The 71,623-nt window shown below is 39.7% G+C and overlaps 2 protein-coding genes across 5 annotated transcripts; one reads left to right on the plus strand and one right to left on the minus strand.

Annotated features, from left to right (window-relative positions):
* Positions 1–721: 721 nt before the first annotated feature.
* On the plus strand, positions 722–20,950 carry PGK1 (phosphoglycerate kinase 1). The gene is made up of 11 exons (XM_059910704.1): positions 722–906; positions 6,750–6,800; positions 9,404–9,559; positions 9,674–9,818; positions 13,166–13,269; positions 13,912–14,031; positions 17,018–17,132; positions 17,385–17,564; positions 19,533–19,710; positions 19,989–20,087; positions 20,462–20,950. The coding sequence occupies exons 1-11, from the start codon at positions 842–844 to the stop codon at positions 20,500–20,502; spliced, it is 1,254 nt and encodes a 417-aa protein (XP_059766687.1). The 5' UTR covers positions 722–841; the 3' UTR covers positions 20,503–20,950.
* Positions 20,951–24,100: 3,150 nt separating this feature from the next.
* On the minus strand, positions 24,101–32,714 carry TAF9B (TATA-box binding protein associated factor 9b). 4 transcript variants are annotated; one of them, XM_059911237.1, is made up of 8 exons: positions 32,647–32,714; positions 31,920–32,001; positions 31,188–31,324; positions 30,978–31,112; positions 30,100–30,175; positions 27,691–27,801; positions 26,139–26,295; positions 24,101–24,243 (listed from the first exon to the last, which is right to left on the minus strand). In XM_059911237.1, the coding sequence occupies exons 1-8, from the start codon at positions 32,695–32,697 to the stop codon at positions 24,213–24,215; spliced, it is 780 nt and encodes a 259-aa protein (XP_059767220.1). In that variant the 5' UTR covers positions 32,698–32,714; the 3' UTR covers positions 24,101–24,212. The 4 variants fall into 4 exon arrangements, with proteins under 4 accessions (XP_059767220.1, XP_059767221.1, XP_059767222.1 ...); XM_059911238.1 differs by lacking the exon at positions 24,101–24,243 and having other exon boundaries at positions 24,269–26,295; XM_059911239.1 differs by lacking the exons at positions 24,101–24,243; positions 26,139–26,295 and adding an exon at positions 26,990–27,543.
* Positions 32,715–71,623: the final 38,909 nt, after the last annotated feature.

Consider the following 71,623-nt stretch of genomic DNA (forward strand, 5'->3'; position numbering starts at 1 on the left):
AACCTCCTTGTACATGAGTTAATTCATCTGTAAAATGAGGATTGCGAGTTTTGTGAGCAATGTGAGTTAAAATATGAAAAATGCTCTAAGCGTTTGCCATTAGCTTCAAGTCGTAACCAAACAATTACATTGTACTTATTACAAAAAAGGTGAGGGGGGGGGGGACAGGGGGAACCAGGGCCTTTCCCAACTCCTAAGAGGTCTCAATTCTTAAAGGCTCCTTAGCAGTCTTACAGAAAATTCCATTTGGGGGAGCCAGGAAAACAGAAATTTTCCAAAAGGAGCTGCCACTTGCATCTATCCGGATACGGCTGCGGGCAATTCCATGGGGTGCGTGCGGGGTGGCGCTTTTCCCCAGGCTGTCGTGGGTTTGCGCGGCGCTGCAGCTGCTCTGGGCGCGGCCGTAGGGACCGAGACGGCGGCCTTGGACCTCAGACTCTCTCCACGTCCGCCCCTCGGCGCCAACCTCTCCCTTGCCCTCCACCTGCGGGCCCGGCGGCACCGCCTCCCGCCTCTGGTCACGAAGGTTCCCAGCGGCTCGCTGCGTGCCGGACGTGACAGACGGCAGCAGCACGTCCCGCCAGCGCCCTCGCAGACTGACAGCGCCTTGGAACAATAGCAGCACGCAGGCGCCTTCGGGCCGCGTCCTATAGCTGCCCGCGTGGCCGGCGAGCAGGGTGCGGCGGCCGGAAAGGGGCGGGGCGAGGTGGGAGGCGGGGCGACCGGGTCCGCTAGGCGCTCGGCATTTTCCACGCGTTCCGAGCGCGGGTCGGCTGCAGTCTCTGCCGCTGTCGCTGCACAGTCTCTTCCCTCGGCCTCTCGCTGCCGCTGAATTGCCAAGATGTCGCTCTCTAACAAGCTGACTCTGGACAAGATGGACGTGAAGGGGAAGCGGGTCATCATGAGGTAATCCTCGGGACTCTGCCGCAGCCTCTTCGGCCGGGGCCGACTTGCTTTCCCTCCTGCCCAAAGTGGCCTTTAGTCCTCGTCTCGGCCCCATGGGTCCTAGCCCTGCAGGACTGGGCTGCCCACCATTGTGGCTGAAGCTTTGCCCGGGTTTAACGGTTTCTAACCTCATTTTCCCCAACCCAAAAAGTGAGCCGAAGTTGCCCTTTGCGGGGGTGGATCCACCCAGGAAGGGCTCAGATTGCAGGGATCCATTTTGCTCTCTTCTCTTATTTCTGAAAGGCAGTTCTATCGCCTCCAGTTCCCGGTTGGCGAGGTGGGATGTGATGCTTAGCCTGCAGATCCCTAGACCCCCAGGGAAGGGACCTTGAAAGGTCATTTGGTTAGTTTCCCTTCTCCCACCACCGTAGACCATCCCAGACAAATCAGAAATGGCCCTGCACAAAAGGACATCTTTCCCAGAGAATGTTGATTTCGTTGTTCTGGAGTAGAGCCCACTAAAGCGTTGGGGGTGGGAGGGAGAGGTGGGGTGGGCGCACCGAAGGAGGCCCTGCAGGGCTTATGTAACAGGCCGCTGCCGCTCTACGTGTCTTTGGACTACAGGCCATGGGTTTTGCACCAGGATTGTGCCACATACTGGGTAATGCTAGAGAAGGGTGTGGCTGCTCATTCTTGCTGTTTTCTAACCTCACCCCCACAGGTGGCGAGAGAAGCAGGATATTAGAAGTGGCGAAGGCTCCCCATGCGCTTTGGGGTCTTTTACTCCAAACATGTGGATTCCTGGTCACTTACCAACATGGCTTTTCCCTTGTTTGCCAGAATTAACTAGTATAATGTGTGGAGCTTTTACATTTATCCTTTTTGTAACATGTACATTCGTGCATGCCAGGAGCTAAGTGCAGGAATTCAGTTAGGTATGTAACTGATGGACTTGACCTTGACAGGATCCAAGGGTGGTGCTTTTGTGGGGGCCATAAGGGCTTGCACTGATAGCGTTGTGGAGTCTTGTCCTTTTAGGGAAGTGGTTGATTGATGGGCAGGCATGTGCATGATGTGATCCAGCCCCTTTCCCAATTTGGGCTGGTTCAAGAGAGGGCAACTTTTGCGTATTAATGGATGCAGAAAGCAGTAGGGGATCTGCCTTTACCTAAGGCTTAAACGAAGGTATGCACTGTGAATTAGTGAACTGTATGGACACCCTAAAAGTTGATGTAGCTCTCCCCTTCCCTCTAATTTCATTATGGCCACTATTAGTTTGCAATTGGCCTTCTCTGCCCTGCTATGGAAATAATTAAAAGAACTCAATGGCTTATGGCCATGAAGAACACCTGGTGTCCCCCTTTTGCTAAATCACCTAGTCCTTTGCAATCTGGACAAAGTAGGAATCATAGCCATCCTAGTATTAGATAAGGGCCCTATCTACCCCTCAGATGCTCTTAAGGAAGGGGGATAGACCCTATGAAAAACAGGACAAGTGGACATTGGCATGCAACTAGATCTTAGATTTTAGTGATTTCCTCCCGTCTCCACTGTGCTCAAGGCTGACCTTTCCAGATGCAGGCACCAGCTGAAAGACAAGAGGTGGGGCATCATCTTGGCTACCTTCCTACAATTGCAGTCTTGGGCTTTATCTCCTCTCTTCCCAGGGAAACTGGCTTGAGGAATTATCTGGGCTGGCTGGGAGTGAGACTAGAGGAGGTGCTTATCTTTTCTCCCTCTGGACCTAATACGAAATATGTTTCTGCCCAAGGTCTTAAAGTTTCATTTAACACAGATTAACCCTGAGCCTTGAAATGATTGGCTAGTCCTGTTTTGCTGATGGAAAATGACCTGTCCAAGGTCACTGAACTAGCAAGTTGGTGGTAGAGCCAGGACTAGAATTTGGGTCTCCTTGGCTACCAACCAGATTGTCTAAATTCTTGGACATAGTGAATAGGGACAGGTTAAAATAGAGCTTTGTCTGCTGAAGGTTGCAGTCAATAATTTTTCCCTGTAATCTGGATAGAACTTATTTGGCCTGAGAACAGGACGTTGCTTTTTTCTCAGATTATTAATGTAGCTCTAGAACAGAGGCAGCCATGCCTCGTCAGCTCAAATTTCTTTTTGTCTCAATTGCCTTTATGTGGTGCTTGCTGGCAGTGTTCCGGAAGTGGGGCCTCCGGAGTAGTGGCTGCTTCACTTGCCTCCTTTCTTTGTCTTGCAAAAGGGAGCTGTGATGTTTGTAGAGTCTTCGGGCCCCTGCTTTGAATTGCCAAGGGAAATTGACTGATTTGTTGAGGGAACTTCAGATAGCCGGAAATCTCTGACTGGCTAATTACCAGGTTCTACCTCAGTTTTTTAGGACTCCATTTGGCCCTTTGAGTAAATTTCCTGTTTAATTTTTGCAATGTCATTTCCTTTTTTCCTCTCATAGGTTGCCAGTCTTACTCCTTTGCCGACTTGTGAAGCGCTTCCCTTTTGCTTGCTCTCCCCCACCTCTCTCCCTCCTCCCATTTTTTTAAACCTCACTCTTTTTTCCCTAACCTGTTGTAACTTGTTAAGCAACAGCCTTGGTGTAGTGGAAGAAGAAACAGGGGGGAAAAACTGAGAGCAGGGGAGAAAAAAGAAGTCTCTAAGGGAGCCATAATACCCCAATTTTGTAGTCAGAGGCAGTAAAGCGAGGGTGGGAATGGTTCCTCTGAGAGCTTTTAATGGAACTGGGCCTGGACTCCTGCGATTTCAGGTGATAGTCTTGATATCTTTATTACAACTAAATTAATATTTTTAAGATTCATTTTGAAATAATTATATACATTCACAGGAGGTTGCAAAGATAGTATAGAGAGGTCCTGTGTTCACCCAGTTTCCTTCATTGGATACATCTTACATAATTATAGTACAATATCAAGAGTAGGAAGGAAGTTGACATTGGAATAAAGTATATAGTTCTTTGCTGTTTTATCACATGTGTAGATTTGTGTAATTCCCACCACAATCAAGATACAAAACTAGTTTTGTTTGAGCACTGCCAAGATCTCCCTCATGCTACTCCTTTAGAGTCGTGGCCTCTCTCACTCCATTCCTAAACCCCTGGTAACTACTAATCTCTCCTCCATTTGTAAAATTTTGTTATTTCAAAAAGGTTATATAAGTGGAATCACACAGTATATAACCCTTTGGGATGGCATTTTTTCACCTAGCATAATGCCCTTGAGATTTATCCATGTTGCATGTATCAATAGTTCATTCCTTGTATCGCTGAGTAGTAGTCTATGCTATGGATGGTCCACAGTTTGAAGGACATCTGGGTTGTTTCCAGTTTGGAGTTATTTCAAATAAAGCTTCTGTGAATGTTGAACATTTGTTCACAAGTCTTGGTATGGACATATGCTGTCATTTCTTTTGGGTAAACACCTAGGAGTGGAATTGCTGGGTCATATGCTTAGCCTTTTGAGGAATTCCCAGACTGTTTTCCAAAGCAGCCGCATCATTTTACATTCCTACTGGCAGTATATGAGTGCTCAATGGCTCTGCATCCTCACTAGCGTTTGATGTCATTTTTTAATTTCAGCCATTATGATTGGTGTGTAGTGATATCTGACTTTGTGCCTGAGGCTAAGCTCGGGATTGTTTAAGGGAAGTGGAAAAGGAAGGGGTGCAGATTTTACACAGAACCAGTGGAATGTGTAGGTCAGAGCAGTTTCTGTGGTGGAGTCCTTAGACAGGAGAAGCTAAAAGCAGACCTGTTGTTGAGAGTCTAGGAGATGATGAGGGAAGATATTCCACAAGCAATGAGAAGAGAATACAAGTCCAATTCTCATCAGTAAGCTATGCCATGGCAGTGTGGATAGATGAGAGAGATTCTTGAATGTTTCCAAAGAACTTCCTCTCTGTCAGGGCTTGGGGGTAGGGAGCAGCACTGCAAGGGTGGCTTATGCTCAGCCCCTTGCCATTAGCCCTTTTGAATGTGGGCCTTCTGGGAGGCTGCAGGGGGTGGGAGAAAATGACTCTTGGTAATGGGATACTCTGTCCTCTTTGGAATGCACTTTAAGGCTGGCAGGGGCCTTGTTCAGGATATTTAAAGAAGATGCTTAGAATCAGAATCGAGTAGCCTGAAATTAAGTAGACTGTATTTCTTTCTTTAGAGGCATACTGCCTTTATTTTTTTAAGATTTTAATTAAAATGTTTGAATACAGAAGTAGTCCTTCAACTCACCTTTGGAAAAGCTGTTCTTCAGTGAACTAGAGTACAGACCTAGGGGACATAGGAAATTGGTGGTCTTCTTAGTAGGTCTAGGATTTTGTAATTGTCTACCAAGCCTCAGCCTTAGAGAGGAAGGCCTAGTGATGGAACTTTGTGGTCAAACATGGCAGCAGTCTTTTTAACTAGGTCATACCTTCACTGTAGTCCCTTAGTGCGTGTTGCTAGCTGTTTTTAGTAATGGTTGATCTGCCTTTTAGATCACAGAATCACGTTTTGGAGAAGCCTTAGCATGTATAATAATAGCTACCACTTTTATGGCACTTACTGTGTATCAGTTACTCTCCAAAGCACTTTCCAAATCGGTAACTCATTTAATTTTCACAATAACTGTGAAGTAGATAGTAGTATCATCCCCATTCTAGAGATGAGAAAAAAATCACTTAAAAAGGATCTTGGCAGGCAAAACTTAAACCTTACAAATAGCTATCGCACATCGTTTTCAGTCAGATTGAAGTAGCCTGAGGTTCTAAGGAGTTTGCAAGAAGGGGGAAGGAATGATCAGTTCTTAAAAATGGTAAAGCAGCAATCTGTTGGGTAAGAAAGGAGACTGCAGTAAATTGCTATCCACACCCCTCCCCCTCCCCCCGCCACCCTCGGGCCGTGTGCTGTGCCATGTGGCTTGTGGGATCCCGACCAGGGATTGAACCTGGCCCCCAGCAGTCCTAACCAGTGGATCCTAACCACTGGATCGCCAGGGAATTTCCTGCTTGTGCTATCTGGATCATTTCTTTCCTAATTGCCTGTTTGTCAGGTGGGCAGGGTCACATGTTCCATCCTCTCCTCTAAGCCTTTTATTTTCTTTAATTAAAAAAAAATTTTTTATTGAAGTATAGTTGATTTACAATGTTGTGTTAGTTTCAGGTGTACAGCAAAGTGTCCTCTCAGGCTTTTAGAAAGAGGCTATCTTCTTGTTATTGTCTGTGTTTTGCTTGAAGGATACTGCTTGAACTTGGTCCTGGATACTGGGTTTCTTTCTGGTCCCGAGGTCCCAGCCTTTCTCCCAAAAGAATGATATTCTCTTGACGTGTTTTATTGTTCCAATTAATTTTTTTCTTTTGAGTAATGTTTGCTTCCTTAGAACCCAGAAATACTATCAAAGGAATCAAAATCCATACGTGTTCCCTATAACCCCTCACTCCTCCAGCTGCCACTCTTATTAGATACTATCATGCTGGGCCCACATAGAAATCTTTTTAGATGGAACTGGCTTTAGCTTCCCTGGTCTTCAGGGCTAGTTCCTGTGATTTAAGTTGTTTTTTATTTTTTAAAATTTCTCTTTTAAAAAGTATGAGATACGTACCTAAAAGGGCACAAATCATAAGCTTCAAAGAGCAATCACTAAAGGAGCACATTCGTCACCCAGGTCAAGAAAGAGAACGTTACCAGAACCCCTGAAGCTCCCCCTGGTGTCCTATCCCAGTCACTACTCCCACCCTCCTCCCCATGGCTAATCACCATCTTCTGATACTGCTGATTATTTTTAAGGTGACTTTTGAACTTCCAACTTATTTAACTGGTTCACTAAAAGTCTCTCTCCTAATCTTTGGGGGAATGAAAAATTGATCATGGCTCTGAACCCAACACTTTGTTTCTTTTTCAGAGTGGACTTCAATGTTCCTATGAAGAACAACCAGATAACAAACAACCAGAGGTAATGTCCCTGCTAATCCTTGAGCTAGGTTTACGATGTACCTGGGTCTGAGTATATGGGATGAAATGGTTTTACTTCCTTATTGTAGAACTATGGCAACTTAAGCCATGTGATCTTGGCTTTCAACAACCCACCATCTGGTTTGCCTTCTTATGAGAATTTAGAAATTGAAAAAAATCATTTTAAGAAAGCGATTTTTTTCTCCCCCCATTTTTTTTAAATTTGAAGAATTTGGGATTATGCATTTTTAAAGAATATAAAGGTTTAAGGTTACTTGGCTTCCCTTGCAAAATGAAGAACTGTGCATGTAGTTTTACAAGCCCCTATTCTAGCTGGCCCCGATAAAATCAGTTTTCGAGAATTTTGATTTAAGGGAAAAGACTTCAGAAGTAATATTTTCAGTCGGTTTAGGCTGCTCCAAATGTCTTGGCTCCTAGATTCAGAAGCAGAAATTTTAAGTGATAGTATTGCTCTTGCTTTTGACTAGATTGTAAAAGAAGGTTTTTATTTTAAATTTTAAATGAAAGGTTTGAGCTGGAAAGGTACGTTCCAATGGTATAGACCAGCAGTGTCTAATAAAAATATAATATGAGCCACATGTAATTTAAGATTTTCTAGTGGCCACATTAAAAAAGTAAAGAAAAACAGGTGAACGTAATAATACATTTTATTTAATCCAGTAAGCCCCAAATAATCATTTTAGTTTGTAATCAATTAAAAATTAATCAAAGGAACATTTAACTTTTTTGGTATTATTTGAGATCCAGCACATACCAATCTGGACTAGCCACATTTCTAGTATTCAGGAGACACCTGTGGCTAATGGCTACCATATAGTACAGTGCAGGTATAGACCCAGAACACTTTCAGATATTGGCCCCAGAATAGAGCCTGGCATTTTGCCAAGCACATCCCTGCTGCACCATAGTGGAACGTCTTTGTACAAGGCACCTCTGACCCTTCTTGACTTTCATTATTTTCTGTAGCACACATAAAAGATTGGAAATATGCCTATCAAGGTATTTTATAAGTAAAAAACAGAGAAACAGGTCTGAGTAGATCTTTTCATTTTCAGAACTCCATGGAGTTGATTAACAAAATGAAGCATTAGAAATAATAGAACTTGGCCAATAAGGGATAGCCCTGAAGATTAATTTGGTTTCATCGGGCAAACGTTGTACCTGATGAAGGTTTCTTCTTTATTTGGTATAAATGAGTTTCTATATCTGCCAAGTAGCATAAGATATTTTAGAAACATAACTTGGCTTTTTATTATTCCATTCTCTGCTGAAATATCACCTTATCAGAGAGACTTTCCCTGGCCACCCTCTCTAAAATCCCCTTCACCACTATTCTCCAGTCATTCTTGTCCCCCTACCTTGATTTATTTTCTCCATAGTTCTTACCACTTCTATGAGAGCAGAGACTATTTTATTTACTATTGTATTCTCAGAATCTGATATAGTAGCTGCCACAAAAGAAGCATCCAATAAATATTTGTTGAATAAATAAATGATTTTCTTTGTTATCAATTTTAATTTCTTAAAGACTGCCAAGAATGGAAAGTTAGAATTGGGTTTGTAACAAAAATTTGAAGTGTTTAAAGGAGGTTTAATAAATGTTAGGTTAAACTATAATTTAGTAAATGCGATGCATTATGTAAACCACATTCTATATAATGTATTTATTTTTACCTACGTAAAAAAGTGACTTAGGATCTGTAACGGGTGCAGAAAAGTTACATGTTTTTCAGTTTTCCCCAAATTTCTTGTAATGGTTTCAAGATTTGGGAATTTTATATTTCTTCCACAGTCGAACACTTAGGATGTTTCAGGGGTCCCTAAGACCACCCACATATTTGGTGATTCACTGGAAGGACTCACAGGACTCAGCATATAGTTCTCACTGCTAAAGTTTATTACAGTGAAAGGATGCATGACAGGATCAGCAAAGGGAAAAGACACAGGCAGAATTTGGAGAAATCCATGCATGGGCTTCCATGCTTTCTCCCTCTCATGATGGGACACACCAAGCGTGCTCCTTTCTCCAGCAGTGAAAAATGCAATAATTGCGTACAATGTTTCTGTCCAGAGAAGCCCTTTAGAGACTCAGCTCCCAAGATTTTTACTGGCAGCTGATCACATAGGCACCCTCTGCCCAGCAACTACCAAAATTCCTCTTAGAGGGAAGCAAGTGTTGAGCGTAAATCACCTTGTTTGTACAGACAGTCTAGGGACTGTGAGCAGCCCTTGTCAGAGAACTGAGGGACCACTTCAAAAGCCAAGTTCCCAGATACCAGCTAAGGGCCAACCTTGCAAGCAGGTCCTTCTGAAGATAGCAGCTTCAGTCCTGCTATATTAACTCTTTTCTGCATGAGGGGCAAAACATGATGAGATTGTATAATCCTAGGGGGAGGGTTGACATCCTAATTAACTTCTTCCTCTACACATGGACCTGAGGACCATCGCTGAGTTGTTGACAGTAGGTCTGAAGGAATTTGGAGAAGAAAGGGGGCTTTATGTTTTATGAGACCATGAATAGAATAGTTCCCACTAATTCTTAGGAGTAACCTTACTCTACCTGTTGTCTCTTTTTGGTTGCAGGATCAAGGCTGCCGTTCCAAGCATCAAATTCTGCTTGGACCATGGAGCCAAGTCAGTTGTTCTTATGAGCCACCTGGGCCGGCCTGATGGTGTCCCCATGCCTGACAAGTACTCCTTGCAGCCAGTTGCTGTAGAACTCAAATCTCTGCTGGGCAAGTACGTTTCAGGCTCTGGTGCTGGTGGACTCTGTGACAGATGTTGTCAAGCATGTTGTTATTGGTTCTTAACTTTCCGACTGCTCAAGTGTTTTCCATGTTGTGCTCTCCCCAGGGATGTTTTGTTCTTGAAGGACTGTGTGGGCCCAGAAGTGGAGAAAGCTTGTGCTGACCCAGCTGCTGGGTCTGTCATCCTGCTGGAGAACCTTCGCTTTCATGTGGAGGAAGAAGGGAAGGGAAAAGATGCTTCTGGGAACAAGGTAGGACCTGTGATTTTGACATTAGTGGAGGTGAGGAGGGCTGAGTGTATAAGAGACTGTGATTGAAGAGTAGAGGAAGCTCATGTTTATTTTGACAGCTTTTTATTGAAGTACAGCATACGATTAAAAATGCACAAATGCACAGCTTGATGAATTATCACAAAGTAAGCACACCTGTGTAACCAACACCTAGGTCAGAGAATAGGATATTGTCAGCATCCCAGAAGCCCTCCTCATCATGCTCAAGTAGTTTTGCAATACCTTGGAAAAATACGTGAACACCATTTGGGTGTACGAGGATTTGGTGAACATGCTGCTTCTAATTGTCCCTTTGTTACACACCTGGCCTGTGATACATGAAGATTGTTTTTTCTAATAGTATGTGATTATATCCTATCAAAGGGGGAGGCTGTGATTGCCAAGTGCTGAGAGCAGACATTCACAGGTGGTTGTTGGCTGGGGGCATGGCGGTGAGTATCCATGATACACCAGGTGTTCCTCCAGCAGAGCCAGTTTTAGATTTTTTGTTTGTCAAGGCTGGAACTGTTTTTCTAAGCAACAGGCCCTGTTGTGTTATGGAAGGACAATCTGTATTTTTATTTAGAAGGGGAATTAACTTAAAGCTTGAGCTTGGGACTTTTAACACACTAAATTAAATTTGATATCATTGGGATTTTCTTAGAAAAGAATCATGTGAGCAGAAAAAGTACTTTCCTAAGTCAAGTGGAAAGGGACTATTTGGAACATTTGATTGTAGTTGGGTAAATGATGGTCATGATGATACTGCCTTGGGTTTAAGACATTTTTCTTAAGAAGTGTAAAGCATCTTTGAATTTCTTCTTAAGGAAGTACAGATATCGTATTTTCAAAAAAAACCTAGGTCTCAGAAAGGCAGTCATTTGATTAAAGTTAGAGGTAGTGGTACCGTTGCTGGGCCTTACATAGAGCTCAGTCCATTAGATCAGCAAACTTTCTGTAAAGGGCCAGACAATAAATATTTCAGGCTTTGCGGACCATACGGTCAGCCACAACCTTATATGGTCTCTGTTGGAACTATTCAGCTCTGCCATTGTTGTGCAAAAGCAACCATAGGGAAAAAAACAAAAATTTTTTAAAAAGGCAACCATAGATAACCCATAAAATAGATTACTGTGACCGACAACCAGAATTCAAATATTAAATGATAAAGCTGGCTCTTTGAAGATGATTTGGAATTTGCCTATTGGTAGAAGGGAAGCTGAAAGCACCCTTTAAGTACTTTCCACTCTTAAGGTCTTTAGTATCTTGTGGAACAAGATGCTCTGAGGCTAGCGTCTCAACCTCCCGTTGTACTTCTGACATTTCTTAAGGTCATCGCAGTGCCTGCTTTCAAGCAGTTTCTTTTCTTAGCACTGCAGGCTCTGGTCTTGCCTTATCTTGCCTTTGGCATGGTCTTGCTACAGTAGTATGAGTCAAATGCTGACCTAAAATTTGGTGCCCTTTTAGACTGAAACTCAACCTGCTAGACGCTCGGGCTTAGAAATGGCAGGAGGCAACTGGCAAATTGAGGCAAAACCTTTTATTCAGGAAGTGATGAACCAACTATGCTAGTCTATGTCTTTTTTAGTTAGTTTACTTTACATTTAGTGTCCAGTGGCTTTCCATGCCTTGAAATTTCGGGAGCCAGCCATAAGTTCAAAGTGGATAAAAACAAAGCGAGGGCATGAAATTTTTCCTTTATCCAGTGTGCCTGCATTGGTTTTTTAGGAGCATTCTCTTCCTTCTAGTTATTGGCAGATCAAAAATGAGAAATGGGTTCTTCTTACTATTAATTTCTATAGTACCTTTTCCATGAAGAGCTTTCAATTTGTCTCATTTTTCCTCAAACAATTCTTCTTAAATAGAGGGGTTATCTTCCCTTTTTAATAGATGGGAAGATTTCAGGGGCAGAGAACAACTTGACAAAGGTTACACAGTAAATTAGCGTCAGACCTGGTCCTAGAACCCAGGTCTCCTGCCATTTGGGCAGTGTTTTCATTACTACACACATTGTCTTGCAGTCACCAGTGGCAGATGATATTCCACTGTAAAGAGATTATGGGGGCTCTACAGTCTTCAGTTTTAGCATTAGTGCCCCTGCATTCTTTGGTTCATTAGAGGAAAGCACCTGTTATCTGTGGCAGCCTCCTTCTTCTCAGTACATGGGAGAATGGGAGTGGACAGTGACTGAAAGAAACATCTGTTTTGTGCTCTTCTCTGCCATGTCCCTGTTATCTGGCTTCCTGTGCATCTTTGCTTTGTTTCCTACTTGAGACTCTGTTCATCTTGCCGCCCTGCTTTCTTTCCCCTATGGGAGCGTGGGGGGCGGGTATTATCCCTGGATAGTTAGCCGACATTCAAAGCCCTATGTTTTACTTCTACTTTTTGTTCCTCTTTCTTTTTTGTAGAAGTGTATTGTTTTATCAGATGCCTAACTTCCAGGGAAGGCTATATGAATTATCTCCTTTTGCTATTATATAAAATGTTTCTGAGGTCCTTTTCTGTTGTCATGTTTCCATCTGCCTTCTCTGTTCCAGCCTGCCCTTGTTGCTTTGATGAGGAATATATATGAGGGCCTTTTTCCCTTTGCAGAAAGGTCTTGGTAGCCAGCGGCTTGACTCAAGTATAATCCTAAATTTTACAAGGAGAATATGTGAAAATGAGGAAATGAGTCAAGATAAGGAGAGAGAAGGATAATTTGAGTCTTGTCCTAGGAGCTGGAGAGAGGCCAGTGGGATGTGATTACGGGTTAAGCTGTGGTTCAGGAATCTTAGGCTTGCAATTTGAGGGAAGGTGGAGGAGAGCAGAAACATGCAGAAATGACCAAAAGACCTGGAATATTAGGAAGAAAGAACAGATCCTGTTGCTAGTTTTAAAAACTGGGCTTCCCTGGTGGTGTAGTGGTTGAGAATCTGCATGCCAATGCAGGGGACATGGGTTCGAACATGGGTTCGAGTCTGGGAGGATCCCACATGCCGCAGAGCAACTGGGCCCGTGAACCACAACTACTGAGCCTGCGTGTCTGGAGCCTGTGCTCCGCGACAGTGAGAGGCCCGCGCACCGCGATGAGGAGTGGCCCCCGCTTGCCGCAACTAGAGAAAGCCCTCGCACAGAAAGGAAGACCCAACACAGCCAAAATAAATAAATAAATAAGTAAATAAAACAAAAACAACAACAAAAAAACCAAACACCTACTATCCTACCAACTCAGGGTCTTTATAGATGTTGAAGAGGACTCTTGGTATGAAATGCTTTTACAGTTGTCTTTGGAGCCATCAACATTTCCTGTGTTGTTGTTTTTCCTTTTTTTTGTTTGTTTTTCTCTGCAGGTTAAAGCTGAGCCAGCCAAAATAGAAGCCTTTCGAGCTTCGCTTTCCAAGCTAGGGGATGTCTATGTCAATGATGCTTTTGGCACTGCTCACCGAGCCCACAGGTACTAAAAGTTTTTTGCTCATTGTCAAACTGGGAGCATTATTTCTCTGTTTACTTGAGCAGCCCAAGCTCTGGCTTGCTTTTGGATATTTCTGTATTATATTGTGATCTTTTTGGCTTCTATCTCTAATTGGAGCTACAAATTACACTGAGGTTCTTCTTGAGTATCTCCGATCTAAAGAGGAAATAAAAGCAAATGTTGAGAATTGTGGAGCTTTTTGTCGAGCTTCAGGAAGATGTTCCTCTGTCTCACTTTGGGATATTTCATGGAGAGCTCTCCCTTTGTGAATGCTGTGGGAGTGGAATCTTAGGCTGTCAGTAGGAAGCAAACTGAGGAATCCTTTCCTGTTGTCGTCACCTGGCTGATTATTTATTGTGGTTAAACCCTTGGCCTGAAGACTATTAATTGGGTATCTTAAATTCTACCTTAGGGCATTGCTTTTCACTTGTTCCCCTTGACCCTGCATTATTAGTCAAAAATCTTATCTTGTACCTAAGTGTTTTGTTGCAGTTTGGGCATGAAAACCGTGGTGGCCTGGCATCTCAAAAGTGAAAATATTTTCAGTGATAAGGAGATGGCCTCTAGAATTGGGAGAATTGCTAGGGGTTGACCTAACATTTGAATGTCTCTGTTCATTTCTAGCTCCATGGTGGGAGTAAATCTGCCAGAGAAGGCTGGAGGTTTTTTGATGAAGAAGGAGCTGAACTACTTTGCCAAGGCCTTGGAGAGCCCAGAGCGACCCTTCCTGGCCATCCTGGGCGGGTATGGAGAACTCTTCAAGATCATGCTTTAAGTAGTGTTTTTGCCTGGTAGTAGGCCATAACTTGGGTGGTTTATTGTCAGATAGCACAATCAAACTGGGTGACTGAGGAGAATTTAATAAAGGGACTGTCTACAAAGGTGTGGGTAGGGTTTAGGGAAACCCAGAAGGGACAGTACAGTAATCTGGGGCAACAGTCATCACCATCCTTAGGCCTGAAGGGAAAAAGGAAAGGGATGGTTACCAAAATCCAGAGAGGGTGGTTGCGTGGAGAGGTCCCTGTGATAGAAACCGTAGCCTTTGGTCAAGGGATGTAGGGATAGTCATCTAGCAGGGAAGGAGCCAGGGAAATAGATACTCTGATCTTTTAATGTCCTGCTGATGTACCCCCTCCTACCCACAATGGGCTGCAACCTAGCTGGGTGTCAGAGGGCAAGGGAACTCCTTGATGCAGTCCACTCAGGTCAGCCTCCTGGGACAGAGAACAGGGCTGGAAAGGATAGAAAGTGGCTCTGGAGGGAAGAATCGGAAAGATCCACCATTGCTCATCTAACGATTTTTGAAGCACTTCAGCCTCTCAGATATGAAAACCTCCTCATATGTGTTTAATATATCATTTGGAACTCATTTCTCCAGTTCACATACCTTTTTATATTTTCTCCTATGGGGAAAGGTACCCTGTGAATAGTGATATTCTACTGGCTTAGTTAAAAATACGAATTTCAGAAGTGCAACTCAAGAGGCTAGGAGGGTACATTTTAGGTGATAAAGTAGGGACAGAGACCTGGGACTGCTTGGGTAAGATCTTGTCACTTGGCATGGCTATCTAGATGGCAGCCTCTTTATGGCTAGATGCTCCTGACCCTTTTACGAGCAGGGCTTCTTTTTTCCATGGGAGTGAACACACTCAGCATTTCCCTATGAATGCTGACTCAGGAGTTGGGTGTCAATTTCAGATAGCATAGTTGCTCTCCAGGTTCATGAGCCCAGTTTCAGGGTCCTAAAAATAGTTAAGGTGGGTATAGGTTGTTATCTGTGTCCTGGAATCATTGCCCCTCTTGTGCACTGGTTTATAAAGGTCAGACTCTGATCTTTGCTTCTCTGGAGATTAGGAGTTGGGCTTTGTTCTCCAACCTTCCGTAGATCTGGAATATGGAAGTGAGTGCCACCTAGGGGTTTTGATTAGGTTTTGGACTCTGCCTAAAATAGCTATTTTGGGGAAGTTGATGTGGAGGGTTTTTTTTTGCCATCTTTCTTGCAATGTAGTCTCCTTAGAACATTAACAATTTAGGGGAAGATTTTACATTTTATTAAAAAACGTTGTGTTGGGAATTCCCTGGTGGTCCAGTGGTTAGGACTCAGTGCTTTCACTGCCGAGGGCCCTGGTTCAATCCCCGGTCGGGGAACTAAGAACCCACAAGCCGCATGGGGCAAAAAAGCCCCATTATTATGGAAACGCTCAAACATTACAGAAGTTGAAAGAATAGTATAATAACCCCCAGGTACCTCTCACCCTGCTCTAGTAATTATTGGCATTTTTGCCAATCCTGTTTCATCTGTCCTCTAATCCTTTTTTTTGTCAGGAGTATTTGAAAGCAAGCCTTAGGCATCATATAATTTCATTTCTCATACTTCTGTATGCATCTCATAACTGATGAGATTTCTTTTAAATAACCACCGTGTGTTATACCTAACAAAATTTAACAATTTTATTACTATCATCTAATACCCAGTCTGTATTCAGAAATTCTCCATCATTTCAGAAATGCCTTTTTACAGTCAGTTTGTTTGAATAAGGATCCAGATGAAGTCCATGCATTGCATTTGGTTGTTAGGTATATTTTATTCTATAATAGTTCCTTCTTCATTATTATTTTCATTCCATTGATTTGTTGAAGAAGCAGGGCATTTGATCTGTAGAACATCCCACATTCTTTAGAAGACGTTGAGTCTCATTTCTCCCTCTTTCTCTGTCTCTCTCTCTCTTTCTGTGTGTGTCTGTTTCTGTATAAAACAGTTAATCCATTCTTACCCTTGGTGGTGACCAATCTTTACAAGTGAGATATCTATAGTCTCTTACCATCTATTCTCCCACATCGCTATTGTTTTGAACCTCCATTTCACAAATCCTAGCATAGGGCCTCTCACAGAGTAGGTATCATCTTGTTTATTGAATGAAGAGGTAGATAGGCCCAAGGTGATTGGTTCATTTAAGTGGGATTTAGATATATAAGAATATTTGTGGAAGGCAAGCTATTACTTATGTGAAGATTTTAAAGGTTGTGCCTCAAGTGAATGTTTTTCTTTTGTTTAGATATTTTTTTTCTCTCGGAGGTGAAAGGTACATCTGTGTTTATTATCTTATTTCCCTCTACTAGAATATAAGCTCCAAAGGGGTAGGGATCTTCTCTTTTGCCCAGTGATGTTTCTCAGAGACCTAGAACCTTGGCACAGAGTAAGTGCTCAATCAGTGTGTTGAATCAAGTGGTCCAATAGAATAACGAATGCCATAAAGCAAATGTTCCAGCAACTGAGCATGGACCTAAGAGTGTGAATATCTATTTTTGCTCAGTATATATTCATTTGGTATATAATCTGGTTCCTGCTCTAGGATTAGGACAGTTTTCAGGGAGCTCAGGGATCCCACAATTAGCAGTCTTTCTCAGGTACAATTAGCAATCTTGACCCTTTGATTTTTTGGGGGAGAGAAGGGGCAAAATAGATCTATCTGGAACTTGTGATTTCTTTAGATGATTGTAAGTCTTCTAAGCCCTTCTTCGCCAAGAGCTACACCTTAAAAGGATTTCTTAGTAATGGATTGGCTTTTTGGGTTGGAGAAACGTAGGGCAAAGTTAGCCAATACTTTTGTCACTCTGTGGGACATTTCTCTGTTCCTGTCTCTTAATATCAAAACTCAGGCTTTATGTAATATCAGTTCCTTAGTCCATTGTTTGTTCTTTGGGTGATGATTCTTGCTTTCCCTTCCAGAGCTAAAGTTGCAGACAAGATCCAGCTGATCAGTAATATGCTAGACAAAGTCAATGAAATGATTATTGGTGGTGGAATGGCCTTTACCTTCCTTAAGGTGCTCAACAACATGGAGGTAGGAAACCAATGCCAAGTGGATGTGAAATAGCTCTCCATGAGAAATAGCTGGTTATGTAAATTTAAAAAGGAAATTAGCTTCTGACATGAGCCCTAAAAACTCCCATTTTTATTTATTTTGCAAGTTGTTTTTCTTTCGTCTTTGAATTATTCCTTTGTATTGTGTTGTATTTTGTTCCTGTCTGCTTTGTGAGGTAATCACATTCTTAGTATAGAGGCTGATCTTCATCATCTTGACTTTCCTGTGTAGATTGGCACTTCTCTGTTTGACGAAGAGGGATCCAAGATCGTCAAAGACCTGATATCCAAAGCTGAGAAGAATGGCGTGAAGATTACCTTGCCTGTTGACTTTGTCACTGCTGATAAGTTTGATGAGAATGCCAAGACTGGCCAAGCCACTGTGGCCTCTGGCATACCTGCTGGCTGGATGGTGAGTCACTTGGGTGGTTGGTAGTATGAGTGAACAAATACATTTTGGTATCATTCATTCAACCAACCAATGGGAATTTTAAAAGAAGGGCTCCAAATGTTGAGTGAGACCCTCCTTCGGGGAGAATCCATGGGGAAAAGCAGTGGTATCAGATTGCTGCTAAGACTTTTCATTAGTAATGTGGGGGCAAAACTGTTTTCTCTTTCTTCATCTATTTAATGTTTATTAAGTACTTGACTGTGTGCTGGGGCTGATGCTGTGTACTTTCATGGTTTGGGCTGTTCTGCATTATGTTGCTACCTAGAAACCTGTATAAGAAATTTTTCTCATATGAAAACATTAAGATAGTACAAGTATAATTATTGCAAGCAGGGAAAAATTTATGTGTATATTAAAGACTTATTTAGCTGATTGTAATGTTCTCCATATTTTATCATTCTAATAGCTGTACAAAATTGTTAACGGTGACATACTAGTTTGCTTATCACTTTCCTTTTTTTAAAGAATAATTTAAGCTTACATATTTCTTATTTTTTTCTTTTAAGATTTCTTTATTTTTTTAATTTATTTTTGGCTGCGTCGGGTCTTAGTTGCAGCATGTGGCATCTTTCGTTGTGGCGCGTGGGCTTCTCTCTAGTTGTGGTGCTTGAGCTCCAGGGCACGTGGGCTCTGTAGTTGTGGCATGTGGGTTCTGTAGTTGTGGCACGTGGGTTCCATAGTTGTGGCACGTGGGTTCCAGAGCTTGTGGTCTCTGTAGTTTGCGGCATGCGGGCTGTAGTTGAGGCGTGCGAGCTCAGTAGTTGTGGCACATGGGCTTAGTTGCCCCGTGGCATGTGGGATCTTAGCTCTCTGACCAGGGATTGAACCCGCATCCCCTGCATTGTAAGGCGGATTCTTTACCACTGGACCACCAGGGAAGTCCCATCACTTTCCTTTTGATAGGCACGTGGGTTTTATTTAGTTCAGTGTTTCTCAAAGTGTGGTCTCAAGAACAGCAGCATCGGACTTGCCTGCTGGCACAGTGGTTAAGAATCCGCCTGCCAGTGCAGGGGACATGGGTTCGATCCCTGGTCCGGGAAGATCCCATATGCTGTGGAGCAACTAACCCTGTGCACCACAACTACTGAGCCTGCGTTCTAGAGCCTGGGAGCCACAACTACTGAGCCCGCCAGCCTAGAGCCCGTGCTCCACAACAAGAGAAGCCACGGCAATGAGAAAAGCCTGCGCACCGCAACGAAAAGTAGCCCCCGCTGGTGGCAACTAGAGAAAGCCCGCGCGCAGCAACAAAGAACCAAAGCAGCCAAAAATAAATTAAAAAAAGAACAGCAGTGTCAGCATCATTTTGAAACTCATTAAAAAATGCAGATTCCTGTCCCCTGCCCCTGACCTGCTGAAGCAGAAACTCTGGGGGTAAGGCCCAGAAATGTGTGCTCGAACAAGCCATCCTGGTGATTCTGATGCACAACCACGTTTGAGAACCACTGATCTAGTTTAGTGTTTTTCAACCTCGGCACTATTGACATCTCGGGTAGTTTTAGTTGTTGAGGGCTGTTGTTGCATTATAGGATGTTTAAGGCATCTTTGGCCACTAGATGCCAGAAGCAACCCCCTACCATCTCCAAATCATCACAATCAAAAATGTCTTGAGACATTGCCATATGTTCCCTAGGGAGGGACGGAATTGACCCTAGTTGAAAACCACTTATCTGGTTACACACAATCATAAAATAGTGTGGCTAAGAATGTTTTTATCAAATAACTTTTGAGGTTTTCCCTTAGACATGATCTTCCATAAAGGATATGAACAGATTTATAATTTTAAAGAATGAGGGGTATCTTTTGGTTCTAGAAGACACTCTGGTGTTCAGCCTTGAGTTCTGGTCTTGATGGAGGTATGGTATTTGCTCCTCTAAGTAGCTTTTATTGGTAGCTCATCCTTTCATCCTCTCTTTTAACTCTGCCCCTTAGGGCTTGGACTGTGGTCCTGAGAGCAGCAAGAAGTATGCTGAGGCTGTTGCTCGGGCTAAGCAGATTGTGTGGAATGGACCTGTGGGTGTATTTGAATGGGAAGCTTTTGCCCGAGGAACCAAAGCCCTCATGGATGAGGTGGTGAAAGCCACTTCCAGGGGCTGCATCACCATCATAGGTAAGGGGTCCTGTACAAAGCTATCGCCAATGTGAGCTGGCAGAATTCTGATCAGAGGAAAGTAGAGGGGAAATGGTTAACTTTTCCTAGGTTCCTTGGTGCCAGGTGAATCTTGAGAGCTAAATGGGTATGTAATTCATGGAGGAACCTCTAAATGAGTTGGACTTGGGGGGTTATCGGCTACCTTTTGAGCTCGAGAGCACATTGCCTTATAATTTTGGTGCCAATCTTTTTTCTTTTCTCTCCTTTCCCCTTTTTACTTGGCTTTCATTCAACAGGTGGTGGAGACACTGCTACTTGCTGTGCCAAATGGAACACAGAGGATAAAGTCAGCCATGTGAGCACCGGAGGTGGTGCCAGTTTAGAGCTCCTGGAAGGTGAGGTTCTTTAATGTTTTTTTGACTTATTTGGGGGAAGGATGGGGTTTATGCAGTGAGAGGTGAGTAGAATGGAGTGGAGACGGTAGATAGTGTTGTCATTAGCAGTCATTAGCTGGGCAGTACAAATGGAGGAGTTTCAAATAAAGCTCCTGGCTTCCATTTGAGGTGGGAAGGGCCAAATGGGAAGACTTATTCTCAAAGAGGTTATGCTCTAGTAGACCTGGGACCCAAAATGTAAAAGTTACCTAACTCCTGGCCATATACCCTAGAGAAGAGCTGATATGTTATTGGGAGGATAGAAGGGGACAGATCTGGCTTAGTGGATCCTATAGTAATGCTGACTGTGTGTGTGTGTGTTCTCTCAAAAACAGGTAAAGTCCTTCCTGGGGTGGAGGCTCTCAGCAGTGTTTAGTACTTTCCTGCCTTTTGGTTCCTGTGCATAGCCCCTAAGTCAACTTAGTGCTTTCTGCATCTCCACTTGGCATTAGCTAATATCTTCCCCTATGTCAAGATTCGGCTAGTGGCCAAGAGATGTAGCGCCAGGAACCCTTAAACAGTTGTACGGCATCTCAGCTCACCTTTACTGCACCCTGGCTTTGCCTACATTCTTCAAGATCCCATTTGAATTTCTTAGAGACTAAACCGTTCTGCATTCTAGAGTGCATATATTTGTATTATGCCTGTTAAAAGAAAGTGAGCTGTGTTAGCTTAGTTCTCTTTATGAAGTAGCTTATTCTGATTAGCTTTGTCATTGTTTCACCACTCAGCATGGAAACAAAATGAAATTCCAGTTGTTGGTAAGGAGGGAGATGAAGTTGGTGATCTATTAAATAAATAATAAAAATATCCATTGAAACTGGGATTTTTTTCCTGTCATATTTTGTTAGGGTGAGAACAGAATCTTGAGGAAGGGATCAGATATCTACGTCCATGTTTCTAAGTAACATGCTTAAACTGTTAACTTCTTGATTTTCTAAAAAAGATCTCTATTAATTTCATACATGGGAAGATTTAGCTCTCTTATAGCCTCTGTTCCATATGTATGTCCCTTTCTTCATTCTCCCAGTATAGTTTTGTCATAATTTTAGATTTGATCAGTAGAGTCTACATTGTGATTATAAATATTATTCACAGCTGAGCTATGTCATATGCCATGATTATATTTACTTATGTATCTTTTAATTTTCTTTGGAGTTAAAAATAGTTTTAAAAACTAGTTTCTTTTTTTCTGTGTATCTATCACTGATTCATTCCCAACATATTCAAACAGATGAGACAGTTGGTTCATTTTTATTAGAGATGTCCCTCCTGCAGTCCTCTGTGTTCCTGTTCCAGTTTGTACTGGCTGCCCCCTACCTTGGCTGTACAGCTGTTGCCCTGGGGTTTCCTGTTTCCAGAGGAAATCCCTGTGGGGTAACTCTTGGGGATTCCTTTAACCTCCTGTGTTGAACCTTCCCTTTCCTGGATCTGTTTTCCCCCTCTTTCTTGGTTTACTTCTCCTTTTTGTGAAACACAAGACTCCACTAGCTTCCTGAGAAATTGAGAGCGTAGGAGGCAAAATTTTTTGTATGTCTGAAGATATCTTTATTCAACGCTTATATTTGCCTGTTTGGTTATATGTAGAATTTCAGCCTACATATCAGTTTCTCAGACTTAAAGCCTTTGATTCACTGTCATTGCTGAAAATCTAATGACATCCTACACTTGATCTTAGCCAAAAGGCCAAAGCGATTTCAATGACATTCTTATTCTTTTATTGTCCTTGTAGTTTTCCCTCCTTTCTCTTTCCTGTCATTTTAATGGGAGTTTCAGGAATGAGCAGAGGTAACCGGTGCAATTTCAAAAGGCTGTGTTTAACCGGAATTTTTCTGCTGGGCATTTTACATACTAGAGTATGTATTTCACCTTTATGGATAAAGAAGTAGTTAAACTATTGGACAGGATCACAGAGCCAGTAACAGCAGGGATTCAAGTCCAGGTTTGTCTGACTCCAAAGGCTGGTGCTTTTTCAGTGTGCCTCACTCCCTGAAATGATTCTTCTAGACTAGGACTTTTTTGCTTAACTCTGGAGAGAACAGCAAAAGAAAATTTTGGTGGCTGCTTTAAACAAAACAAATTTTGAAGGCTTGATTTTTTTCTAAAAATTCATTTGTATTTAATACTGTCCCCATAGTTGTAGTTAATTTTAAAAAACACCATATTTCTGCACATCTCTAATGGCATGCTCTACCCTGGTTTGAGAAGCAGGAATTCTAGTACAATCTTTTTTGTAGGTGAGGCCCAGAGATGCTACACATTGATCCAGAGAATTAATGTCATAGCCGGGCCAGAACTTTAGCATACTGATGACTTTCTTCCCCTACTGATTACCTTTCCCTCAACATTTTATTATTTCAAATGTACAGAGGAATTGAAAGAATTGTAAACACCCATAAACCTAACACTTAGACTCTACAACTGCCATTCGTCCATCCATCAACCCCTGATTGTACCTTATGAGTAATTTCTACCAGACTCTGCTTCCAGGATCTTTTCCCCATTTATTTCAGTCATTAATCCAGAAAATGGGGAAACACAAATAGCCAAATATTTTGAGTACCTGCTATATGCTTAGGACATAATAGAGGCAGTATAAGATGACAGCACTTATCTCCTGAAGGAATTTACAACCTAGTCAAGGAAGAAAGTAACAAACAACTTATGCGTATATAAACTAGAATTGTACAAGTATGTGCTTCCTGATTTAATACAGAGTTATGAATTATTGATAAAACACTGCAAAGGTTTAGGCTTAAGTGTAGCAAATTCACTTTTAACCCCCAGACAACATATGTATGCCTGTATATAGAAAAAAAATTATAATCATATCATAAATGAGTTCAATCTTTTCTTTAGTTCAGTGTTTCCTGCTTCCTTTCTTTTCCTTTTTATGTCCAAAACTTCCCTCTAGTACATGATACAAAAGTCAAAAAGGGGTACAATGAGAAGACTCCTTCCTACCTTAGTCCCCTAGCTATCAGTTTCCCTTCTTAGAAGCAATCAATCACTGTAAGACTGGTTTCCTTCAGTCTCGAGCTACTTAATGCATATAAAAAGGGTATGCGTGTGCACGCGTGTGTTGGTGTATGGTGGCATAATTATACACGCTGCTTTGTACCTGTCGTTCTGATGGTTTTTTTCCTTACCTCCTGAGTACTTCTCTTCACTCTGGACCCCTTAGGCCACATCTTCCATTCTCCCTGCATAGTGGCTGTATTCCTATATTCTTACTCAGATCAAAGACACTTGTTTCCTACTTGTAGAAGGAAGAACTTGGGACGACAGTGTCCTCACCTCATTTACTATCAGTACATCTTTTAAAAAATTCCACTTGGAAGCCGGAGGACAAGAGCTGCCTTAAGTCATTCTTTTTTTAAAATAATTAATTAATTAATTTTTGGCTGCGTTGGGTCTTCGTTGCTGCGTGTGGGCTTTCTCTAGTTGCAGTGAGCAGGGGCTACTCCTCATTGCAGTGCATGGGCTTCTCACTGGAGTGGCTTCTCTTGTTGTGGAGCATAGGCTCTAGGTGCATGGGCTTCAGTAGTTGTGGCATGTGGGCCCTAGAGCACGTGGGCTCAGTAGTTGTGGTGCGCGGGCTCAGTAGTTGTGGCTTGCGGGCTGTAGAACACAGGCTCAGCAGTTGTGGCGCATGGGCTTAGTTGCTCTGCGGCATGTGGGATCTTCCTGCACCAGGGCTCGAACCCGTGTCCCCTGCATTGGCAGGCAGATTCTTAGCCACTGTGCCACCAGGGAAGTCCCTAAAGTCATTCTTGATGCTAGAATGGGTGGATGTAATTAGGAAAGGGAGATCTGCAAGATAAAGCAGTCTTCATCTGAAAGGGCAAACCACCCACTGGTTGGCTAAGAGAATGAACACTCAGATTGCAACCTCAATTATATGTATAAATTCCCACTAAAGAAAGACAGAGCATGTTATGTTATTAACAGATTTAAACCCATATCCTTTCATATTTATTTTGCTTCATTATGATGAGTCACATGATGATTCCAAATAAAAGCAAGCAATTCCCTGATTTATAATCATCCATTAAGCAAATCTTGATTGCTTTTTGGACCTCAGAATTACTGGGCCTTGTTCATCCTCTTTGAATCCCTTAAATCAAAAGTGAGAAATACAGTAAGTTCAATTTTTTATTAATAATCTTGGAACAAATACGTTAACAATTCCTTAGAGTTATACAGCATTTTTACAATTTTGAAAGAACTTTCACATATACCAGTTAAACCCTCACAACATCCCTGTGAGGTAGGCAGGGTTGGTGTTATTTTCCTATTACTAGTGAGGAGAACAAGGCTCATGGGTGAAGTAAGGTCACACAGTTGGTTAGCGATGGAGCCAGGACTAGAACCTAGGCCTTTTGACATGCCTCCCTGAGAACATTCAAGTAATGGCATCCTATGCTATATAATGAACATTTCTCTCCTATGATGATCAGATCTATTTTTATAAGTCTGGTATCACCTTTTCCTAATATCCAAAAACACTGAATCACAGTTTTGATGAGATATTCTTCCCTGTTACTGGACTATTCCTCTTTGATGTATCAAGCACCATCCTAAGATAAAACTTACTTGTGTTTTCAGTTTTGAGGATCCTTGGCTATAAGTTCTAAATTATGATATAAAAATTTATTGTAGAAATTCTGCAAAAGTATTCCTATGTTGAATATGTCAAACTTACTTAAACAAAAACAACACAAGCCTGTTTATATTTTTGAAAGCTTTGCAGTCTTTCTCAATAAGATGTTTAGATGTGTGTAAATGGAAAATAGGGAAAGGTGTTTAGCAACATTACTGGGAAGCCTATGCAGAGTGCACCTAAACGCAAGTCACATCACACTAATTTGTTTGTGTTGGCCTTCTAGAGGAAGGAAAACCATTAGAAAACTTTCAGGTTTGATCCCATCTTATGTGTGACATCCTCAGCAATAAGCTGGAAAAATCTGAATTATACCAACAGGGGGGTTCAAGCAGTAGTGATCAAAGCATATATATGTATGGTAAAAAGGAACAAAACACTTGCTCTTCAGTGGTTTTGCCTAGGTCCAGTGTAAGTATACTTATCAAGGCAGATTTTAAGCTATAGCATCTTTTGTGTTAAATTTCAAATTGTGAAATACGGTGGAGTTATCAACTTGGAATATAAGACTGAAACTGAATGTAACTGACCCCAAACTACCTGTCAAAAGCAGAGTAATGCTCAATGGGCATAAAAGGCAAGGGATAAAACCCAACTGCTCTGGTATGGAGAGAAAAACAGCAAATGCAAACCTTCTGGTTAAAGTGAACCATAGACCATCAGGCATGTAAAGCAGGTTTTAAAAATATGAAAATGACACTGAGCTGTATTATCAGGAATTATATTCCTAAAGTTCCAGTTTTGGCCTTTTAAATTTAAGAGCAATAGGGAGAAACCTAAGCCTGTGGGGAGGAGGTGGTGCAGAAAATGAATGGGATCTAGAAATGGGGCTGAGGAGGTGGGAGGTTAGGGAACATCAAGAAACAGCTTAAATATATTCAGAATGGATTTAGAATCCCTCTAAATCCAACCTCTCCAAAAATATTTGCTAAATTGAGAGATCTGATCAAAAAAGTTGGTGACAATAAAAGTGACTATTTTATCTTACAAAAGAAGTATTTAAATATAGATTAGAAATTAGGCTGTTAAAGATTAGTCCACTGATCAGGCTGTAGAAAGTGAAACTTAAGTGTTGCTGTCAGATACATTGCAGAAAACTGCTTCCAAAAATAGAATTACCGTAGCAGGACTCAACATTAATGAAACCATTAAAAAACAAGCACTTAACTTTTTATACTTGAAGCCTAATGAAAAAACATTGGTACCCTTAAGAAATAAATATAACACTTTAAGGTGAAAGATATTGCAGCTACATTTAAGTTTTCGATCAAGAATGTTCTAGTTTGGTATACTGGGCTCAAAACCAACTACACGTTTGAAATGCATAGAGACTACACTATATTCCTTACATAGTATCATTGTCATCATCTTCATGTTTTCTCTTCAGTGGGTTTGATTCATTGGCCGTGTTCTGTGATGAAACCATGTTGGTGGTAATAAGAATATTTTTGGGCCCAATCATTGAAGGATTAAGCAGAACATTTTGAACTGCAGTTGTTGCAGGAACTGTAAACAGAGGAGAAAACACCCCCAAACTAAGAACTACACAGAATCAGAAACATATGGTAAAAAGTATTCAACAAAGCTGAAATGTAATTCTAATAATAATTTCTTTTTTTAAGGTTTTTAAAATAACATTTATTTCTTAAAAGTTAACATGTGCATAATAGGAAACCAAAAAACACAAGAAGCAAAAAACAAAGTCATCCGTAATCACAAGCAGTTTACCGATTGATGTGTCCTTTAGGTCTCATTTATGTATCTACATAACTAAGCATCCATTTTTATGTAATTAAGATCATACAGTTATGTATATGCTTTTTCACACATCATGAATATTTACCATTTCAAAGTCCCAAAGCTATGAGTATTTTGACAGCCAAGAATACACTATACCAACTCAATCTGGAAGGAAAAAACATAATCCTGCCTTTTTTGGCGACAAAAATTTCATAAATCACAAAAATGGCAACAGGCCTCTAGATAAAGAGTTATGATTAAAATACTACATTCCCTTAATGTTCAATTAAAAATGAGACATAAAGCAAGAATACACAAAGTATAATGCTTCTAAGAGTAAAAAGTATTCAACAAAGCTGAATGTAATTTTAATAACAATTTCAATAGCATGAAGTAAAACTACATCATAGTAGAAATAGATAATTATACTGCATTAAGAGTTAAATTACATTTTTTAATGCTTTAAAGTACTTAAATTAGTATCTAGTATAAGGTTAAAGAAGTTCTGTTAGTTTTTTGTTTTTAATTTACTTAAAATTTCAATTAGTTCTCAGTCATGGGAAGCAGTGCACTGGATTCATCATGGAACATACTAGAGGCACATGTTCAAGGTCAGGAATCATGCTTCCTTACAGACCAATATTATGGTGTACGGTTAGGTTTCAGAAGATGTGAAATCTAAACATATTCATGAATAAACTATGTTATAACAGAATTCTACTTATATTATTCTAACTTTCTACATATACTTCCGTGAAATGAATAAAAGTACAGTTTTCATTTGATATATACTAAGTTGTATTATTTTCTTGAGCTTTAACCCTAAGTGATTTTGCCTGAGATTTGTAGACCATAACTTATTTTAGTTCACAGGGTTCTTTGAGACTCTGATGATCATGTTGAAATCTCTCCCTTCCCCCCAAAATGTTACATATATGTAAAATTTCATACAATTTTAGTGGGTTTATAGACCCCCTCTGAAGAACCCAGATTTGCAGCATTACGGCCACCTTCCTGTTACGATATTAAAACAATTTAATTATTACTATAGGAATACAAACTGTTCTGTTATCACAAATCATTCACAAATTTTAAAATTCAGAAAAATATTTTAAAAGAACCACTTTCAATCCCCCATGCCCTCCCTGCCCATCATGTTACCTGGTTTGACAGGTGTGGACTGAGAAGGTGGAATCTGCACCGTAAATCTTTGGCTTGTCACTGACACTGGAGGTGCAACTTTATTTGGGACAGACACTGTTTGTGGGGTTGCTGTAGTTGTAATTAACAGACCATGTTAGTTAGGTGACTTATTATACAGGTTCAATTTCTGCTCTCCTTTAGCTTACCAGAAACTACCTTCAAAGCACAGGGAATTAATGAAAGATCTGATTGAGTTTGAATCCAGGCTTTATCACCTACTAGCTGAGTGACCTTGGGCAAGTTATTTAATCTTTTTGTGCTTTTCTCATCTATCAAATGGGGATAACAATACTGTTTCATAGGATTCTTGTGAGAATTAAAATAATCCATGTAAAACTCTTCACACAGTATCTGGCACTGAATTTTAGCTACATGAAGTCATGAAGTTGAACATTTAAATAAACAGAATTAAAGGCCCAAGTTTTCTATTAATTACCTTATGTGGCACGCATTTATTTATTTATTTATTTATTTATTTATTTATTTATGGCTGTGTTGGGTCTTCGTTTCTGTGCGAGGGCTCTCTCTAGTTGTGGCAAGCAGGGGCCACTCTTCATCGCGGTGCACGCGCCGTGCCTCTCACTATCGCGGCCCCTCTCGCTGTGGAGCACAGGCCCAGACACGCAGGCTCAGTAATTGTGGCTCACGGGCCCAGTTGCTCCGCGGCACGTGGGATCTTCCCAGACCAGGGCTTGAACCCGTGTCCCCTGCACTGGCAGGCAGATTCCCAACCACTGCGCCACCAGGGAAGCCCTATGTGGCACTTTTAATCTCTATGTCACTTGCTGGGAATTAGGAGGTGTCTACCATGCCCATGAAGCTAAATCAACATGCATCTAACAAAAGCCTAACATATCTCCATCTTTAGGTAAGTTTTCCATGTATTAAGGAGTGGTCCAAAGAATTTGGTGAAGCTTAATGAAGCAATATAAGTATTTTATTTTGTCAAGAAAATTCACAGTAGGTGGATGTTTTCTTGTCCATTATCATAAGGAAACTGTTAACATTTATGTAAGTATGGAGTTTAGGTTTTAAAATTGAACAGAGTATATGCTTAGGTCTTATGCTTTATAAAACTCATTTAAAATTTTTTTAAAGTTTAAAACTTGCATCTTTAATAGTAGTTTTTAGCAGCTCCCTCACTGTAGACTTAAAAATCTCTAAAACATGTACAATAAATGTCTAACTAGGAATAAAAATCACAACTGATACCTAAAATTGGTTAACTTGCCAACACATGTAACTGATTAACACAGCCTAGAGTTTTTAAAAAGTTGGTATTCACTTAAGAGATATGAACCCACAGATAAACAGTATATGATCAAAAAGTTACACAAATTATATATGCAAACTCCTGTCTACAAAGGTCACATGCATATAATTAGAAGTGTATAATTAATACTTATACCAGTCTGGTTTTAAAATGCTGGAATGTGAATTCACACCCTGAAAATATGAAGAGATTGTCTACACATCTCAAAAATCAAATGCTGCTTACACTAGAGCTATATGACATCTATAGTACTCAAGTTATAAGAGCTAAGAAATCAATACTGGTCAAAGAGAAGGGGATTTTTTTTTCTGAAAAGACTTTGACTATGAAAGAAATCCAGCAGGAATGTAGGACAAAAAAATCAGGAAATCTAAATCCATTTTTTATGGGCTCCTTATTATCTAAGCAACAATGACATTATGGTTTCTAAATGCCATTCTCCACTAAGAGGAACCAGGGCTCTTTGGAGAAATGGCTGATTCTAGGACTGGGGTAAGGAAAATGTAAGATGAGCTTGGAACATCTTGTGCCAGGAAGCAAGAAGTGCTCAAAGAATGATGGAGACCTGTCACAAAGGACACAGGAAACAGTTTGAAGGGGTGCTCACTGACCAATACAGGATAATCAGTACTACTTTTGAAAAGGTTACATCAAAAATGATTTTCTTTGATAGTCTTAAGCTTTTTGTATACTTTAAACTTATTTCTTTTGATTGCATCTCTTGCCAATTTACTCAGAAATTTAATTTCTGATAATAAGTAGGCTACTGCTGTGAGTGAGTTTGGCAACTTTATTTGTATAAAATCCAGAAAGAACACTGCTTAAACTTCTGTTTTTGCTACCATAGTTAATACCGGCAACAGTGTTGGGTAATGCCCAATTCTATACTCATTTGGGATCAGATATTCCTTGTCGCTTTCTCATTTTGAAATCTGATAAAATATGTTTATAGCTTTACTAGAGGACGAGTAAATGTATTAATGGCAACACATATCGGAATTTCTGACTCACCTTTTTACTTAGATTACAGTTCAAAATCAAGTGCTGAGGCACTTCTTTACCAGCCAGAAAAGCCATTTCCCTCTCCCACTTACCTATAGTAGGAGTGGTAGGTCTGCTACTAACAGCACCAACACTTAACCGTGGAACTAGTCTTCCTTGGTTAGGTCCCTAGGGGATTTAAAAAACAAATTAGTTTTAATGTTGTTCAGACTTGACACCTAAACTTAACCAGGAAATGAAATTAGGATTGCTGATATGAATTATTAATAGATAATTGATGGCAAGAATGTCCTGTTTCTGTTCAGTGTTCTAATGCAACATTTAAACTAGGGTTTTCACAAATATCTATATATATACACACACATATAATACAAACAATACCTATCTATATAAACATGGATAAGAATATATATATAAAATATATAATTCTATATAGTTTTAAAGTTTGAGGTAGAGTGTTATTTGGGGATAACAGCTAACTTCCTTATGATTTTTTAATCTTAACTAGTCAATACCTTAACCCACTAAGAAACTTCCTTATAGTGGAATTTCAGAGGTACAGAGGTAGCCCAATGTGGGGAGAACTTTCTCAGTGGTGGGAGAGCCTTAGGTCATATTTCAGAAAGCAAGTCCAATGCTTGATGGTATATCATTTACTCTGTTATGGTATAGTGTAAAGATTGGTAATTATGAGACCTGGGAATCAGTCTTAACTTTGCTACTAACTTGATAGATGAGTTCGGGCTCACTTTCCTGATGAGTTAGATGAACAATAAAGTTCCTTTTAGCCCTAAAAATCTTGGATCATATATTCTATATTTTAACATAGCAGCTAATTACAGACATAGTATTTTCAAGGAACTAAATTTAAAAAAATCCTAGTAAATTATCTTAGCCTTTAATTTACTGCACTATTTACCTCTAACACATCTTACCCTTTTTAAAAGCTAAGATGACTAAAAATTCTTACCTTTTTAATTAAGGACTTTAGCCTATAGTTTGGAGCAGTTAAGCAGTATCTGTCAGGTGGCAGTCTGGGTCCTGCATATGGCTTAATCAGTGGTAAAGGGGTTTGATTTTTCTGTCTTGCAATATCCAGTAAAAACTAAAAAAAAAATCCTTATTAGAACTACAATTAAAAATTATAAGTAAAATGAACTTCAAATAAAATTTTGCTCACATCTCTCGGGGGAGGAGAGGTAAAAGATTGGTCAGCCCGACACTGGATTGCCAGTCTCACATCATCTGCATCAACATTAGGTTTCTTAGCATGGCTTGAATAAATTTTTGCATCATCCAGAATTGAAGTCACATATCCTTTAAGAACAAAACATTATTTTAAACATATGAAAATAGCTTAATATTTATGGCCAGTTTTCTTAAAAAGTTTCACTAATTTCCAGAAAGTTTATGAATTTTGGTTCTAATATCTAATTGTCCTATCTATATGATCAATTTTAAACGGATATCACAATATACTGTTCCCTAGCCTGAGCTCCTTTTTACTGCTTTCTGAATTCTATAACATTAACTGTTTTTTTTTCTTCACATATTTTTAAGACTTTATTTTTGTAGAGTAGTTTTAGGTTCACAGCAAAATTGAGGGGAATATACAGAGATTTCCTATATACTCCCTGACGCCATACATGCATAGCATCCTCTATTATCAATGTTCCCTGCAAAGTGGTGCGTTTGTTACAACTGATAGTCCTACACAGACCCATCGTAATCCCTGATAGTCCGTAGTTTATATTATGGTTCACTCTTGGAACTCTACATTTTGTGGGTTTGGACAAGTGTATAATGACATGTTATGACATTAACTGTTAAAGTATTTTGGTTGAAAATGTTCTTACAATGAACGATTTTTAAAATTCACAAGTTAGGCAATTTTGGTGTTTTGTTAACTTACGGAAAGCAAATTCCAACATTTGATTTATAACCCTTGGTTCGTACTCCGTAATTCCCATATCCTTCAGGATCTGTGCCATCACCTGTGGGTTCAAATAAAAACGCCAGATGCATAATCTAGGTATAGAAATCAAGACTGGACCGAAGGTAGTAATTATATTTATGATACAAGGTTCCCCCTTCTCTGGGTTGCAAACTTGTACTCATCCTTTTCCTCCCAAGCGTGTGTCAGGTTCACACCAAATCTCGTCTTGATCTCTTTGCTGAAAACTTTTTTTTTTTGGCGGGGGTGGGGGTGGGGGCGGGGGCAAAGAGAAGAAAAAAGGCCCGGGTTGGCTTTCCCAGTCGAGGTAGGGGTGGTTACAGCTGGTTGTCATTTTCAGATGTGGCGACCGGGGTAGCTTTGCATCAGAACACTGGAGGCGCGAGCCAGGATTCGCAGACGGGGCGGGACGACTAGGCGGCCCGGGCCCGAGGCCCAGGAGACAAAGCCGGGCGGCCGGCCTGCGCATCCGGCGGGCCGCCAGCCTCCCTCCGGCTGGGCCGCCGGGGTGGCGGGAGAGAGCCCCGGGGTCCAGGGCACTCGAATCTCCAGCTCCTGGCGGCCCTGGCATGGCTAAAGTCGACCCGCGAGCCCATCATCAGGTCCTCCCCCCGGGCCCGCCTCTCGGGTCCCCGGCTGCGGTCGCGCCCAGCCTCGCACCCCGCCTCGCATCCTTCGCACTCACCAACGCATCTCTCGGAGCGTTCTTGGGAGGCGCCATCTTGCCCGACTCCATGTTATCCTACTGCTCGTCATCCGGGGAGAGAGGGCTGCTCGCGGATTCCTCGCTCAGGCTCCACCCCTGCGGGCGCGGAGGGCGGGGTTACCGCGCCGGTCCTTTTGCTCCTCTGGCTGCCGCTTCCCAGCCGCCCGCCCGCCCGCCACGCGGAGGCAGAGGGAGGCCGGGCTAGCGGGGAGCCCACGGCGCCGAAGCCTTCCCCGAAGAGCCCTCGGCCAACGCTTGGAAGACCGATAAGTTCGCCTTCCCAGAGCTGTTCCCCGGAAAAGTACACGAAAAGGGCCACCCTTGTCTTTTCTGGGGTCCCTCCTCACGTCCCCTGCAGCCACCCTGGCCCCTTCCCTCTCCCTGAATGTCTGCAGAGTCCCTGCCTCCACCTGCCTTTGTAGTAGTGCTGCCTGGTCAAATGCAGAAAGCCCAGTTAAATTTGAATGTCAGATCAATGATCACGTTTTTAGCATAAGTTTATCCCAAATATTACATGGGCTATACTTACACTACGAAATGATTTATTGTTGATCTGACATTCAAATTTAACTGGGTGCTCTCTATTTTTATTTGCTAAATCTGGCAACTCTACCCTATGGTCTGCTCTCCACCCAGCAGGCATTTGGTCAGCTCTCCTCACACTCAAAGCCGTGTCATAATTGCTCATTTCATACTGATGCAAAGCTAAAGCCTTTGACCGCCTGCAAGATTCGCCGCTGGAGCCCCAAATGCCTTCTTCCCACTTTCCACAGAACAGCCTGAGTGTCTTTAAAAAAACATGCATCAGTTAACTGTCTCTGGCTTTAAGTGTCCCAAAGAGAACTCTTTCTTCTTCCTCCACATCCACCAACGCCCTCCATTTCTGAGAAATGCACTCTGACCCACCCAGGCGGGAAGAGCCGTCAGCCATGTTATGCTCTTTCCCGTACAAGCCACACTTCAGTCTAGCAGCCAAGTCCTGTCAGGGCGACCTCCGAAAGTCACAAAACCTCTGTCCGTGGCTCCGCATCTCCATCCAGTGCTACCATGCTAATGGTCCAAACTAACAGCCCTAATTACCAAGGCTACAGCAAGAGGACCCCGAAATTGTGCTCCCCCACATTTTTACACAACCGGAGAGATCTCTTAGTCATAAACCAAATACTTGCATTCCTTTCCTTAAAACCCTCTAATGGCTTCCCTCACACACACACACAAATTCAAACTAATTTCTGGGGCTTGGGGGGCCCTTCAGTTTTGGCCACCGTCTTACCTCATCGGGCTTGTCTGAATCTGTCCACCACACAGCCATCTTGAACTCTGAGCAGGTCTCCCCACGACCCATGTGTTCTTAACACTGTGGTTCCGGGAGGAACACTGATCCCCACGCTACGCAAGCGCCTTTCCCAGCTCAGTGCGGGGAACCTCTATGTAAGACTAATAATGATTTTCGAATAGGTAGCATATACGCAGGGTACGAACATTTTAAAATATATTTAAAAACTAAGAAAAAGCCTTTCTGGCTTGTTCCAGCCACTCATTTCTCTTTCGCAGAAGGCATCACTGTTTACCAGTTTCTTGTCTATTTAATTTGCAAATATTACCTTCTTTATATCTTTTTCCCCTACCCAAATGGTACTGTACCGTTGGGGTGACCAACCTTTAGAGAGCCAACCCGGGACACAGCTGTACTAGATGAAAAGACCCATAAGATGTAATAAATAGTTGTACACATGTGTTATTGCTGTAATATAAAAATATGAAAATAGATGTTCATTTAAAATTGTGTTTTTCTGCAGTATTTACTTTTCTGTTACATACATGCTATTTAAATAAAACAATAGGACTACTTAACAGTGGCAATTAGTAGTAATTAATAGGACTAATTAATTTTAACCATATTTTTCATATTTCTGTCCTGTCACAGCAATTTATTTCAACTTTTGGTTGTTTAAATTTTTTAGGTCATATTATTGTATATTTTTAATATACATAAATGTAAGACTAAAAAAGAAGAATGTAAACACAATAAAGCAAGTTAAACAGCTATTATCTATTGCCTATATTTAATAAAAAATTACAATGAAATGTTCCTTTTGGCACCAGAGTACAGTAGGGTATTTTTACTCTTTGTTTCTTTTCTAATAATACTTCTCTGAACTGCCTGCAGACTGTAGAACATCCTTCTTTTATGTAGTGGTAAAACTGAATAAGATCAAACATAATATTCATTTTGATATCCATCTCTGCTCTTATCAAGCCTACATTAGACTGATTCCTCGTGTCAGTCCAGTGTGATGACATCAAGCTAAATATCCTTTCAAAAAAAGTGTTTGAGTATGGAATACTCCTAAATATTACTTACTAGAAATAGCAGGTTTTTAGACTTGTAGAAATTAGTTCTCAGTTCTCCAAAAAATGCCCATCCAGTTAGTACTAGAGGCTTGTCTTGGTAAACCAGCTATTTGCCAGTCAATTAGGCCCTTTGCATCTACACATTCATCATATAGTCTGTCCATGGCTAAAATATCCATCCTTTTTGAACATTCTGAAGCATGTTAGATGTCATCATAAATTAAACCTTTCTTTCTCAGGGAAAAAAGGTTTTCAAGCACAAAGGTAATTTGAACTCATGAAATTGAAGTTGGATTCCAAATAAGTTAAAATTTTAGTAAAGAAATGAGAGAGTCCTGTTTAACTCAGGTGCCTTTCTGGTAACATTTCTTTTTCTATTTTCTTTTTTTTTTTTGATGGAGACTTTAGGGTTTTCAATATATAGTATCATGTCATCTGCAAATAGTGACAGTTTTACTTCTTCCCTTCTAATTTGGATGCATTTTATTTCTTTTGCTTGTCTGTTACTGTGGTTAGGACTTCCATAACTATGTTAAATAGAAATGGCGAGAGGGCGCGTCCTTGTCTTGTTCCTGATTTTAGAGGAAAGGCTTTCAATTTTTCACCATTTAGTATGATGTAAGCTGTGGGTGTGTCATAAATGGCCTTTATTATGTTGAGATATGTTCCCTCTACACCAACTTTGTTGAGAGTTTTTTTATCATGAATGGATGTTGAATTTTGTCAAATGCTTTTTCTGCATCTGTTTAGATGATTATGTGATTTTTATCCTTCATTTTGTTAATGTGGTGTATCACATTGATTGATTTGAGGATATTGCACCATCCTTGCGTCCCTGGAATAAATCCCACTTGATCATGGTGTATGATTCTTTTAATATATTGTGGAATTTGTTTTGCTACTATGCTGTTCAGAATTTTTGCATCTATGTTCATCAGGGATACTGACCTGTAATTTTCTTTTTATGTAATGTCATTGTCTGGTTTTGGTATCAGAGTAATGGTAGCCTAGTAGAATAAACTTGGAAGTGGTCCCTCCTCTTCAATTTCTGGAATAGTTTGAGAAGAATAGGTATTAACTCTTCTTTATATATTTGGTAGAATTCCCATGAAGCTGTCTGGTCCTGGACTTTTGCTTGTAGGGAGTTTTTTGATTACTGATTCATTTTCAATACTAGTAATTAATCTGTTCAGATTATCCATTTCTTCTTTACTCAGTCTTGGAAGATTGTATGTTTCTAGGTAGTTATCCATTTCTTTAGATTGTCCAATTTGTTGGCATAAAACTATTTATAGTATTTGCAAATGATTGTATTTCTGTGATACTGGTTGTACTTTCTCCTCTTAATTTTTTTTTTTTATTGTATACTTGGTTCCTCTCTTTTTTAAAATAATGAGCCTGGCTAATGGCTTATCAATTTTGTTTATCTTTTTAAAAAAACAGGCTCTTGGTTTCATTGATCTTTTCTATTTTTTGGTCTCTGTTTTATTCATCTCCTCTCTGATCTTTATAATTTCCTTCCTTCTGCTGACTGTGGGCTCTGTTCTTTTTCTAATTCCTTTAGATGGTAAGTTAGGTTGTTTATTTGAGATTTGTCTTATTTATTGAGGTAGGACTGCATTGCTATAAACTTCCTCTTAGAACTGCTTTGCTGCATCCCATAGATTTTGGAAGGTTGTGTTTTTATTTCCATTGGCCTCAAGGTATTTTCTGATTTTCTCATTATTTCTTCAGAGACCAATAGTTTTTTTAGTAGCATGTAGTTTACTCTTCACATGTTTGTTTTTCCCACTTTTTCTCCTGTAATTGATTTGTAGTTTCATACCACTGTAGTTGGAAAAGATGCTTGATATAATTTCTGTCCTCTTAAATTTGCTGAGAATTGTTTTATGGCCTAGCATATGATCTATCCTGCTGAACATTCCATGTGCACTTGAAAAGAATGTGTATTCTGCTGTTTTTGGATGGAATGTCCTGTGGATATCTAGTAAGTCCAAATGGACTACTGTGTCATTTAAGGCCACTGTTTCCTTACTGATTTTCTTTCTGGATGGTCTGTCCATTGATGTAAATAGGATGTTAACGTCCTCTATTATTATTGAATTGTTGTCAGTTTCTCCCTTTATGTCTGTTAAAATTTATATTTTAGCTTTATATTTAGGAGCTCCTATATTAGGTGTACATATATTTATGAATGTTGTATCCTCTTCTTGAATTGATCCCTTTACATTATATAGTGGCCTTCTTTGTCTTCTATTACAGACTTTGTTTTAAAGTCTACTTTGTCTGACATGAGTATTGCTACCCCACCTTTCTTTTCATTCCCATTTGCACAGAATAGCTTTTTCCATCCCCTTACACACAGTCTGTGTGTATCTTTAGCTCTGAAGTGAGTCTCTCTTTTTTTTTTTTTAACAATTTTATTGGAGTATAATTGCTTACAATCTTGTGTTAGTCTCTGCTGTATAACACAGTGAATCAGCTATATGTATACATATACCCACATATCCCCTCCCTCTTGCATCTCCCTCCCACCCTCCCTATCCCACCCCTCTAGGTGGTCACAAAGCACCGAGCTGATCTCCCTGTGCTATGTGGCTGCTTCCCACTAGCTATCGATTTTACATTTGGTAGTGTATATATGTAAGTGCCACTCTCTCCTTCGTCCCAGCTTAACCTTCCCTCTTCCCATGTCCTCAAGTCCATTCTCTATGTCTGTGCCTTTAATCCTGTGCTGCCCCTAGGTTCTTCAGAAACATTTTTTTTTTAGATTCCATATATATATACGATAGCATACGGTATTTGTTTTTCTCTTTCTGACTTACTTCACTCTGTATGACAGACTCTAGGTCCATCCACCTCACTACAAATAACTCAATTTCATTTATTTTTATGGCTGAGTAATATTCCATTGTATATATGTGCCACATCTTCTTTATCCATTCATCTGTCAATGGACACTTAGGTTGCTTCCATGTTCTGGCTATTGTAAATAGAGCTGCAATGAACATTGTGCTACATTACTCTTTTTGAATTATGGTTTTCTCAGGGTATATGCCTAGTAGTGAGATTGCTGAGTCGTATGGTAGTTCTATTTCTAGTTTTTTAAGGAACCTCCATACTGTTCTCCATAGTGGCTGTATCAATTTACATTCCCACCAACAGTGCAAGAGTGTTCCCTTTTCTCCACGCCCTCTCCAGCATTTATTGTTTGTAGATTTTTTGATGATGGCCATTCTGACTGGTGTGAGGTGATACCTCGTTGTAGTTTTGACTTGCATTTCTTTAATGATTAGTGATGCTGAGCATCTTTTCATGTGCCTTTTGGTCATCTATGTATCTTCTTTGGAGGAATGTCTGTTTAGGTCTTCTGCCCATTTTTGGATTGGGTTGTTTGTTCATTTTTTTTTTAATAGTGAGCTGTATGAGCTGTTTTTATATTTTGGAAATTAATCCTTTGTTAGTCACATGGTTTGCAAATATTTTCTTCCATTCTGTAGGTTGTCTTTTCATTTTGTTTATGGTCTCTTTTGCTGTGCAAAAGCTTTTAAGTTTAATCAGTTCCCATTTGTTTATTTTCGCTTTTGTTTCCATTACTCTAGGAGACAGATCCAAAAAATATTGTTGCAATTTATGTTAAGGAGTGTTGTGCCTATGTTTTCCTCTAGTTTTATAGTATCCGGTCTTACATTTAGATCTTTAATCAATTTTGATTTTATTTTTGTATATGGTGTTAGAGAATGTTCTAATTTCATTCTTTTACATGTAGCTGTCCAGTTTCCCGAGTACCACTTATTGAAGAGACTGTCTTTTCTCCATTGTATATTCTTGCCTCCTTTATTGTTGATTAATTGACCACAAGTGCATAGATTTATTTCTGGGCTTTCTATCCTGTTCCATTGATCTATGTGTCTGTTTTTTGTACCAGTAACATACTGTTTCGATAACTGTAGCTTTGTAGTATAGTTTGAAGTCAGGGAGTGTGATTCCACCAGCTCTGTTCTTCTTTCTCGACATCGTTTTTGCTATTCTGGATCTTATTTGTTTCCACACAAATTTTAAAATGATTTGTTCTAGTTCCATGAAAAATGCCATTGGTAATTTGATAGAGATTACATTGAATCTGTAGGTTGCCTTGGGTAGTATGGTCATTTTAACAATATTTATTCTTCCAATCTAAGAACATGGTATATCTCTCCATCTATTTGTATCATCTTTAATTTCTTTCATCAGTGTCTTATAGTTTTAGGAATACAGGTCTTTTGCCTCCTTAAGTAAATTTATTCCTAGGCATTTTATTCCTTTTGATGCAATGGTAAATGTGATTGATTCTTTAATTTCCCATTTCGTCGTTAGTGTATAGAAATGCAACAGATTTCTGTGTAGTAATTTTGTGTCCTGCAACTTTACCAAATTTATTGATGAGCTCTAGTAGTTTCTGGTGGTGTCTTTAGGATTTTCTATGTATAGCAGGGGTCCCCAACCCTCGGGCCACAGACCGGTACTTGTCCACAACCTGTTAGGAATGGGGCCACACAGCAGGAGGCGAGCAGTGGGCGAGCGAGCGAAGCTTCATCTACTGTTCCCCATTGCTCCCCACTGCTCGCATTACCTCTTGAACCATCCCCCACCCCCCATCCGTGGAAACATTGTCTTCCTCGAAACTGGTCCCTGGTGCCAAAAAGGTTGGGGACTGCTGATGTATAGTATCATGTCATCTATCAACAGTGACAATTTTACTTTTTCCTTTACAATTTGGTTTCCTTTTATTCTTTTTCTTCTCTGATTGCTGTGGCTTGGACTTCCAAAACTATATTGTATAGAAATGGTGAGAGTGGGAATCCTTGTCTTGTTCCTGATCTTGGAATGCTTTCAGCTCTTGACCATTCAGTATAATGTTAGCAGTGGGTTTGTCCTATATGGCCTTTATTATGTTGAGGTATGTTCCCTCTATGCCCACTTTCTGGAGAGGTTTTATCATAGATGGATGTTGAATTTTATGAAAGCATCTCTATTGAGATGATCACATGGTTTTTATTTTTCAATTTGTTAATGTGGTGTATCATACTGATTGATGTGCATCCCTGGGACAATCCCACTTGATCATGGTGTATGAACCTTTTAATATATTGTTGGATTCAATTTGCTAGTATTTTGTTGAGTATTTTTGCATCTATGTTCATCAGTGATATTGGCCTGTAATTTTCTTTTATTGTGATACCTTTGTCAGGTTTTGGTATCAGGATGATGGTGGCCTTATAGAATGAGTTTGGAAGTGTTCCTTCCTCTGCAGTTTTTTGGAATAGTTTCAGAAGGATATGTGTTAACTCTTCTCTAAATGTTTTGTAGAATTCACTATGAAGCCATCTGGTCCTGGACTTTTGTTTGTTGGGCATTTTAAAATCATAGATTCGATTTCAGTACTTGTAATTGTTCTGGTCATATTTTCTATTTCTTTTTGGTTCAGTGTTGGGAGATTGTGCCTTTCTACGAATTTGTCCATTACTTCTAGGTTGTCCATTTGATTGGTGTATAGTTGCTTGTAGTAGTCTTAAGATCCTTTGTATTTCTGTGGCGTTGGTTGTAACTTCTCCTTTTTCATTTCTAATTTTATTGATTTGGGTCCTCTCCCTTTTTTTTCTTGATGAGTCTGGTTAAAGTTTTATCCATTTTGTTTACCTTTTCCAAGAACCAGCTTTTAGTTTCATTATCTTGTCTATTTTTTTAGTCTCTATTTGTTTCTGCTCTGGTCTTTATGATTTCTTTCCTTCTAGTAACTTTGAGTTTTGCTTCTTCTTTTTCTAATTGCTTTAGGTGTAAGGTTAGGTTGTTTATTTGATATTTTTCTTGTTTCCTGAGGTAAGATTGTATCGCTATAAACTTCCCTCTTAGAACTACTTTTGCTGCATCCCATAGGTTTTGGATCATCATGTTTTTTTCTTTCATTTGGTATTTTTTGATTTCCTCTTTGATTTCTTAAGTGATCATTGGTTGTTAAATATCATATTGTTTAGCCTCCATGTGTTTTGGGTTTTTTTGCAGTTTTTTCTTGTAGTTGATTTGCAGTCTCATAATGTTGTGTTTGGAAAGATGCTTGATATGATTTCAATTTTCTTAAGTTTACCAGTGATTGTTTTGTGGCCTAGCATGTGATCTATCCTGCAGAATGTTCCATGTGCACCTGAAAAGAATGTGTATTTTGTTGCTTTTGGATGGAATGCTCTATAAGTATCAATTAAGTCCATTTGGTCTATCTAATATGTTATTTAAGGCCTGTGTTTATTGATTTTCTGTCTGGATGATCTGTCCATTGATGTAAGTGGGGTGTTAAAGTCCCCTACAGTTATTGTGTTACTGTTGACTTCTCCTCTTATGTCTGTTAATATTTGCCTTATGTATTGAGGTGCCCCTATGTTGGATCCCTGTATATTTACAATTATTATATCTTCTTCTTGGATTGATCCCTTGATCATTATGTAGTGTCCTTGTTTCTTGTAATAGTCTTTATTTTAAAGTTTATTTTGTCTGATATAAGTATTGCTACTCCAGCTTTCTTTTCATTTTTATTTGCATGGAATACCTTTTGTGTGTGTGCATGTATCTGTCATAGAGTTTTGGTTTGTGGTTACCATGGGGCTTATATATATAGTAATCTGTATATATGTGATTATTTTAAGGTGCTGATCTCTTATGTTTGAATGCATTTTAACAACCCTGCAATTTTACACCAACCTTTCCTACATTTACTGTTTTTGACATCATATTTTACATTTTTGTGTGTATGTACCCCTTAACTACTGATTGTGTATATGGTTGATTTTACTGTTTTGTCTTTTAACCATTCTACTACCTTATAAGTGGTTGATGTCCTACCTTTATTGTATATATTCCTTTTCCAATGAGATTTTTTCTTTTCTATTTTCCATATTTCTAGATGTATCCTTTTCTTTTCCACTTAGATATGTCTCTTTAACATTTCTTGTAGTGCTGGCTTTGTGGTGCTGAACTCTTTTAGCTTTTTATTGTCTGTAAAACTTTGGATCTTTCCTTCAAATTTGTATGATAGCTTTGCCAAGTACAGTATTCTTGGTGTTGGTTTTTCCCTTTCATCACTTTAAATATGTCATGCCACTCCCTTTTGGCCTGCAAAGTTTTTGCAGAAAAGTCATCTCATAGTTCTGTGGAGTTCCTTTGTATGTAACTTGTTGCTTTTCCCTGGCAGCTTTTAAGATTCTCTCTGTATCTTTAATTTTTGCCATTTTAATTACAATGTCTTGGTGTAGTCCTCTTTGGGTGATACTGTTTGGCTTCACTGTGCTTCCTGGACTTGGACGTCTGTTTCCTTTCCTAGGTTAGAAAAGTTTTCAGATATTATGTCTTCAAATATGTTCTCTGCCCCTTTCTCTCGCTCTTCCTTTCTCTTTCTGGAACCCCTTGTAATGTGAATGTTTGTACACTCGATGCTGTCCCAGAGGTCTCTTAAACTGTCCTCTTTTTAAAATTTTTTTTTTTTTTGTCCAGCTTAATTTCCACTGCTCTGTTTTCCAGTTTGCTGGTCTGTTCTTGTGTATCATCTAATCTACTGTTGTTTCCTTCCAGTGTATATCTTTAATTTCACTTACTGTATTCTTTACTCTGTTTGGTTCTTCTTTAGATTTACTCTTTGTAGGAAACTTCTACTTTCTCTCTCTATTCATCCATTCTTCTCCTAAGTTTATCTAGCATCTTTTTAATCATTATTTTGAACTCTTTATTGGGTAGATTGCTTGTCTCCCCTGCACTTAGTTTTTCTTCTGGGGCTTTATCTTCTTCCTTTGGAACATATTCCTCTGTTGCCTCATTGTGCGTAATTTGCTATTTTTATTTCTATGTATTTGGTATGGTGGCTACATTTCCTGATCTTGGATAAATGGCCTTATGTAGTAAACGTCCTATGACGACCCACCAGCACACTTCCCTCCAGTTACCAGAGCTCTATGCTCTAGTGGTGCTCTCTATGGGGACTGCACGGGTCCTACTCTTGTAGGTTGACTACTGTGGGTGTTCCAATACCTCTGGCTTGCTCTTCATCTGGTTGGTTGCCAGACCTTGCCTTGTGTGGAGGTTTCTGGCTCCTGCTGGGTGGGGCCAGGTAATGGCATGACTAGCTACATAGCCAGGGGAGTCCTGGTCCTTGTGCTGGCCTGCTGGTGGGTGGGGCCAGGTGACAGGCTGGCTGGCTGTGAGGCCAGGGATCCTGGAACTAGTGTCTGCCTGCTGGTGGGATGGACAAGGGTCCAGAGTATCCTGGTGTGGTGCCTGCCTGCTGATGGGTGGGCCAGGGCTTTGACATGGCTGGCTGCAGGGCTGTGTTGTTCCCCGTACTGGTGTCAGCAAGCTGGTGGGAGGAGCCATGTCCCAAGATGTTCTGGGGCTGGTGCCCACCCACTAGTGGGTGAGGACTGGTCCTGGGGCTAGTGCCAGCCTACTGGGAGGGTGGAGCCAGGTCCTGGGTTCTCTGGCTGTGGGGCTTGGGGCTCCTGGAGTTGGTGTTGGCCTCCAGTTAGCTGGTGCCAGTGCCCAGGGGGTCCTGGGGCTCGTGCCCACCTACTTCGTGGTGAGGCTGTGTCCTGGGGCTAGAGCTGGCCCACTGGCATGCAGTGCCAGGTCCACTGGCTGGCTGTAGGGCCACAGGGTTCCTGGGGCTAGTGCTGGCCTACTGGTTCTATGCATCTAGGAGTTCTGGGGGTCCAATGGCAGCTGGCTTGCTGGTCAATTGGGCTGTATCCCTGAACCAGCTAGCCGCTTGGCCTTTGACATCCCAGGACTCGTGCCAACTGGCTGGTGTTCCAGCACTAATAAGCTAGATAGAGGATTCCAAAATGGTGCTTGCCAGCACCAGTGTCCTTATGGTGGGATGAGCTCCCCAAAATGGCTGGTGTCAGCATCTGTGTTCCGAGGGTGAGTCCCAATTGCCTCCTGCCTCTCCGGAAGGCTCTCCAAGATCAGCACGTGTGTGTGCTCCTTTCAAATTACTGCTTCTGTTCTGAGTTTCTGAGTGTGTGATATTTTGTGGACTCCCTTTAAGAGTAGAGTCTATTTTCCACAGCCCTATGGCTCTCCTGAAAGTAAGCAGCACTGGCCTTCAAAGACAAATATTCTGAGACCTCATCTTCCCAGTGCAGGACCCCTTGGCTGGGTAGCCCGATGTGGAGCTCAGACCCCTTGTTCCTTGTGGAGAACCTCTGAAATTGTGATTATCCTCCCATTTGTGGGTCACCTACCTGAGTGTATGGGTCTTGATTATATGAACATCTCCTCCCTTCCATCATTTTGTTTTGATTACTTCTTCGTATCTTTAGTTGTAGAAGATCTTTCTGGTAGGCTTCTGGTTGGTTCTCATAGATAACTGTTCTGTAAATAGTTGAAAATTTGGGGTGCCCATGGAAGGAGATGAGCCCAGGGTCTTCTTACTCCACCATCTGGGCCACTCCTGGCCTCAGGTAAAGAATTCTTGGTTGGCAGTTTTCTTCTTTCAGTACTTTGAATATAAAATCCTACTGTTCCCTGGTATGCAGGTTTTCTGCTCAGAAATCTCCTTATAGGCTTGTGGTGTTTTCCTTGTATGTGTAGAATTTTTTTCTCTTGTTTCTTTAGAAATTCTCTCTTTGTATTTAATTTTGGATATTTTATTTATAACGTGTCTTAGAGAAGATCTTTCTGGGTTGAAACTTTTTGGGGACCTATGAGCTTCATGAAATTGGAAGTCCAAATTTATCTCCAGATTTGGGAATGGCTCAACCATTATTTATTTAAATAAGCTTTCTGCCCCCCTTTCTCCCTCTCTTCTCCTTCTTGGACTCCAATAATGCATAAATTGTTTCTCTGAATGGTTTCCCATGGTTCGTGTTGGCTTTCTTCACTCTTTTTCATTATTTTTTTCTTTTTGCTCCTCTGGCTGAATAATTTAAAATGATCTGTGTTTTGGTTCACTGCTTATTTCTTCTGCTTGATTGATTTCTATGTTGAAGCTGTCTGTTAAATTCTTCTATTTGTTGAACTTCTCATTTTGTTCATGCATTGTTTTCCTAATTCTATTCAGTTTTCTGTGTTTTCTTATAGTTCACTGAATTTCTTTGAGGATTATTCTGTATTCCCTGTACAACATTTCTTAGATATCCATTTCTTTAGGGTCAGTTTTTGGAGCTTTATTAATTTATATTTGTGGTGTCATGTTTTCTTGATTGTGCATGATCTTGTGGCCTTTGATGAAGTAGGGACCTCTTCCAGTCTTTACAGACTTTCTCTGTCAGGAAAAGCCCTTCATCAGTTAGTCTGTTTAGAGATTCTTTGTGGGCCTTCTGATGGTTTCCATTCATGACCTTGCTGCAGGAATCTTCCAATGAGTAGGTATGGTGCTTGGGTCAACAGGTGGTCAGGATTCTTGGGTCCACAGGGGCCTTCCTGATGCCTCAGTCTGTGGTGGTAGGTTGCAGTCCTGGGTCCACATGGACAGGCCTGAATCATGTGTTCATGTCAGCTGTCCAGGTGCCAGGGATCACTAGAGTGGGCTTGGTGACTTAGTCAATGTAGGTAGTTCTGGCATCTGGGAATGAGCCTGGAGACTTAGTATTTGGGACTTGGCCTCATGCTGGACCCATGAGTCTGGGTCCATGGGAGCAAGCCAGGGCCCACAAGAGTTGGCCTGTATCTTGGGGCTGTTGGAGCTGGCCTGCAGGTTGGGTCAGTGGGGGCCCTCCTTCACTAAGATGGGCCAGGAGCTTGGGCCCATGGGAACCCACCTGGAGCCTGGGGCTATGGGGACCAGCCTGGTGATGGAGTAAGGTTGTTGGTAAATAACTTTTTGAGGTGTAATTTACATAACATAAAATTCACTCATTTTAAGCATACAGTTCAATTTTTTAAGTGTATTTTATTGAAGTACAGTTGATTTACAATGTTGTGTAGTTTCTGCTGTACATCAAAGTGATTCAGTTATATATATGTATATACTCTTTTTCATATTCTTTTCCATTATGGTTTATCCCAGGATATTGAATATAGTTCCCTGTGGGATACAGTAGGACCTTGTTGTTTATCCATTCTATATATAATAGTTTGCATCTGCTAATCCCAAACTCCCAATCCATCCCTCCCCCCCAATTCAATGATTTTTTAATAAACTTACCAAGTTATGCAACTATCACCTCAATCCAATTATGGAACATTTTCATCACCCCAGTAAGATCTGTTGTGCCTGTTTATAGTTAACCCAGAAAGGGGGTTTTAATATAAAGTTGGCACATATATTAAAGGGGAAGCAGTGCATATCTGTGGGACAAATGTGTGTCAATATGGGAACCCCACAAGGGGTATGAAAATATGTTTATCTGAATTGGTTGTTGACATTATCTTATTTCTACCAAGAATTACTTTTCATGATCTTTTCTTTGCTCAAATCTTGGGTGATTATGTGTTTTTTTTTTTTTTTTATTATGTGTTTTAAGAAGAAAGTCATTCCCTGACAGGATCTCTTCACACTACTATTTTTTCATGTAGTGAGCAGTAAATAGTTCTTAGACGATCAAGAAGCAGTTATAGGCTTGCTGCATGGATAAGAAAGTAGCTGACATGTTATGGAGATTGTTCGGTTTTCCAGTGTTATAGAAGAAAGAAGAAGGAAATAGGCAAGGCAAATCTGGGGTCCATGAAAGAATAGGGATTCCAATGAATTGACCCAAGATGGTACCTAGTAGGTGTCTACTGTTCTTCACAACTGTGCCTGATTGCTCTTTGTCTACCTCTGTGTGGAATTATGGATTTAATCTGCCTGAGTTTAGTATGCCTGAATTATAGTTGATGTATCAGGATAGACTCTTAGATGTAAAAAGAACTTTAAAGGTCATCTATCTTGTAAGATTTATTTATTATTATTTTACACAATTGATGCCTACAGAGGGGAAAGGATTTTCTTAAGATCACACAATTTGTTAGTAGCAGAGATGGGACTAGAACCTTAGTCTTCTGATACTCAGTTCACCACATCAAATATACAGTGCCCTAGAATTAGAAAGAAGTCAGAAACAAGATTCATAAAATAAAGTCTTAGTCAATTAAAGACATCTTGAATTGGTTTTAATTTTTCTAGTTTTTTGGGAGGAGATAAACATGTAATATCAAAGGGATAATTATTCCAAATAAATAAACTTGCACAAATCCCATTTCAAAAATAGCAGGTGAATAATTTTTGTTATTTTTATTGGTATTTAAAAATGTTTCTTATGATAGTTATACTTTAATAAGTGTAAATTGTAGGTTCTACATTAGTTTGATGAATGTAGATATATGAAATATACAAGCTGCAAAACATTTACTTTTAGCAGATTAAAATGTATTCAGTCTAATTATCAATCTCAAAAGATATTTTAAGTTGAATTTTCCATTTTCCTTTGAAAGCAAATTACTAAAGAGGTAATATTTTTAATACATCTTTAAAATGTTTTCTGCTAGGTAAAATTTTAATGAAATGTTTGCTTGTAGGCAAAGAAAAAGTTTTAAGATATATTTTTTAAACAGGTTTTAAAATACTTGTGTGGTAAAAAAGTCGACATATAATAACTTATTACATTAAAATTTTCAGTTTTAGTATTCTCTAAGTAAAATTCAAATATGAAGGGAATATCCTTTGTAGAATGTGGATTAATATTGTACCACAATTTACTTTTGAAGAAAACTGTTTTATGCTTTTCATATTTAAACCACATGTCAAGTTCTAAACTGAACAGCAACCAACAAAGTAAATATTCTGTAACATACCACATATCAGTGCAATACACAATGAAAGGTAATGTCGTTGGATACACCAAAATTAGCCCACATGAAAATTGACACTTTTGTCAAAAAATTTATGATTTTCATTTTTTTTAACATCTTCATTGGAATATAATTGCTTTACAATGGTGTGTTAGTTTCTGCTTTATAACAAAGTGAATCAGTTATACATATACATATGTTCCCATATCTCTTCCCTCTTGCATCTCCCTCCCTCCCACCGTCGCTATCCCACCCCTCTAGGTGGTCACAAAGCACAGAGCTGATCTGCCTGTGCTATGTGGCTGCTTCCCACTAGCTATCTATTTTACATTTGGTAGTGTATATATGTCCATGACACTCTCTCACTTTGTCACAGCTTACCCTTCCCCCTCCCCATATCCACAAGTCCATTCTCTACTAGGTCTGTGGCTTTATTCCCGTCTTACCACTAGGTTCTTCATGACCTTTTTTTTTTTCTTAGACTCCATATATATGTGTTAGCATACGGTATTTGTTTTCCTCTTTCTGACTTACTTCACTCTGTATGACAGACTCTAGGTCAATCCACCTCACTACAAATATCTCAATTTCGTTTCTTTATATGGCTGAGTAATATTCCATTGTATATATGTGCCACATCTTCTTTATCCATTCATCCGATGATGGACACTTAGGTTGCTTCCATGTCCTGGCTATTGTAAATAGAGCTGCAATGAACATTTTGGTACATGACTCTTTTTGAATTATGGTTTTCTCAGGGTATATGCCCAGTAGTGGGATTGCTGGGTCGTATGGTAGTTCTATTTCTAGTTTTTTAAGGAACCTCCATACTGTTCTCCATAGTGGCTGTATCAATTTACATTCCCACCAACAGTGCAAGAGTGTTCCCTTTTCTCCACACCCTCTCCAGCATTTATTGTTTCTAGATTTTTTGATGATGGCCATTCTGATTGGTGTGAGATGATATCTCATTGTAGTTTTGATTTGCGTTTCTCTAATGATTAATGATGTTGAGCATTCTTTCATGTGTTTGTTGGCAATCTGTATATCTTCTTTGGAGAAACGTCTATTTAGGTCTTCTGCCCATTTTTGGATCGGGTTTTTTGAGTTTTGGTATTGAGCTGCATGAGCTGCTTGTAAATTTTGGAGATTAATCCTTTGTCAGTTGCTTCATTTGCAAATATTTTCTCCCATTCTGAGGGTTGTCTTTTAGTCTTGTTTATGGTTTCCTTTGCTGTGCAAAAGCTTTTAAGTTTCATTAGGTCCCATTTGTTTATTTGTGTTTTTATTTCCATTTCTCTAGGAGCTGGGTCAAAAAGGATCTTGCTGTGATTTATGTCATAGAGTGTTCTGCCTATGTTTTCCTCTAAGAGTTTGATAGTGTCTGGCCTTACATCTAGGTCTTTAATCCATTTTGAGTTTATTTTTGTGTATGGTGTCAGGGAGTGTTCTAATTTCATACTTTTCCATGTAGCTGTCCAGTTTTCCCAGCACCACTTATTGAAGAGGCTGTCTTTTCTCCACTGTATATTCTTGCCTCCTTTATCAAAGATAAGGTGACCATATGTGTGTGGTTTTATCTCTGGGCTTTCTATCCTGTTCCATTGATCTATTTCTGTTTTTGTGCCAGTACCATACTGTCTTGATTACTGTAGCTTTGTAGTATAGTTTGAAGTCAGGGAGCCTGATTCCTCCAGCTCCGTTTTTCTTTTTCAAGATTGCTTTGGATATTCGGGGTATTTTGTGTTTCCATACAAATTGTGAAATTTTTTTTTCTAATTTTGTGAAAAGTGCCAGTGGTACTTTGATAGGGATTGCATTGAATCTGTAGATTGCTTTGGGTAGTAGAGTCATTTTCACAATGTTGATTCTTCCAATCCAAGAACATGGTATATCTCTCCATCTGTTGGTATCATCTTTAATTTCTTTCATCAGTGTCTTATAATTTTCTGCATACAGGTCTTTTGTCTCCTTAGGTAGGTTTATTCCTAGATATTTTATTCCTTTTGTTGCAATGGTAAAAGGGAGTGTTTTCTCAATTTCACTTTCAGATTTTTCATCATTAGTGTATAGGAATGTAAGAGATTACTGTGCATTAATTTTGCATTCTGCTACTTTACCAAATTCATTGATTAGCTCTACTAGTTTTCTGGTAGCATCTTTAGGATTCTCTATGTATAGTATCATGTCATCTGCAAACAGTGACAGCTTTACTTCTTCTTTTCCGATTTGGATTCCTTTTATTTCTTTTTCTTCTCTGATTGCTGTGGCTAACACTTCCAAAACTACGTTGAATAATAGTGGTGAGAGTGGGCAACCTTGTCTTGTTCCTGATCTTAGTGGAAATGGTTTCAGTTTTTCACCATTGAGGACGATGTTGGCTGTGGGTTTGTCATATATGGCCTTTATTATGTTGAGGAAAGTTCCCTCTATGCCTACTTTCTGCAGGGTTTTTATCATAAATGGGTGTTGAATTTTGTCCAAAGCTTTCTCTGCATCTATTGAGATGATCATATGGTTTTTCTCCTTCAGTTTGTTAATTTGGTGTATCACGTTGATTGATTTGTGTATATTGAAGAATCCTCGCATTCCTGGAATAAACCCCACTTGATCATGGTGTATGATCCTTTTAATGTTCTGTTGGATACTGTTTGCTAGTATTTTGTTGAAGATTTTTGCATCTATGTTCATCAGTGATATTGGCCTGTAGTTTTCTTTCTTTGTGACATCTTTGTCTGGTTTTGGTATCAGGGTGATGGTGGCCTTGTAGAATGAGTTTGGGAGTGTTCCTCCCTCTGCTATATTTTGGAAGAGTTTGAGGAGGATAGGTGTTAGCTCTTCTCTAAATGTTTGATAGAAGTCGCCTGTGAAGCCATCTGTTCCTGGGCTTTTGTTTGTTGGGAGATTTTTAATCACAGTTTCAATTTCAGTGCTTGTGATTGGTCTGTTCATTTTTTCTATTTCTTCCTGGTCAGTCTCGGAAGGTTGTGCATTTCTAAGAATTTGTCCATTTCTTCCAGGTTGTCCATTTTATTGGCATAGCGTTGCTTCTAATAATCTCTCATGATCGTTTGTATTTCTACAGTGTCAGTTGTTACTTCTCCTTTTTCATTTGTAATTCTATTGATTTGAGTCTTCTCCCTTTTTTTCTTGATGAGTCTGGCTAATGGTTTATCAATTTTGTTTATCTTCTCAAAGAACCAGCTTTTAGTTTTATTGATCTTTGCTATCGTTTCCTTCATTTCTTTTTCATTTATTTTTGATCTGATCTTTATGATCTCTTTCCTTCTGCTAACTTTGGGGTTTTTTTGTTCTTGTTTCTCTAATTGCTTTAGGTGCAAGGTTAGGTTGTTTATTCGAGATGTTTCCTGTTTCTTGAGGTAGGCTTGTATTGCTATAAACTTCCCTCTTAGAACTGCTTTTGCTGCATCCCATAGGTTTTGGGTCGTCGTGTCTCCATTGTCATTTGTTTCTAGCTATTTTTTGATTTCCCCTTTGATTTCTTCAGTGATCACCTTGTTATTAAGTAGTGTATTGTGTAGCCTCCATGTGTTTGTATTTTTTTACAGAGGATTGGCTATTTTTAATAAAGCAACTAAGAACATTTATTTACAACTTTTGTGTGATCATATGCTTTAATTTTTGTTGGTTATGTATCTAGGAGTGGAACTGCGGGGTCATAGCAATAGTGTACATTTAATTTTATAAGAAACCTCCAAGCTGCTTTCCAAAGTGGCTACACTGTTTTTCATTTATTTAGGGCAATCTTTCACTCAATCCTAATCTATTGCATTCTGAATTTGTGCTCCCTTTCTCCCTCAGGCTTCTTTCTCTTTTGTTCATCTCTCCCTCTATCTTTCTCTCCTTTGCCAAAACTGCTCTCTCCGAGGTCACCAATGTTGAACCAAAGCCTTTTCATTCCGTTTATCAATCTGTGAATGCCTTTCTTTCTTGGTTTCTGTGAACGTACTGTATTGGTCATTCTCCTTGAATCATCTCTTGTCATCTCATGTCATCTCTTTTGAGAGGCCTTCTCTCACCATTTTTTCTAAAACAGACATCTGGTCTTTATCCAATCACCCAATTTCCTTTTCAACTTATCATTTATCACTACTTGATATTTTATTGTTTGTTTACTTGTTTATTTGCTTATCATCTGTCCTCTATCACTAGAATATAAGCCTAGCAAAAGAAGAAATATTGTTCGTTTTGATCAGTATTTTATCTCAAGTGCATGAATCAGCACTTGGCACCTAGTAGGCACTCAATCAACATTTATCAAATAAATCCCCCATGCCTCTAAACATACCTTCTATATCACATTTCCTGTTTCCATTCCTTTCCCTCACCACTTATGTAGGGTTATTTAGCGAGATGTTGGTCTTTTCTTTTTTTTTTTTTAACATCTTTTTTTTTTCTAAACATCTTTATTGGAGTATAATTGCTTTACAATGGTGTGTTAGTTTCTGCTTTATAACAAAGTGAATCAGTTATACATATACATATGTTCCCATATCTCTTCCCTCTTGCATCTCCCTCCCTCCCACCCTCCCTATCCCACCCCTCTAGGTGGTCACAAAGCACCGAGCTGATCTCCCTGTGCTATGCGGTTGCTTCCCACTAGCTATCTATTTTATATTTGGTAGTGTATATATGTCTATGCCACTCTCTCACCCTGTCACATCTTACCCCTCCCCCTCCCCATATCCTCAAGTCCATTTTCTAGTACGTCTGTGTCTTTATTCCCGTCTTGCCACTAGGTTCTTCATGACCTTTTTTTTCCCCTTTAGATTCCATATATATGTGTTAGCATACTGTATTTGTTTTTCTCTTTCTGACTTACTTACTTCACTCTGTATGACAGACTCTAACTCCATCCACCTCACTACAAATAACTCCATTTCATTTCTTTTTCTGGCTGAGTAACACTCCCTAACACCATACACAAAAATAAACTCAAAATGGATTAAAGACCTAAATGTAAGGCCAGACACTATCAAACTCTTAGAGGAAAACATAGGCAGAACACTCTATGACATAAATCACAGCAAGATCCTTTTTGACCCAGCTCCTAGAGAAATGGAAATAAAAACACAAATAAACAAATGGGACCTAATGAAACTTAAAAGCTTTTGCACAGCAAAGGAAACCATAAACAAGACTAAAAGACAACCCTCAGAATGGGAGAAAATATTTGCAAATGAAGCAACTGACAAAGGATTAGTCTCCAAGATTTACAAGCAGCTCATGCAGCTCAATAACAAAAAAACCAGACAACCCAATCCAAAAATGGGCAGAAGACCTAAATAGACATTTCTCCAAGCCAACAAACACATGAAAGAATGCTCAACATCATTAATCATTAGAGAAATGCAAATCAAAACTACAATGAGATATCATCTCACACCGGTCAGAATGGCCATCATCAAAAAATCTAGAAACAATAAATGCTGGAGAGGGTGTGGAGAAAAGGGAACACTCTTGCACTGTTGGTGGGAATGTAAATTGATACAGCCACTATGGAGAACAGTATGGAGGTTCCTTAAAAAACTAGAAATAGAACTACCATACGACCCAGCAATCCCACTACTGGGCATATACCCTGAGAAAACCATAATTCAAAAAGAGTCATGTACCAAAATGTTCATTGCAGCTCTATTTACAATAGCCAGGACATGGAAGCAACCTAAATGTCCATCATCGGATGAATGGATAAAGAAGATGTGGCACATATATACAATGTATTATTACTCAGCCATAAAAAGAAATGAAATGGAGTTATTTGTAGTGAGGTCTTTTCTTTATATTTATTTTCCCTGGGTGAATGGATTCTGGCTCACAAAACTTATCTGATTGAATCACAGATGACACATAGGCAAACTAAGCATTAGATTAGATTGCCTCTTAAGTGAAAATGACATAGGGCTAGCTGTCAGAACTTCTTGCTTAATGTAGTTTGTAAGATGCAGAAATCCATTCCAAATGAACATAAGCAGTAAAGGTAATGTATTACAGAGATATGGGGCAGCTCACAACCCCTTTGGGCAGTACATGAGATACTGGAATAAAGAACAGGCAACCACTAGAAAACTTGGCAGAAATTCTTATCTTTTTGTTTCTCTGCATGTTTAATTTGTTCTCTCTCTCTCCTTCCTCCCTCCCTCCCTGCCTCTCTCTTTATCGTCAGATAGTTTAAAAATTTAAACTATATATACCTCTCCAAACATGGCCACTTCATAACCTCCATGTTTACATTTCTTTGAGTCCACCCTTATCTGGAGAACAGAGACCAGAAACCAATCCCGACTTGTCTCTCAATCACTACTTCCAAATTCCTGGGACAGAGAATCTGAGTGGTTCATATTGATCAGATGTTTACCTATAGCCAAGAGAAGGGGGAACCCCTCCTAATGAGGGAGCCAGTTTTGAGAGGAGAGGAACATGGCTCAGATAGTCACTGTAAAAATGTATACCATACCCACACAATCAGGCCCTAGCAGAATATGACTGAACAATTAGGGAAGTGGGAAAGAATGAATTAGACAGAATAGGCCAATTAATGTTGTGGTAATGAACATCTCACAAATCTCAGTGACTTAAAACAACAGAAATCCATTTCTCCCTCATTCTATGTGTCCCACGAAGGAAGCACAAGGTCTTTGCTCACAAAGTTACTCAGCTGCCCATATTCATAGATTTTCTGACATGTCAGCATGTACTTTAGAGATTACTAGAGCAGGGAAAGAGATATCTGGAAAGTCAAGCAATGTCAATTAAATACTTGGTCTTGTCATTAACGCACATCACTTCTGCTCAAGTTTAATTGGCCATAGTTTACATAGACATGCCCAACTTTAAAGGGGTGAGAGAAGAACAGTATTCTTTCATGTGCCTGAAAATAGAGGAGAAAAATAGAAGAGAACCAGAATATTAGTAATGTCTACTATCTGGATTAATAGAAAAGTTCCTGGCTTATAAGTCAGGAGGCTTGGGCTTTTCCAAGAATTTACTGTGTAATCTCAAGTCAGTCCTATGCCCTCTCTGGTGTTAGTTTCAGCACATGTAAAATGTAAAAGTAGGACTACATATTTTCTTAGAGCCCTTCTACCTATAATACTCTATGCTTACTTTTGGCCTTGCCATTAACTTGCTGTGTAACTTAAAAGAAAAAACAAAAAACCCTTCATATTCAATTTCACTATCTGTCAAATGAGGCTAATAATGCTGGTTTTGCTTACTTTATACATCTCAGCTTCTTGTGAAGATTAAATTAGCTGATATATTGAGAATATTTTGAAAGGTAATAAAAAAGCATGTGAATGTGTAAATACAGTTTTATTACTATTTCTGCTTCTGTTATTGCTACTGCTATTGCTATTCTTACTTCTATCACTACTAGTTACTACTACAGTTTTTGCAAATGCTGCAGTTGCTGTTTCTACAAAACTGAGATGATTCTTGAGTAAATATAACAGCAAGGCATTCACTGACCAATTATAGAACAAAAACCTACCTTAGGATGGAAATCACTTAGTGGTATGGAAAGAAGTTTGGAAACATTACACCTGGATTGATTCCAGAATTGAATAAGACCTCTGTCCCATGCTCCCAATTCAGCCCTTTCGGGTACATCAACACAACCTTCACACCAGACAGGGGAAGATTCTCCAATGTCTACCTAGATCCATTGAATCATTGAGGAGACTATGCATGTATTCTTGCCAGATTTTCCAGTGTATATAAACCTTCAGAAGGCCTTCACTTTATGAATTCTCACCAGCCAGGCCTCAGCTATGTAGGTCAGAGAAATGAACTATTATTGTTTTCATTCCAAAGCACACACAAAAGTCCATTCTCTACCTCCATCTTTTATAAGCGGTCATGCACCATAGAGCTAATGTGGTAGTATTGACTAGGGAAAGGGATTATTCAAGTCTACTTGGCTATAATTTTAGGCTTGCAGGATTTTTTTATATGAATGTAATCTAGCTTGTCCTTTGAAATAATTAGTCATCTCATTAAATTTGTTCCCAATCTGGCAAAGTCCCTTATGTTAGCAATGGTATGAAAGTATTTTGTGGAAGAATGTCTTTTTGAAATGCTTACTAGTTAGTGGGCTGCAATGGACAAAATCTGAAAATAACAATTGAGATTAGAATTAAGATTAGTTTCTAATTAGGTATTTAGAGGTTGACAAACATGGGGAAACCCATCAGTAAATATGCAAAATGCAGTGTCAGTGTAGTCCCAGTGCAATATGGATCTTCAATGCCAAGTGTTATTTGAGAAGTTTCCAGTGAAAGCTGTGCTCTTGCCATCAGGACTAGTTTGAAAGGAAGATTCCTTTTTCTATTTCTTAATTTGCAAAATGATTCTAATCTGTTTCTAATGCATGTTCCAACTTTGGAGGATCATCTTCCTGGATGACCCTTTACTCTAAATTTTCTCCTCCTCCTACCCTTCCTCCATCTTTTTATTATTTTGCTTTGCCTTACTGTCTCTTTTTTATTGTGACCAAACACCTCTCTAATTTATCTCTGAATTCTGTAACATCTTTCAAATGGAAGGAATAGATGATCTTTTTGCTTTTTATTGTGGTGACACATATGTGGCAGTATGAGGAAATGAGTGAAAAAACCCACTGGTCTCAAAATATCTACCCCAGCTACTGTTTAATTGCTGAGTTTAAATCTATGCAAATATAAGCCTGGATGCTCATATAAGCCTCTCAAAGCACTGATATTTCAAAGTGTGTGGTTCTCAGGTTTGCAGGTCATTATACTCGTATTTCCCCTATTTTTTCTGGCTTCATACTCTTTGGGCCTGAGTGAAACTAACCAACCTGAGACTGATTGAAATATTGCACTGCTATCCTATTGATTTAAACCGGGGAATACCTTTTTCCAGTAACCAGAATACTTATGTCTACTTCCCCATAGCACTACCTTTTAAATTTGGAAGTTCTTGGGAAACAGTTAGTGAATCAATAGGTTTATAGGTGAGCATAACATCGGAGCAGAGGATATGAATCTTCCTGAAGAATTTGGAAAATCTTGTCTTTCTGCTCCTGCTTTCCAACAGAGCCCACCTCATTCATGTTCAAAATACATATTCTTCCTTAAGTTGTGCTACATAAAATGATCAAATTCTTCCCTTTAGGTTTTCTTTTTTTCTATACTTCATATAGACTATCTTCCCACGATTTTCTCAGATGTATTTTTCTTTATTATGATAAAAAAAAACCAGGGCTTCCGTGTTGGTACAGTGGTTTAGAATCCGCCTGCCAATGCAGGGGACACGGGTTCGAGCCCTGGTCTGGGAAGATCCCTCATGCTGCAGAGCAACTAAGCCCATGCACCACAACTACTGAGCATGCGAGCCACAACTACTGAAGCCCGCATGCCTAAAGCCCGTGCTCCGCAACAAGAAAAGCCACTGTAATGAGAAGCCCGTGCACTGCAATGAAGAGTAGCCCCCCCCCCCAGCTGCAACTAGAGAAAGCCCGCGCGCAGCAACAAAGACCCAACACAGTCAAAAATCAATAAATAAAATAAATGAATTTTAAAAAAAAGAAAGAAAAAACCCCCACGTAACATGAGATCTATCCTCTTAACACATTTTAAAGTGTACAGTACAGTATTGTTAACTATAAGCACAGTGTTGTACAGCAGATCTCTAGAAATTTTCATCTTGCATAACTGAAACTTTAGAGCCATTGAACAGCAACTCCTCATTTCCCCATCCTTCCATCCCTGACAACCACCATTGTACTTTCTGCTTCAATGAGTTTGACTACTTCAGATACCTCATATAAGTGTAATCATGCATTATTTGTCCTTCTGTTACGGGCTTATTTCACTTAGTATAATGTCCTTAATATTAATCATCCATGTTGTGTCATATGACAGAAATTCCTTATTTTTGAGGTGGAATAATATTCCATGGTATGTGTATACCACATTTTCTTTACCCATTCATCTGTTGATGGATATTTAGGTGGTTTTGATGAATTTGGCTATTGTGATTAATGCTGCAATGAATTGGGAGTGCAGTAATTTTCTTGAGATCTTGATTTCTATTATTTTTGATAAATACTCAGAAGTGGAATTGCTGGATCATATGATAGTTCTATTTAAAAAATTTTTTTTGAGGAAATTTCATACTTTATTCCATAGTGACTTCACCATTTTACATTCCCATCAGCAATGCACATGGGTTTTATTTTCTCTGTGTCCTCACAAATACTTGCTATAGTCTGCTGTTTTATTTGTTTTATTCTGATAATGACTATCCTAAAAGGTGTGAGATAATATCTCATTGTGGTTTTGATTTGCATTTCCCTAATGGTTAGTGAATTTTAGCATCTTTTCACATACCTATTGGCCATTCATATGTCTCTTTGGAGAAATGTCTATTAAAATCCTTTGTCCATTTTTTAGTAGACTTTCTTTTTTGGTTTGTTTTTGTGCTACTGAGTGGTAAGAGTTAGTTACATATTTTGGAGATTAACCTCTTATCAGATATAGAGCTTGCAAATAATTTCTCTCATTCTGTAGATTACCTTCTCACTCCATTGATTGTTTCTTTTACCATGCAGAAACTTTTTAGTTTGATGATGTCCCACTTGTATATTTTTGTATTTTTTGCCTGTGATTTTTAGTGTCATATGCAAGAAATCATTGCCAAGACCAATGTCATGAAGCTTTTCTCATATATTTTCTTCTAGGAGTTTTACAGTTTTAGGTCTTACCTGTAAGAATTTAATACATCTTAAGTTGATTTTTGTGTATAACAATGTTAGTTTTCCAACACTGTTTGTTGAAGAGATTATCTTTTTCCCATTGTGTATTCTTGGCACCTTTGTTGAAGATCAGTTGACCATATATGTGTGAGTTTATTTCTGGGCTCTCTCTTTTATTCCATTGGTCTATATGTCAGTTTTTACATCAGTGCCATAATGTTTTGGCTACTGTAGCTTTGTTATTTTTTGAAATAAAAAATTTGAGATCTCCAGCTTTTTTCCTCTATCTCAAGATTATTTTGGCTATTCATGGTCCTTTGTGGATCCATATGAAATTTAGAATTACATTTTCTATTTTGTAAAAAATGCCATTAGGGTTTTGATAGGGACTACATTAAATCTGTAGCTCAAGTTGGATAGAATGAACATTTTAACAACATTAAGCCTTCTAATCCATAAACATGAGATATTTTTCTATTTATTTGTGTCTTTAATTTTTTCAGCATTGTTTCATAGTTTTGGTGTCTATATCTTTTGCCTCTTTCATTAAGTTTATCTCACGTATTTTGTTCTTTTTGATACCATTGTAATTGGATTGTTCACTTAATTTCCTTTTCAGATTGTTCATTGTTAGTATATAGAAACACAACTAATTTTGTATGCTGATTTCTATCCTGCAGGTTCACTGAATTGATTTATGAGTTCTAATGTGTGTGTGTGTGTGGCAGGGGGTGGGGTAATCTTTAGGGATTTCTACAGTAAGATCATGTCATTGGGAACAGAGATAATTTTTCTTTTTCCTTTATAATTTAGATGCATTTAATTTCTTTATCTTGCCTAATTGCTCTAGATAGGATTTTCAGTACTATGTTCAATAAAATTGGTGAGAGTTTGCATCATTGTCTTGTTCTTGATCTTAGAGAAAAAGCTTTCAGTTTTCACTGTTTCATATGATGGTAACTGTGGGTTTTTCATACATGACCTTTATTATGTTTAGACAATTTCTTTATCTTCCTGGTTTGTTGAGTGTTTTTTTAAAAAATTAATTAATTAATTAATTAATTAATTTTTGGCTGTGTTGGGTCTTCGTTTCTGTGAGGGCTTTCTCTAGTTGTGGCAAGCGGGGGCCACTCTTCATCGCAGTGCGTGGGCCTCTCACTATCGTGGCCTCTCTTGTTGCGGAGCACAGGCTCCAGACGCGCAGGCTCAGTAGTTGTGGCTCATGGGCCTAGTTGCTCCGTGGCATGTGGGATCTTCCCAGACCAGGGCTCGAACCCGTGTCCCCTGCATTAGCAGGCAGATTCTCAACCACTGTGCCACCAGGGAAGCCCTGTTGAGTGTTTTTATCATGAAATGGTGTTAGATTTTCTCAAATGCTTTTTGTGCATCTATTGAGGTAATAACGTGATTTGTTTACCTTTGTTCTGTTAATGTGGTGGAGCCTATTAATTGATTTGTATATGTTGAACCATCTTTGCATCTCAGGGATAAATTCCACATGGTCATGGTGTATGATCTTTTTAATGTGCTGTTAAATTCAGTTTGCTACTGTTTTGATGATTTTCACATCCATGTTCGTCAGGGACATTTGTTTGTAGTTTTCTTGTGGTGTCCCTGGCTTGCTTTCGTATCAGGGTAATGCTGGCCTCATAAAATGAATTTGGAAGTATTTTCTCTTTATTTTTTTTGGAATAGATAAGAAGAATTAGTATTAATTCTTTAAATGCTTGTGAAGTCCTCTGAAGGACTTCACCTGTGAAGTCCTGGGCTTTTCTTTGTTGGGAGGTTTTTGATTTCTGATTCAATCTCATTATTAGTTTTAGATCTCTTCAGATTTTATATTTCTTCATGATTCAGACTTGGTTGATTATGTTTCTAGGAATTTATGCTTCTTCCTGGGTTATCCTTTTTTGGTGTATAATTGTTCATATTACTCTTTTATAATCCTTTTTATTTTTGTGGCGTCAGTTGCAACGTCTCCTGTTTCATTTTTTAATTTTATTTGAGTCTTTTCTCTTTTTTCCTTAGTTAATCTATATGGAGATTTTTCAATTTTGTTTTTCTTTTCACAAAACCAACTCTTAGTTTTGTTGATTTTTTTTCTATTCTGTATTTTTTTTCCTGTTTTGTTCTTTATTATTATATTCCTCTGCTAATTTTGGGCTTAGTTTGTTCTTATTTTTCTAGTTCTTTTAGATATAGTGTAGATTATTTATTTTAGATCTTTTTTCTTCATGTAGACATTTACTGCTATAAACTTTCCTTTTAATATTTCTTTTATTGCATCCCATAAGTTTTGGTATATTGTGTTTTCTGTTATTTGTTTCAAAAGATTTTTTGATTTCCATTTTGATTTTTTCTTTGACCCATTGGTTATTCAAGAGTATGTTCTTTAATTTCTACATATTTGTGAATTTTCCACTTTTTCTTCTGCTACTGATTTCTAGTTTCACACCACTGTGGTTTGGAAAGATACTTAGTATGATTTCAATCTTCTTAAATTTGCAAGATTTGACTTGTGACCTAACATGTGATGTATCCTCGAGAATGTCCTATGTGTACTTCTGCTGCTGAGTGGAATGGTCTCTACATGTCTGTTATGGCCATTAATCTTAGTGCTTTTAAGTCCTCTGTGTTCTTATTGATCTTCTGTTTTATCCATTATTGAAAGTAGGGTATTGGAATATCCTACTATTATTGTGTTACTCTGTATTTCTACTTTGAATTCGGTCAGTGTTTGCTCCATATATTTAGGTGCTCTGATGTTTGATACATAGATATTTATAATTTTTATGTCTTCCTGGTGAATTGACCATTATATTATTATATAATGACCTTCTTTGTCTCTTATTACAGTTTTTTAGTTAAAGTCTATTTTGTCTGATATAATTATAGCTGCCTCCACTCTTTTGGTTTCCACTTGTATGAAATATCATTTTCCATCCCTTCACTTTAAGCCTAAGCTGAAGTGAATCTCTTGTAGGCAGAATTTGGTGGTTCTTGGTTTTTTGTCTATCCAGCTATTCCCTGTCATTTCATTGGAGAATTCAATCTATTTACATTTGAAGTAATGATTAATATGTAAAGATTTACTAATGCTATATTATTAATTGCTTCCTGGCTGTTTTGTAGTTCCATTGTTCCTTTTTTCTCTCCTATGTCATTGTGAATTGGTGATTTTCTGTGGTGCTATGCTCTGATTCCCTTCTCTTTATATATTTTTAATCTACTATAGGATTTTGTTTTGTGGTTACCATGAGGTTTACAAAAACTGTCTTATAGATAACATAGTCCACTTAAAGCTGATAGCAACTTAACTTTATTTGCATACAAAAGCTCTGTCTTTTTATTCCCTTCCTTTTATGTTTTTGACTTCACACTTTATCTTTACCTTTTATATTTGTTAAAAAATTATAGTTGCTAAAGTTATTTTACATACTCTTTTCCTTTAAAATTTATACTATAGTTAAGTGGTTAACACACCATCATATTACAGAATTAGAGGTTTTAAAGCATCTCTATATATTTGCCTTTACCAGTGTGTTGTATATTTTTATACGTTTTCATGTTACAAATTAACATCTTTTAATTAAACTTCAAGAACTCCTTTCAGCATTTCTTGTAAGACATGTCTAATCATGATGAACTCCCTCAACATTTTTTTCTCTGGAAATGACAATATCTATCCTTTGTTTCTGAGGGATAGCTCTGATGAATTGAATGTTCTTGGCTGGCATTTTTTTCTTTCAGCACTTTGAATATATTATTCCACTCTATCCTGGTCTGTAGAGTTTCTGCTGAGAAATCTGCTGAGAGACTAATGGGGTTCCTTTGTGCATTACCATCTTTTTATCTCTTGCTGATATTAGGATTCTTTTTTTGTCTTTGATTTTTGAGGTCTTATTGTAATGTGTCTTGGAGAAGATCTTTTTGAGTTGAGGTTGTTTGGGGACCTATGAGATTCGTGAACTTAGATGATCAAATCTCTCTCCAGAGTTTGGAAGTTCTCTGCCATTATTTTTTTAAATAAGCTTTCTTCCCCCTTCTTCCTCGCTTCTCCTTCTGGGATTCCAATAAGCAGATTGGTTTTCTTGACAGTATCCCATAGTTTCACATTGGTTTTCTTCACTCTTTTTCATTCTTTTTTCTTTGTTATCCTCTGATTGGATAATTTCAGCAGTCCTGTCTTCTACGCCATAGATTATTTATTCTGCTTTATTCAGTCTGCTGTTGATGCTCTCTATTGCCTTTTTCATTTCATTCATTGCAGTTTTCAGCTCCAGAATTTCTGTTTAGTCCTTTTCGTGATTTGTATCTTTTTGTTAAACTTTTCATTTTATTTATATACTGTTTTCCTGATACTGTTGAATTGTATTTTCTTGTAGCTCACTGAATGCCTTAAAATAGCTATTTTGAATTCTTTATTGGAAAATTGCATATCTACATGTTTTTTGGGTCGGGTACAAGAAAATTATTGTGATTCTTTGGTGGTGTCATGTTTCCTTAATTTTTCATGTTTTTTGAAGTCTTGTATTGTTGTCCTCACACTTGAAGTAGAAGTCACCTCCTCCAATTTTTACTGACTGACTTTGGGAGAGAAATACTTTTCAGTCAGCCCTGCTAGGGATTCTAACACTTTCTCAGGCCTTCTATGGATATGCCTGTTCCACACTTCTTGCTCCCTTTTGTGGCAGAATTCTTAAGTTTGTATGCCTTCTCTGAATCCTGCAACACACCTGGCTGGGTGCTGACAGCCTCACTTTCACTTTTTCAATGATGGTGCTAAAGATCAAGTTTGTGGTCTCTCCCTGGCCTTCCGATTTGGGCTGGCTTTCTCTCTATGCTCACTAGCCGGGTGGCAAAGTTTTCTCTTGCCACCATCAGAAGCGTGCACAAGGGGCAGCCATGGGAATGGGGTGTATGTGGGTGAGGTGCATGGAGTGCTGGGGGTGCCCTTGGACCTGTTGGAGGACCACAAATGAGGCATCCCCAGGGGTTCATAGATGGGCTTCTTGATGAAGTCCATGATGTGATTAATAGGAGCCATATCCTTTTAATATCCTTCTAATAGTCCTGTCCACCACTCTCCCAACTGCTCCCTACTCCCCAGTCATGCAGCTCACAAATCAGTATTCTGGATGGGACAAGATAAAAATGGACTTCTTTGGTAGTGTCCTGCACAGCTGGGAAGCTGGGTGCTCACCCACACGCTGTCACTTTCCCCTGCAGGAGAAATCATGAACAGAGAATGGCTCTCTTGGCTCTGTGCTGTGCTGCCTTGGGGAAGGATAATGTGGGTTAAGTCATACTGTCCTCTTACTCTCTCCAATGCTTCCAAACTTGAATTTTTTTGTTCCAGCAATGTGCTGGAAGTTGTCAGCTTGATACCTGGACTTCCAAAAAGGCTCTCTTGTCTCTGGGTGATTGCCTAAGTCATTGTTCTCATGGGTTCCCAGATCATGGCTGAGAGGCGCTAGGACAAGTTCATAGATCACTTCAGGATCCACAGCTGGGACTGAGGTTTGTATGCCTATTACCTAATGCAAAGATGAGCAAGACTCCTCCTTCTCTGTCTCAGTTATTTCACTCAGTATGACAACCTCTCCTTCCATCCATGTTGCTGAAAATGGCATTATTTCATTCTTTTTTATGGCTGAGTAATATTCCATTGTATATATGTACAACATCTTTATCCATTCCTTTATTGATGGACATTTATATTGCTTCCATGACCTGGCTATTGTAAATAGTGCTGCAATGAACATTGGAGTGCATGTCCGTTTTCAAATTATGGTTTTCTCTGGGTATATGCCTAGGAGTGGGTTTGATGTGTCATATGGCAGTTCTATTCTTCATTTTTTAAGGAACCTCCATACTGTTCTGCATAGTGGCTGTACCAATTTACATTCCCACCAACAGTGTAAAAGGGTTCCCTTTTCCCCACACTGTCTCCAGGATTTATTGTTTGTAGGTTTTTTGATGATGACCATTCTGACTGGTGTGAGGTGATACCTCATTGTAATTTTGATTTGCATTTCCCTAATTAGTGATGTTGAGGATCTTTTCACATGCTTCTTGGCCATCTGTATGTCTTCTTTGGAGAAATGTTTTAGATCTTCTGCCCATTTTTTGTTTGGGTTTTTTTTTTTAATTGAGCTGCATGAGCTGTTTGTATATTTTGAAGATTAATCCATTGTTCGTTCCTTGGCAAATATTTTCTCTCATTCTGAGGGTTGTCTTTTTGTTTTGTTTATGGTTTCCTTTGCTGTGCAAAAGCCTTTAAGTTTAATTAGATCACATTTGTTTATTTTTGTTTTTATTCTTATTACCCTAGGAAGTGGATCAAAAAATATCTTGCTGTGATTTATGTCAAAAGTTGTTCTGCCTATGTTTTCCTTTAAGAGTTTTATAGTGTCTGGCCTTACATCTAGGTCTTTAATCCATTTTGAGTTTATTTCCACGTATGGTGTTAGGGAGTGTTCTAATTTCATTCTTTTACATGTAGCTGTCCAGTTCTCCCATCACCACTTACAGAAGACACTGTCTTTTCTCCATTGTATATTCTTGCCTCCTTTGTCATAGATTAGGTCACTATAGGTGCGTGGGCTTATCTCTGGACTTTCAATCCTGTTGCATTGATTTATATTTCTGTTTTTGTGCTGGTACCATACTGTCTTGATTACTGTAGCTTTGTAATATAGTCTGAAGTCAGGGACTCTGATTCCTCCAGTTCCATTTTTCTTTCTCAAGATTGCTTTTGCTATTCAGGGTCTTTTTTGTTTCCATACAAATTGTAAAATTTTTTGTTCTAGTTCTGTGAAAAATGCCATTGATAATTTGATAGGGATTGCACCAAATCTGTAGATTGCTTTGGGTAGTATAGTCATTTTGACAATATTGATTCTTCCAATCCAAGAAGGTGGTATATCTCTTCTTCTGTTTGTGTCATCTTTCATTTCTTTCATCAGCACCTTATAGTTTTCCACTATAATCTCTTCAAATATTTTCTCAGGCACTTTCTCTGTTTCTTCTTCTTCTGAAATCCTTATAATTCGAATATTGGTGCATTTAATGTTGTCCCAGAAGTCTCTGGGACTGTCCTCATTTCTTTTCATTCTTTTTTCTTTATTCTGCTCCATGACAGTTATTTCCACCATTTTATCTCCCAGCTCACTTATCCATTTTTTCTGCCTCAGTTATACTGCTATTGATTCCTTCTAGTGTATTTTTCATTTCAGTTATTGTATTGTTCATCTCTGTTTGTTCTTTAGTTCTCCTAAGTCCTTGTTAAACATTTTTTGTATCCTCTTGATACATGCCTCCATTCTTTTTCAGAGATCTTGGATCATCTTTATTATCATTACCTTGAATTTTTTTTAGGTAGATTGTCTGTCTCCTCTTCATTTAGTAGTTCTTGTAGGTTTTTATCTTGCTCTTTCATCTGTAACATATTTTTCTGTCTTATTCTGTGTAACTTACTGTGTTTGAGGTTTCCTTTTTGCAGGCTGCTGGATTTTAGTTCCTCTTGCTTCTGGTGCCTGCCCTCTGGTGGGTAGAGCTGGGTCTCATCCTTCTGGTGGGCTGGGTCGTGTCAGGGAGTGTGTTTTGGGGTGGCTGTGAACTTAGTATGACTTTAGACAGCCTGTGTGTTGATGGGGGGGGGCTATGTTCCTGTCTTGCTGGTTGTTTGGCCTGAGGCGTTCCAGCAATGGAGCCTGCAGGCTGTTGGATGGGGCTAGGTCTTTGTGCCAATGTGGGGACTTCCAGGAGAGCTCATACTGACTACTGTATCCTGAGGTCTCTGCTACCAGTCTCCTTGCCCCCACAGTGAGCTATAGCCAACCCCTACTTTCCCAGGAGACCCTCCAAGACCTCTAAGTAGGTATAGCCCAAGTTCCTATGGAGGAACTGCTTTGTGCTGGGTCCCAGTGCACGTAAGACCTTGTGTGCACCCTCCAAGAATGGAATATCTGTTTCCCCCAGTCCTGTGGCGCTCCTGCACTCAAACCCCTCTGGCCTTCAAGGCTAAATGCTCTGGGTGGGTCTTCTTCCTGATGCCAGACCCTCAGACTGTCTTGGAGAGCTATTTTTATGTGGGAATGTTCCTGTGTAGGTTTAGGTATTTTTTGTTTCTTTGTTTTTTGGTATGAGGGCTGTTTTTAGTATGGATGACTGCTGCCTCTTTCCTCATACATGCTGGCTGTTATCCCATTGATAGGGGTTTTGCTGGTGTTGTGGTAAACAGAGCCTGCCCTGGATATTGAGGAGGGCCTCCCCTTTGCTCTGTGGTTATCACTGCCCTGTCAGTGGAAGGGTCTGCTCCCTAGCTGTTGGAGTAGAGGCTCCCAGATCTGTTTCTTAGCTGTGTTTCTGATCTGCAGTGTGAGGTAGGCAGGGTAGGGGCAGTCCCACTGGGAGAGAAGCCACTGAGTATTCCTCCTCTGGAGCTGTTCACCTGTGAATGAGCTCTGTTGTGTTCCCTTTTGCCTGTTGTGTGGACTCACAATATACACTGTTCTTGGCACTGCTCTCATACTCACCTTAACTGTGGGTATGCCAGCAATTGACCCTGGGGTTTCTCAGGCATTGTTTTTACCAGCCACTGGCACAGATCCACTGAGGTCAGATCCCAAGACTGCAGTAGTCATGTACCTGGACCCACTGTGGGAGCTGTGAATGTGGCTCAGACCCTAGCCTGGCTCAACCCCCGCATGTACATGCCCACAAAGCCCACCACTATTAAAGCCATATCCGTCCCAGCTGCAGGAGCAGCTGTTGTCCTTTCAGATATTTTGCTGGTGCTGAATTTAAGAAGCCATCAGTGGAGGTGTAACTCTGCAGTTTGTGCATCTGCAAGGAGAGATTTCAGCTCTTCTTCCTTAGTCACATGACCTCTGTGGCTCACCTGGGGTTTCAGCCCCTCCTCTGAGCATAATTCCTATTGGGGGGAGCTATCCTTGTCCTCCCAAAACACCAGGGCAGGTTCCCAGCATCCACTGATGGATTTCCTAGTCACAGAAGCAATCTTCACTCCCCTGGGACAGTGGGGGCTGGTCCTGTGGCCCCCTGGTGGAATTCCTAGTGGTAGAAGCTATACACACCCTCCAGGGACAATGGGGGTAGGGCCTGGCATCTGCCTGTGTGTCTGGAAGAGGCGGCCAGTGCCTGCCCCTGGAGTCAAAGATGGCGGTGGCAACTTGCACCCGCTCCTGGAGCTCCTGTAGGCAGTGTCCTGTTGCCTGGGAGCACTCACAGGGAAAGAAGCTCTTATGCTAGTCCCACCCCTCTCCTCATGTGCCTCCCAATAATAGTGCCTTGCCTCTCTGGTGGGACCAGGCTTCTTCCTAGTACACCCTCAGTTACCACTGCCCAGCCTCTTCAGGCTGTTTCCACACCTAACCCTGGTCCTCTCCCTGGGACTGACCTCTGGAGCCTGAGCTTCAGCACCTGACCCTCACTTGCACTGACAGAGGAGTGCCTCAGTTTGCAGAGCATAGGGTGACAGTACCAACCCTCTGTGCAGGTTACTCTCCATCTTGCCTTCCAAAATTGGTTGCTGCTCTCTCCTCTTAGGCTCCGAAGCTCCCCCTCATCCAGGCTGATCTCCCTGCTGGTGAGAAGACTTCCCAAGGTAAGGGAACCTTTCCTCCTTCACAGCTCCCTCCCTGGGGCACAGGCCCCATCCTGATTCCTTCTTTGTCTGTTTCTTTTTGTCCTACCTGGTTACGTGGAGATTTTCTTGTCTTTAATGACATCTGAGGTCTTCTGTCGGAGCTCAGTAGCTGTTCTGTGTGAATCATTCCACTTGTAGATGTATTTTCAATGTTTCTGTTGGAAGAAGGTGAACTCTGCTTCCTACTCCTCTGCCATCTTGATCTCTCCTCTGATTGATTTTTTGTACTGTGGGCTCCTTCAAGCACCAGCTCTTTTTTGTTCTCAAAGCCCCCTGGCATCTAGATTATGCCAGTTCACGACCTTGCTGTGAGACAGGTGAGAGAAAATCTAGTCTCTTAGGCAGCCACCTGAACAGCTGGAACATTGGATACACACTCCACTCTTGTCTTTCTCCACTGAGGGAGAGGCTGCTGGGTGTATCCAACTCTGTCTGCTGCACTATGGTTCCTCTGAAAAAGAAGCATGCTGCCTAGCTCTTTTTTGTTCCCAGAGCCCCGTAGGCATCTAGCATATTCTGGGTTTGGTCAGCACCTTGAGAAATGCAAGACAGAGCCAGTCCTTCAGGAAGGCCCTAAAAAAGTCACAGCATTGTGGTACAGTCTTCTCTTTTTTTTCCCCAAGAAGAAGCTGGAGGCTGGGAGTTTCCCATGTTCATGTAACAGTGTCCTGGGAGAGGGACTATGGTGAGAGGGTGCCATGGATTTTCCTAACAGGTTCAATTCAGCTGTTTTTCGGTTTGCCTGTAGTGCAGGAGCCTCTTAACTGGTTTATGCATTTCTCACAAAATAATTCATCCATATATTGTCTTTTTGTTAAACATCTCTTTTGGAGTATAATTGGTTTACAATGGTGTGCTAGTTTCTGCTTTGTAAAAAAGTGAATCAGCTATACGTATACATATATACCCATATCCCTCCCTCTTGCAACTCCCTCCCACACTCCCAATCCCACCTCTCTAGGTGGTCACAAAGCACCGAGCTGATCTCCCTGTGCTATGTAGCTGCTTCCCACTAGCTATCTATTTTACATTTGGTAGTGTATATATGTCCATGCCACTCTCTCACTTTGTCCCAGCTTACCCTTCCCCCTCCCCATATCCTCAAGTCCATTCTCTAGTAGGTCTGTGTCTTTATTCCCGTCTTACCCCTAGGTTCTTCATGACCTTTTTATTTTTATTTTTTTTCTTAGATTCCATATATATGTGTTAGCATACGTTATTTGTTTTTCTCTTTCTGACTTACTTCACTCTGTATGACAGACTCTAGGTCCATCCACCTCACTACAAATAACTCCATTTTGTTTCTTTTTATGGCTGAGTAATAGTCCATGGTATATATGTGCCACATCTTCTTTATCCATTCATCTGTTGATGGACACATAGGTTGCTTCCATGTCCTGCCTATTGTAAATAGAGCTGCAATGAACATTGTGGTACATGACTCTTTTTGAATTATGGTTTTCTCAGGGTATATGCCCAGTAGTGGGATTGCTGGTCGTATGGTAGTTCTATTTTTAGTTTTTTTAAGGAACCTCCATACTGTTCTCCATAGTGGCTGTATCAATTTACATTCCCACCAACAGTGCAAGAGGGTTCCCTTTTCTCCATACCCTCTCCAGCATTTATTGCTTGTAGATTTTTTGATGATGTCCATTCTGAGCGGTGTGAGATGATATCTCATTGTAGTTTAGTATTTATTATTTAATAATGTATTGTTTAGCCTCCATATGTTTGTATTTTTTGCAGATTTTTTCCTGTAATTGATATCTAGTCTCATAGCATTGTGGTTGGAAAAGATACTTGATATGATTTCAATTTTCTTAAATTTACCAAGGCTTGATTTGTGACCCAAGATATGGTCTATCCTGGAGAATGTTCCATGAGCACTTAAGAAGACATGCATTCTGTTGTTTTTAGATGGAATATCCTATAAATATAAATTAAGTCCATGTTGTTTAATGTATAATTTAAAACTTGTGCTTCCTTATTTATTTTCATTTTGGATGATCTGTCCATTGGTGAAAGTGGGCTGTTAAAATCCCCTACTATGATTGTGTTACTGTTGACTTCCCCTTTTATGGCTGTTAGTATTTGCCTTATGTATTGAGGTGCTCCTATGTTGGGTGCATAAATATTTACAATAGTTATATCTTCTTCTTGGTTTGATGCCTTGATCATTATGTAGTGTCCTTCTTTGTGTCTTGTAATAGTCTTTATTTTAAAGTCTATTGTCTCTTATATGAGAATTGCTACTCCAGGTTTCTTTTGATTTTCATTTGCATGGAATAGCTTTTTCCATCCCCTCACTTTCAGTCTGTATGTGTCCCTAGATCTGAAGTGGGTCTCTTGTAGACAGCATATATATGGGTCTTGTTTTTGTATCCATTCAGCCAGTCTACGTCTTTTGTGGGAGCATTTAATACATTTATGTTTAAGGTAATTTTCGATATGTATGTTCCTAGTACCATTTTCTTAATTGTTTGGGGTTTGTTATTGTATGTCTTTTCTTTCTCTTGTGTTTTCTGCCTAGAGAAGTTCTTCTAGCATTTGTTGTTAAGCTGGTTTGGTGGTGCTGTATTCTCTTAGCTTTTGCTTGTCTCTAAAGATTTTAATTTCTCCGTCGAATCTGAATGAGATCCTTGCTGGGCAGAGTAATCTTGGTTTTAGGTTTTTCCCTTTCATCACTTTAACGATGTCTTGCCACGCCCTTCTGGCTTGCAGAGTTTCTGCTGAAAGGTCAGCTGTTAACCTTATGGGGATTACCTTGTATGTAATTTGTTGTTTTACCCTTGTTGCTTTTTTTTTAAATGTTTTCTTTTTATTTATTTATTTATTTTATTTATTTATTTTTGGCTGCACTGGGTCTTTGTTGCTGTGCGCAGGCTTTCTCTAGTTGCAGAGAGCCAGGGCTACTCTTCGTCACGGTGTGCAGGCTTCTCATTGCGGTGGCTTCTCTTGTTGCAGAGCACGGGCTTTAGGTGTGCAGGCTTCAGTAATTGTGGCACATGGGCTCAGCAATTGTGGCTCGCAGGCTCCAGAGCACGGGCTCAGTAGGTGTGGCACATGGGCCTAGTTGCTCTGCGGCATGTGGGATCCTCCCAGCCCAGGGCTCGAACCCGTGTCCCCTGCATTGGCAGGTGGACTCTTAACCACTGCACCACCAGGGAAGCCCCACCCTTGTTGCTTTTAATATTTTTTCTTTGTATTTAATTTTTCATAGTTTGATTAATATGTGTCTTGGTGTGTTTCTCCTTGAATTTATCTTGTATGGGACTCTCTGCACTTCCTAGACTCGAGTGACTATTTCCTTTCCCATATTAGGGAAGTTTTCAACTATAATCTCTTCAAATATTTTCTCAGTTCCTTTCTTTTTCTCTTCTTCTTCTGGGACCCAT

The sequence above is a fragment of the Balaenoptera ricei genome, chromosome X (assembly GCF_028023285.1).
Source record: "Balaenoptera ricei isolate mBalRic1 chromosome X, mBalRic1.hap2, whole genome shotgun sequence".
Lineage (NCBI taxonomy): Eukaryota > Metazoa > Chordata > Mammalia > Artiodactyla > Balaenopteridae > Balaenoptera > Balaenoptera ricei.

Coding starts and splice junctions, on each gene's coding strand:
- PGK1 (XM_059910704.1), top strand. CDS start 842: ATGTCGCTCTCTAACAAGCTGACTCTGGACAAGATGGACGTGAAGGGG. Junction 6,801..9,403: donor CAGATAACAAACAACCAGAG/GTAATGTCCCTG, acceptor TTTTGGTTGCAG/GATCAAGGCTGCCGTTCCAA. Junction 19,711..19,988: donor GGGCTGCATCACCATCATAG/GTAAGGGGTCCT, acceptor TTCATTCAACAG/GTGGTGGAGACACTGCTACT.
- TAF9B (XM_059911237.1), bottom strand. CDS start 32,697: ATGGAGTCGGGCAAGATGGCGCCTCCCAAGAACGCTCCGAGAGATGCG. Junction 32,002..32,646: donor ACGCTCCGAGAGATGCGTTG/GTGAGTGCGAAG, acceptor TTGAACCCACAG/GTGATGGCACAGATCCTGAA. Junction 30,176..30,977: donor TAAAGTCCTTAATTAAAAAG/GTAAGAATTTTT, acceptor TAAATCCCCTAG/GGACCTAACCAAGGAAGACT.